The sequence below is a fragment of the Eutrema salsugineum genome, unplaced genomic scaffold (assembly GCF_000478725.1).
Source record: "Eutrema salsugineum unplaced genomic scaffold, Eutsalg1_0 scaffold_2, whole genome shotgun sequence".
In the NCBI taxonomy this organism is placed as follows: Eukaryota; Viridiplantae; Streptophyta; class Magnoliopsida; order Brassicales; family Brassicaceae; genus Eutrema; species Eutrema salsugineum.
Window position 1 is genome coordinate 17576129 of NW_006256829.1, and position 70533 is coordinate 17646661.

The 70533-nt window shown below is 37.9% G+C and overlaps 3 protein-coding genes, 2 non-coding genes and 1 pseudogene across 5 annotated transcripts; 3 read left to right on the forward strand and 3 right to left on the reverse strand.

Annotated features, from left to right (window-relative positions):
* Positions 1 to 16810: 16810 nt before the first annotated feature.
* LOC112086971 lies at positions 16811 to 16917 on the reverse strand. Its single transcript, XR_002899820.1, has one exon. It is a non-coding gene; the product is annotated as a small nucleolar RNA R71 (small nucleolar RNA).
* A 2305-nt stretch (positions 16918 to 19222) lies between these two features.
* On the forward strand, positions 19223 to 19330 carry LOC112086948. Its single transcript, XR_002899801.1, has one exon. It is a non-coding gene; the product is annotated as a small nucleolar RNA R71 (small nucleolar RNA).
* A 13988-nt stretch (positions 19331 to 33318) lies between these two features.
* LOC112086958 lies at positions 33319 to 33418 on the forward strand (annotated as a pseudogene).
* A 12392-nt stretch (positions 33419 to 45810) lies between these two features.
* Positions 45811 to 49762, forward strand: LOC112086619. Its single transcript, XM_024155592.1, has 5 exons — positions 45811 to 46302; positions 46404 to 46643; positions 46729 to 46963; positions 48712 to 49193; positions 49277 to 49762. Exons 1-5 carry the CDS (start codon positions 45811 to 45813, stop codon positions 49760 to 49762), a joined length of 1935 nt encoding a protein of 644 aa, XP_024011360.1.
* A 465-nt stretch (positions 49763 to 50227) lies between these two features.
* LOC112086620 (uncharacterized protein At4g04775-like) lies at positions 50228 to 50837 on the reverse strand. The gene is made up of 2 exons (XM_024155593.1): positions 50652 to 50837; positions 50228 to 50563 (listed from the first exon to the last, which is right to left on the reverse strand). Exons 1-2 carry the CDS (start codon positions 50835 to 50837, stop codon positions 50228 to 50230), a joined length of 522 nt encoding a protein of 173 aa, XP_024011361.1.
* A 567-nt stretch (positions 50838 to 51404) lies between these two features.
* On the reverse strand, positions 51405 to 54761 carry LOC112086621. Its single transcript, XM_024155594.1, has 10 exons — positions 54519 to 54761; positions 54311 to 54460; positions 53925 to 54215; positions 53785 to 53851; positions 53469 to 53701; positions 53383 to 53396; positions 53016 to 53037; positions 52572 to 52931; positions 51813 to 52114; positions 51405 to 51654 (listed from the first exon to the last, which is right to left on the reverse strand). Exons 1-10 carry the CDS (start codon positions 54759 to 54761, stop codon positions 51405 to 51407), a joined length of 1932 nt encoding a protein of 643 aa, XP_024011362.1.
* Between the last annotated feature and the right edge of the window lie 15772 nt (positions 54762 to 70533).

Consider the following 70533-nt stretch of genomic DNA (forward strand, 5'->3'; position numbering starts at 1 on the left):
ACTTTGAAAAACACTTTGAAAAACGTTTTTGAAAAATATTTTGAAAAACTTTTTGAAAAATTTTGTATCCAAAACAAACTCAAAACAATTCAAATTTCGTTAGTAAGGATGAACATCCTCCCCCAAAATTATTTCACACTGTCCTCAGTGTGATAAATCTTGGAAGGAGTGGTAAAGAAAATAGAAAAGTTAAAATGTTTAAGAGTACTTATCGTTACTTACCTAAAGTCAACTTCTCACTTTCCAAATCAGTTTACTCAGATCACCCTTGGCTGAGATACGCAACAGGCACACCCGATCGATGCATCCATCCAATCAAAACAAAGTTTTCCTTTTCTCTTTGATTTGTTGAGCCACCAGCACCCGACTTACCAGAATGTCCCAGAATCCGCGCAGGGCAAAATCTGGTGCTGGAGAGTACTGCTCGTCTTTTGTGTTTGTTCTTCCTTAGTAAAAACCTGAAATTAAATGAAACAAAAACAAAGCAATGGAAATAGAAAATAAAGGTCAAAGGGAAATATGTGAAATACCGAGTGGGTTGCCTCCCACTAAGCGTTTATTTTAAGTCATTAGCTTGACTTGGTCGACTTTTAGGCATTGGACATATCTGCTAAGGAGATCAGATCTTCATTTTCTTCTTGAATGTCTTCAAGATATGGCTTAAGACGTTGTCCATTGACAGTGAAATCACCTCACTGGTGGTTCCATAGAACCACAGCACCATAGCGTAAAACATCTTTGATTTTGAAAGGTCCAAGCCATCGTAATTTAAGCTTCCCAAGAAAAAATTTTAGACGTGAGTTATAAAGTAGAACCTGGTCATTAGGTGAGAACTTCTTAGGAACTATTTTCCTGTCATGAAACGCCTTAGTCTTCTCTTTGTAAATCTTAGAGTTCTCATAGGCGTTATTGTGAATCTCGTCTAACACATTTAACTGAATCAAACGTTTTGCACCTGCCATCTGGATGTCGTACACTACAAGAAGAGGGGCTTTTCCGTCGAATTATTTACGACGATTTGTAGTCGTCGTAAATTTACGAAAACATTACGTCGTATTTACGACGATCAAAAATTTCGTCGTAAATTCGACGTAAAAAATAACCCTCGTAAAATCGTCGTAATGTTACGACGATTTTACGACGAATAAAGAACGAATTTTATTTCGTCGTAATCTTGTCGTAATATTTACATCGATAATACGACGAATTGTCCTCTATCTTGTAATTGACGTAAAATCGATGTAAATGTGATGTAAATTTTATTTCGACGTAAATTTGATGTAAATATGCAATGGTAATATGTTGGTAACCAAACAAAAAATTCTATATATACCCTTTCTTCTCTCATTATTCCATCATCCCAAAAAAACATATAAAGACACAAATTTTTTGAGTCTTTGAATGTTTAAGTAAAATTTTTGGTAGTTGAAATTTCTATCAAATGCCAGAAACAAAAAGTCAAATATTTGTTTTTGAAATGTCTATATACGATCTACGAAAGTGGATGTATACGCCCAAAAATGGTGATGGGTCGTTGACTGAAGACTTCAAAAACGGATTGGAAATATTCATGTACCAAGCCGGCCTTCTGGAAACTGTAATTGAAAGCGGCAAAATGTATTGTCCTTGTGTAAAATGCAAAAATAGGAAACATATTCTTATTGACACTGTCTGGCAGCATTTATTGAATAGAGGGTTCATGCCCCAATACTTTATTTGGTATCAGCATGGAGAGGGATATGGTCAAAGTAGTGGTCAGATGGCTGCACGGAGTAGTAGTAATCATCAAGAACATGTGGATTTTGAAGCGTCCAATGATTATCAAAGTAGTCAAGTTCAGGGTGAAGATCATGATAGGATGCATGAAATGATTACTGATGCATTTCATGAAACACATGCTGATACTGTTGAGGAGCCCAATGCAGATGCGAAACGCTTTTATGATATGTTAAACGCAGCAAAACAGCCTCTGTACGAGGGATGTAGGGAAGATTTATCAAAATTATCATTGGCAGCTCGGATGATGACAATAAAAACAGATCACAATCTATCTGAAGTTTGCATGAACGATTGGGCAGATCTTATTAAAGAGTATTTGCCAGATGATAATTTGGCTGCTGAAACGTATTATGAAATTCAGAAGCTGGTTTTTAGTCTTGGATTGCCTTCTGAGATGATTGATGTTTGTGTTGATAATTGTATGCTTTTTTGGAGAGATGATGAGAAGCTTGAAGAATGTCGTTTCTGCCAAAAGCCAAGATATAGACCGCAAATTGCTGGGCGTAAGAAGATTCCTTACCAACCAATGTGGTATCTTCCTATCACTGATAGGTTAAAAAGACTATATCAATCCGAATGGACAGCTGCGTCGATGAGATGGCATGCGGAACATTCACAAACAGATGGCAAAATGACTCACCCGTCTGACGGGAAATCTTGGAAACATTTTAACACCCTACATCCAGACTTTGCTAGGTCTAAGCGAAATGTTTATCTTGGTCTTTGCACTGACGGGTTTAGTCCATTTGGTATGTCTGGTAGGCAATATTTATTATGGCCTGTGATTCTTACGCCATATAACCTTCCTCCAGATATGTGCATGGAAAGAGAGTTTTTGTTTCTAAGTATATTAGTCCCTGGTCCAAATCACCCGAAGCGGGCCCTTGATGTTTTTTTGCAACCACTCATACATGAGTTAAACCAGTTGTGGCATGTTGGAGTACGAACATATGACTGTTCGAGTGGTAAAAATTTTACGATGCAAGCGGTGCTTATGTGGACAATAAGCGATTTCCCGGCATACGGAATGCTATCAGGTTGGACAACGCATGGGAGGTTATCATGTCCTTATTGTCTTCATAGGACTGATGCATTTCAGCTTAAACATGGTAGGAAAACCTGTTGGTTTGATTGCCACCGTCGGTTTTTACCACCAAACCATCAATATAGAAGAAATAGGCGTTTGTTTATAAAGAACAAATTGGTTCGTCTCCCTCCATCAGTGTACCTAACTGGAGTAGAGCTTGAAGCGCAAATAGATCATTGGGGTGGACTTGAAACGGTCCCCCTTGGAGGAAATTGGCACACTCCTGCGAATATGCCTGACGGATATGGGGTTCATCATAATTGGCACAAGAAAAGTATATTTTGGGATCTGCCTTACTGGAAAGATCATTTGCTTAGACATAATCTTGATGTTATGCACATTGAGAAGAATTTTTTCGATGACATCATGCATACTGTTTTGAACGTCCAAGGAAGAACCAAAGACAGCGTTAAATCACGGATGGACTTACCCGATATATGTAACAGAATTGAGTTGCATATGGTGAGTAATGGGAAAGCACATGTTCCTGTATTTCGGTTGGGTGCCGAACAAGAAACAGCATTGTTTAATTGGGTATCATCAGCCGTGAAATTTCCTGATGGATATGTATCTAATCTGGCTAAATCTGTGGATAAAGGACAAAAGTTTTCAGGGATGAAAAGTCATGATTGTCATGTGTTTATGCAACGGTTACTTCCTTTTGCGTTTGCTGAACTCCTACCGGGACATGTCCATGAGGCACTAGGAGGCATTGGAGCTTTCTTCCGTGATCTAAGTACAAGGACATTATCAGAAGATGTAGTTGCACAACTGTCTACAAATATTCCAATATTGTTGTGCAATTTGGAGAAAATATTCCCACCTGCTTTCTTTGATGTTATGGAACATTTACCTATACACCTCCCTCATGAAGCAGAGTTGGGAGGACCTGTTCAGTTTAGGTGGATGTATCCGTTTGAACGATTTATGAAGCATTTGAAGGGTAAGGCCAAAAACTTAGCAAAAGTTGAAGGGTCTATCGTGGCGGGAAGTCTGACAGACTTCAAAAACTTAGCAAAAACTCATTTCACGTCTTATTACTTTGCTCCAAAGGTTCGTACACGCAAACGGGCTCCAAGACGTTACGACGATGGGGGTGTAGGACAAAGTTACGCAGTAGAAGGTGTGCCTGATATATTCTCACCAATTAGACGTCTAAGTGGGAAACTAAAAGAAACTTGTTGGTCAAACGAACAAGACTACCACAGCGCACATACATATATACTTCTGAATTGCGAGGAATTGGCACCTTACGAGAGGTACATAATTATAACCATGTATGATTAAAATTTGATTGAACATACGAAATGTCCTTAACAATGTTTTAAAATTTCAGCACTTTCGCCAGTCAAGTCCGAGAATGCATTGACGGTGTTTCAGAAGATGAAATTAACAAGCGAAAAGACCAACATTATGCATTGTGGTTAAAAGGTCAAGTCGAGCATGATGACATGACATATGCAGTATGGTTTCATGAGTTGCTCCTAGGTCCTATTTCGAAGATAGCTACTGCAGCTATGTATTTCACACGTGGCTATGTTTTTCATACTTATAGTCATGGCACTCAACGGGCAACTACAAACTATGGAGTTTGTGTACGAGGTGAAGTAGACTTTTATGGGATCATCAAAGAGATAATTGAAGTGGAATACCCCGGATTAGTCAGAATGAAAACTGTTCTATTCAAATGTGATTGGTTTGATCCTACGGTAGGTCGTGGAGTGCGAATTAACAAATTTGGAGTGGTAGATGTAAACGCATCTCGGCGATACAATAAGTTCGAGCCATTTATACTTGCATCTCAAGCAGAACAAGTCACTTTTGTTCCATATCCTCGAGTTCGGAATACGGTAATTTCATGGCTGGCGGTTGTCAAAGTTGCTCCAAGGGGTATAATTGATGGTGTAGATCTCCCGCCAATGCAACAAGATGATTGTGTCGACATTACAGAACCGGATGTTGAAGAAAATGTTCTTTTAATTGATCCACGTAATCGACAAGTTGAAGATCTACATGGGGACGAAACTGAAGAAGGTGCTGACGAATTTCAAACAAGCAGTGATGATGATGACAATGATGATGAGGACACCGAGGAAAATGTTGATGAAGACTAATTAAATATTTTGGCATTTAATTGCATGCTTTGAACGTTTCAATGTAACATTTGTCAAATTTAAATTTTTGAAAAATTAAAGCCAATTAATGAAGACTAATTAAATGTTGATGAAAATTTGTTTAAATGTTGACTTGGACATATGTTGACTATTACGACAAATTTACGACGATTATTTAGAAATCGTCGTAAATTCGTCGTAATATGCAAACCCTAAACCCTATAGGGTTTAGCTTTCCCAACTTACAGAATGGTTTTTGGGTTCATTTTCCTAAGTAAACTGATGTATTATATAAGAGTATGTAGTATAAGATTCAGGAACTTGTAGAAATGTGGTTTTTATTACGACGAATGGGAGTGATCGTCGTAAATTCGTCGTAATATACCATCGAAAATACAACGAAATGTAACCCCTAAATCTTATACTCAATCTTTTATGGGGTTCAGGGGGGATTTTGATGAGGAGAATGAAAGGGCTTACCATCTTATAAGGTAAAACAACTTTCTAAACAAAAAAAAAAAAAATTCAAAATTTGACATATATGTGTTTATCAAAAAATCTTAAGGTGTTATATACATTTACACAAGATGTATGGATTTATCTTACATCTTACTAAATTCTTCATTAAGTTATGTAAACATGCTAGAAAGTTATACAGACCACATTTATCTTGTATGTCCTTATGGATGTTTCAATTTTTGAATTTCATCAGTTTGGTATAATTCGTCGTAAATTCGTCGTAATGTTACAACGAATTTACGACGATTAGTGGATACACAGCCGTCTTAATTTTTTTGATTTATACGATTCGTCGTAAAATCGTCGTAACATTACGACGAATTTACGACGAATAGCACGGATCGTCGTAAACTCGTCGCAAAAGCCCAGATAAAGCCATGTGTGTTTGTCTTACTCGCTTTGTTGTACGGTGGGACCTTTGCGACGAATTTACGATGGATTCGTCGTAAATTCGTCGTAATATTTACGTCGAATTTACGACGAATATAAATTCTATATATAGGACCTCACCCTTCCTCATTTCGTTGCTTATCTCTCCTTCCTCTCTCTCTGCTTCCTCCTTCCCACCTCCTCCTTTTGACGCAAAAAAAAAGGTAAATAATTTTTTTTAATTACTTAAAATTATAATAATTTTAAATAGTTTAGAAATTCAAACGGTTTAGGTCGGGAATTAGTTTAGGCTCGGAATTTGTTAGATTTAGGATCGGAATTTGTTAGATTTAGGATCGTAATTAAAAATTAATTGTAACTAATTTGAAAAATAAATTTTTTTCGGTTTTGCAGACGATGACTCGACGGAGGACCCATTACATCAATTTCATGGCGGACGGACATTCTTCCCGGGCGTCTGCCTCGGGAAACACCGGGACCGATGTCCCTTCATCTTCCGGAGCCTCCCAGGTTCCGAATACCGCGGAGCCGTCTCCACCACCGCCTCCACCACTACCTCCACCGCCGGCTGTCGAACCAGTACCCGCCTCGGCTGCCGAACCGGTACCCGTCCCTCCTCATCCGTATGCCCAGTTTACGGTTGAGGATTTACTAGCCTTACCGGGACGGGGGGCTTTACGACGTCTGGTTCCCGGAAAAGCGGAACCAGGCTCTTATTGGTAAGTAAACTTTTTTGTTTTTTATAGTTTTTAAATTAACGCTTTAATTTACTTAAATATTAATGTAATAATTTTTTTTTTGGTTTCATAGGTTTACTTTGGATAATTGTGTCGGGCGGAGCGTTTCCGACACAATTAAAAGTCATTTCGTGGAGCCGCACGTAAATTGGAGCAAGGTGTCGCAAGAGACGTGCGACACCTGGTACAAGTGCTTCGCGGTAATATTTTTAAAATTTTATTTATATCATTTTAAATTGTTTTAAATTTAATTAATCTTACTTTTATATTGTTTATCTAATTTTTTGTTTTCTTTTGCAGCAACGGTGGAACTGGGACATCGGGATCAACGAGATGGTCCGCGAAGCTTTCGAGGAAAAGGCGAAGAAACGCCTAGTCAACACCGTTTCCGATTGGAAGCGGAAATGGGAGACCGACGGCGACGACGCAAAGCCGAGCTCCATGTCCACTTGGTGTTGGAACGGGTTGAAGGCGTATTGGGTGGACCCGCATGCCCAAACCACCGCTGCTAAGTGTTCGGCCGTCCGAAACCGGGTCGATCCGGTGACTGGTGAGAAGTTAGTGACCCCGCACACTTCTGGCCAAATATCTTTTGCGGGAAGACGTCTCATGATGGTAAGTAATTAAATATAAATTATTTCATTATTATTTTAATTTTATTTATTGCTAGAATTAATTAAATATTTTTGACTAATAATGTTTATTAATTGGTAGGCCGAGGAGAACGGAGGAGAACTACCTCCAATGACGAAGCTCTTCGAGACCACTCACCGGAAGAAGGACGGGAGCTTTGTCGACGCTCGGTCCGAGGAGATCTACAATGCCGCTATGCAGCGGCGCCGAGCGGGAGACCCAGGCCACATCTGACGGTACTATCCAAGTACCGTTGACCGTCGCTGAGCAAGACCAGATTTTCGAAGAGGTATGATATCTATTTTAATTTTTTAAAAATTTATTATATTTATAATTACTTAATAAATAATTAACGTTTTTATTTTCCATTTGTAGGTTGCTCCGAAGAAGAAGGGCCGAACCTTAGGGATGGGCTCTATTAGAGACTGTCCTGCCGCCACGGCTTCCGGATTCCGCACGCAGGATCCACAGCTTCGCCAGGAGCTTGCTACGGCCAATGCTGAGATCACCAGTCTCAGGCATGAGCAAGTAGCCCAGAAGCAGGAGCTCACCGAGATACATGATCTCTTCGACATCATTGCGGAAGCGGTTCCGCAGTTGACCACCGCAATCCGAGCGAGGCAACAGCGAGCACGGAGGGTTTTTGAGACCGGTGGTAGTTCCGGTACTAGACCATCGGACCACCAGACGCAGGGCGGTCAGTCTTCGGCTCCGGTCTCAGCAGCGACAGGCGGTCAAACTTCGGCTCCGGTAGTGCAGACGGGAAACGTCGGCCTAGCAGCGACGGGCGGCCAAGACGAAGAGCCTCCTCGTGACGTCGATCTCAACCTCGACGATTACGACATCATTGTATAGATTAGGTTTTTTTGTAAAAAACAATTTGTATTAATTTTTTTTTATTTATAAATTATTTTTGAATTTAAATTTCAATTTAAATTCAAATTTTTTCTATTTTTAATTTTTTGATTATTTTAAAAATTCATTAATTAAATTAAAATCGAATTAAATAATTAATTTATAAATCGACGTAAATTCGTCGTAAATTTACGTCGATTTAACGTCGAATATTTAACGACGAATTTATGACGAATAAGTTTACGTCGGCTTTACGTCGAATATTTAACGACGAATTTACGACGAATAAGTTTACGTCGGCTTTACGTCGAAACTTTACGACGATTTAACATCGACAATTAAAAATTTAGTTTCCCTTAATTGAAATTGTTCGTCTCCTAGTCGTTGTTAAATCGATGTAATTTTACATCGATTTTACGTCGTTTTTATGATGGAGTTCTTTCGTTGTACATCCGTTGGAAATTTTACGACGCATTTACGACGAATAGTTCCCGACGATTTTACGACGATTTTCCGGAGTTGGTAATTTTACGACGATTTTACGACGATTTCGGTTTTACGACGATCGTTTTACGACGATTTTTAATTCGTCGTTAATTCGACGTAAATGCTCTTTTACGTCGATTTTACGTCGATATCTGCCGACGTAAAAGCCGATCTTTCTTGTAGTGGTAATTCAGCTTTCTTTTGCCCATTCTGCCCTGAGCTCTTACTGCAATGGAAGATGACAAGCCTTATCATAAACAAGATGAAAAGGTGTAGTGCCCAATGGGGTTTTGAACGCAGTTCTATATTCCCATAGAGCATCATCAAGCTTTGCTAACCAATCTTTTTTTGTTGGTCATATTGTCTTTTCCAAAATTCTTTTGAATTCTCTGTTTGATACCTCCACTTGGCCACTCGTCTGTGGGTGATAAGGTGTACCTACCTTATGTTTCACTCCAAAACACTTTGTTGATGAAGTGAGAACCACCATCACTGATGATAATTCGCGAAACACCAAATCTTGGAAATTTGATCGACTTGAACATCTTCATTACTACTTTTGCGTCATTTGTGGGGCTGACTATGGCATCTACCCACTTAGACACATAGTCAACAGAAACAAGGATGTACTTGTTTCAAAAGACGAAGGAAAAGGACCCATAAAGTCGATTCCCCAAACATCAAAAACTTCGACTTCTTGAATGAAGTTTTGTGGCATCTCATGCCGTTTGCTGATTTTCCCTTGTCTTTGGCAAGCATCACACTTAGATATGAATTTATGGGCGTCTTTAAACATGGTAGGCTACCATTAACCAGCTTGTAAAACCTTCGCTACAGTTTTATCAGTAGTAAAGTGTCCAGCATAGTTAGATCCGTGACAATGAAAAATGATTTCTGGAACTTCTTCTTCGGAGGTGCACCTTCGAAACAAGTTATCTGAACACTGCTTATATAGATATGGTTCATCCCAAAAGTACCTTCTAACATCACGCAAGAACTTCTTTTTGTTGTAGCCGAAGAATCATGGCGATTCGACCTCTGCTGCTAGGTAATTCGCGATATGCATAAACCAAGGAAGCTCGGTGATAACACCGAATTTTGACCATTTTTATGGATCACTTTAATATCTTTTACAGGTGTTTTACTCTATTTTTAAAGGTTTTCAAAGGATTTCTATGTTTTCGGATTTTAAAAGACTTTTCAGGTAATTTGGGATAAAGAGAAACAAATTGGAACAAAAAGACTCTTTTGGATAAATGCAGACCGTCAGAACTCTCATGGAGAGACGAAGACCTTCTCACCGTCCGATCACCCTCAAAATTTGACAACTTATAGAAGAATCCAGCTTTCAAATGCACTTTGTTTAGAGACATTCCAACGGTTGGATCTCAAGATATTCCATTTGCCCCGGAGACACTCGAAGACGGCCAGCAAGTCACGCGACCGCGGCCACCAACCTATCCACCGTGGTCACAAGCTTCACGACCGCGGCCAAGCCTCTGTTTCCTGCGGTCACGTTACTTCCAACCGCGGACGGCCAACTCCGATTAAAAGCTCATATTTCTGAAGCCCAAAGTCATTTCTCTGCCTCAATTCTGGAACCCTAGAGACCATGGAGTATTGAAGACTATAAATACTTGTCATTTAGGTCGTTTTTAGTCAGGACCTTCATATTTTTACAGACACACTTTTTCCTTCAACCGTTTTATGCAATTTTTAGAGAAGATTGTTCAACTTTGAGTTATTCAATAGAGAAGCTTTCTTTCATCTCTTTTCTTTACTGTTCTTGATTGTTTTTATTAAAACCAATGATGATGTCGACCTTAGCCATGTCTGAGTAGATCCCGAGTTGGGCTTAGGGTTCCCGAAAGGGGCTCTCATAATCGACTAAGACATCTAGGTTTATAGATCTAAGATTTTAACTTTGTTCTCTGTTTATTCTCATTCTTATTGCATGTATGCTTGATTGATCACCTCGTATCTGATCTAGATAGTTAGTGTTGCGAAAGTTTCATTAAGTATCCGACCTAGAATGAAACAGGAGATTTTTCCATAGGAGTGGAAACCTACCTGCGGCGAAATCGTGAATACTGACGAGTCCTGTACAGCTCTTGCGTTCTCTCCCTTCCAGGGCCAGAGAGAAACAGTTGGTTATGATCCCTAAACAAAATCAGCATCCATATTCGACCTTAAGTATTTTTCAGGAATGTTTAACACAAAACTATGATGATTTAGACCTGCACGCTTCTACACTACGCATGATAGCTCATATGTGGTTAGCACTAGACTAGGCGGTAGCTAGAGTACTTGCACTACGAACTCCCACCAGAGGACTTCTATTCATGGAGATTCTTTCTGACAGGATATACTAGCTCATTTTACTTGACCTTAATATTGATATCTAATTTTCTCATCATTAACTTTAGGCAGGCATCGAGATATATATCTAGGACGTCTTTTACCCTCATTTTTTACCACTTTTTGTCGTCCTAGATGGCCAGTTCATCTTTATCTGGTACCATACCCTAAACCCAAAACCCTTGTTTTCAATCCTCATTCATTCTCTCTTTATTTTATATCAGCAGATATGTGCAAAAACGTCGGAGAGAAGAGGAGCGACGCAGTTTTCAGTCACTCACGAGGAAGACTGAATGGAATTGAGAAGGAAGAGTATCAGAAACCTTATTAAGCTTTACAAGACCGATTTTTATTGGTAATTTCGTGCTCTCTATGACTCTATATTTAAAGGTGTTCCCTCTTTCAAAAAAAAAAAAGAGAGAAGTGAATCAAAGAGAGGGAAACAAAAAAAACCTAATGAGTCTTAGATTGTCGAAATTTTTGGAGCAAAAAGCAACCACTATTCGTTTGAAGAGCTATGGTTTTGAAAGATTTACAAAAATCTAAGTCTAGAGAAGTTAGGAGAGAACCTGAGGAAGAAAACCAGAAATCTATGGCAAGAACAAAGCGACTGAAAACTGTGGATATCAACAGCTTCACTCTCTCTTCCGGTTTTGCATAATATCTTGCATCCTCTAGATCTTCAGATAACCCATAAACACTTTAAGCCTTACCCCTAGAATAACCCTTTTGACACCTAGCCTAGATTGCCTTGCTTATACTTTCTTTGATGAGAACCACCAAAAATTTTTAATGAATGTTAAGAGCCAGTTGACTGGAAGTTAGATCTTAGTGCAATATATTTCCGCATGACGGATTAACGGACTAGTTATGCCCGTACTTCTAGTGAGAATTTTCTAGGCTATTACCGATTGATGCATAATGACTGATAAATGTCTAGAAGCTTGGTCTCTGAGATTTTGTTTAGTTCCTGCGTTTTCAAAACCTCTCACCGAGATTTAGCCTTTGTTTTGTTTGAGGTCAAACAAAAGACTAAGTCTGTAGAAATTGATAACACCGCATTTTGACCATTTTTATGGATCACTTTAATGTCTTTTACAGGTTTTTTACTCCATTATCAAAGGTTTTCAAAGGATTTCTATGTTTTCGGATTTTAAAAGACTTTTCAGGTAATTTCGGATAAAGAGGCACAAATTGGAACAAAACGACTCTTTTGGATAAATGCAGACCGTCAGAACTCTCATAGAGAGACGAAGACCTTCTCACCGTCTGATCACCCTCAAAATTGGACAACTTACAGAAGAATCAACCAGCTTTCAAATGCACATGGTATGGAGACATTCCAACAGTTGGGTCTCAAGATATTCCATTTGCCCCAGAGACACTCGAAGACGGCCAGCAAGTCACGCGACCGCGGCCACCAACCTATCCACCGCAGTCACAAGCATCACGACCGTGGCCAAGCCTCTGTTTCCCGCGGTCACGTTACTCCCGATCGCGGCCGGTGAACTCTGATTAAAAGCCCATATTTCTGAAGCCCAAAGTCATTTCTCTGCCTCAATTCTGGAACCCTAGAGACCATGGAGTATTGAAGACTATAAATACTTGTCATTTAGGTCGTTTTTAGTCAGGACCTTCATATTTTTACAGACACACTTTTTCCTTCAACCGTTTTATGCAATTTTTAGAGAAGATTGTTCAACTTTGAGTTATTCAATAGAGAAGCTTTCTTTCATATCTTTTCTTTACTGTTCTTGATTATTTTTATTAAAACCAATGATGATGTCGACCTTAGCCATGTCTGAGTAGATCCCGAGTTGGGCTTAGGGTTCTCGAAAGGGGCTCTCATAATCGACTAAGACATCTAAGTTTATAGATCTAAGATTTTAACTTTGTTCTCTGTTTATTCTCATTCTTATTGCATGTATGCTTGATTGAGCACCTCGTATCTGATCTAGATAGTTAGTGTTGCGAAAGTTTCATTAAGTATCCGACCTAGAATGAAACAGGAGATTTTTCCATAGGAGTGGAAACCTACCTGCGGCGAAATCGTGAATACTGACGAGTCCTGTACAGCTCTTGCGTTCTCTCCCTTCCAGGGCCAGAGAGAAACAGTTGGTTATGATCCCTAAACAAAATCAGCATCCATATTCGACCTTAAGTATTTTTCAGGAATGTTTAACACAAAACTATGATGATTTAGACCTGCACGCTTCTACACTACGCATGATAGCTCATATGTGGTTAGCACTAGACTAGGCGGTAGCTAGAGTACTTGCACTACGAACTCCCACCAGAGGACTTCTATTCATGGAGATTCTTTCTGACAGGATATACTAGCTCATTTTACTTGACCTTAATATTGATATCTAATTTTCTCATCATTAACTTTAGGCAGGCATCGAGATATATATCTAGGACGTCTTTTACCCTCATTTTTTACCACTTTTTGTCGTCCTAGATGGCCAGTTCATCTTTATCTGGTACCATACCCTAAACCCAAAACCCTTGTTTTCAATCCTCATTCATTCTCTCTTTATTTTATATCAGCAGATATGTGCAAAAACGTCGGAGAGAAGAGGAGCGACGCAGTTTTCAGTCACTCACGAGGAAGACTGAATGGAATTGAGAAGGAAGAGTATCAGAAACCTTATTAAGCTTTACAAGACCGATTTTTATTGGTAATTTCGTGCTCTCTATGACTCTATATTTAAAGGTGTTCCCTCTTTCAAAAAAAAAAAAGAGAGAAGTGAATCAAAGAGAGGGAAACAAAAAAAACCTAATGAGTCTTAGATTGTCGAAATTTTTGGAGCAAAAAGCAACCACTATTCGTTTGAAGAGCTATGGTTTTGAAAGATTTACAAAAATCTAAGTCTAGAGAAGTTAGGAGAGAACCTGAGGAAGAAAACCAGAAATCTATGGCAAGAACAAAGCGACTGAAAACTGTGGATATCAACAGCTTCACTCTCTCTTCCGGTTTTGCATAATATCTTGCATCCTCTAGATCTTCAGATAACCCATAAACACTTTAAGCCTTACCCCTAGAATAACCCTTTTGACACCTAGCCTAGATTGCCTTGCTTATACTTTCTTTGATGAGAACCACCAAAAATTTTTAATGAATGTTAAGAGCCAGTTGACTGGAAGTTAGATCTTAGTGCAATATATTTCCGCATGACGGATTAACGGACTAGTTATGCCCGTACTTCTAGTGAGAATTTTCTAGGCTATTACCGATTGATGCATAATGACTGATAAATGTCTAGAAGCTTGGTCTCTGAGATTTTGTTTAGTTCCTGCGTTTTCAAAACCTCTCACCGAGATTTAGCCTTTGTTTTGTTTGAGGTCAAACAAAAGACTAAGTCTGTAGAAATTGATAACACCGCATTTTGACCATTTTTATGGATCACTTTAATGTCTTTTACAGGTTTTTTACTCCATTATCAAAGGTTTTCAAAGGATTTCTATGTTTTCGGATTTTAAAAGACTTTTCAGGTAATTTCGGATAAAGAGGCACAAATTGGAACAAAACGACTCTTTTGGATAAATGCAGACCGTCAGAACTCTCATAGAGAGACGAAGACCTTCTCACCGTCTGATCACCCTCAAAATTGGACAACTTACAGAAGAATCAACCAGCTTTCAAATGCACATGGTATGGAGACATTCCAACAGTTGGGTCTCAAGATATTCCATTTGCCCCAGAGACACTCGAAGACGGCCAGCAAGTCACGCGACCGCGGCCACCAACCTATCCACCGCAGTCACAAGCATCACGACCGTGGCCAAGCCTCTGTTTCCCGCGGTCACGTTACTCCCGATCGCGGCCGGTGAACTCTGATTAAAAGCCCATATTTCTGAAGCCCAAAGTCATTTCTCTGCCTCAATTCTGGAACCCTAGAGACCATGGAGTATTGAAGACTATAAATACTTGTCATTTAGGTCGTTTTTAGTCAGGACCTTCATATTTTTACAGACACACTTTTTCCTTCAACCGTTTTATGCAATTTTTAGAGAAGATTGTTCAACTTTGAGTTATTCAATAGAGAAGCTTTCTTTCATATCTTTTCTTTACTGTTCTTGATTATTTTTATTAAAACCAATGATGATGTCGACCTTAGCCATGTCTGAGTAGATCCCGAGTTGGGCTTAGGGTTCTCGAAAGGGGCTCTCATAATCGACTAAGACATCTAAGTTTATAGATCTAAGATTTTAACTTTGTTCTCTGTTTATTCTCATTCTTATTGCATGTATGCTTGATTGAGCACCTCGTATCTGATCTAGATAGTTAGTGTTGCGAAAGTTTCATTAAGTATCCGACCTAGAATGAAACAGGAGATTTTTCCATAGGAGTGGAAACCTACCTGCGGCGAAATCGTGAATACTGACGAGTCCTGTACAGCTCTTGCGTTCTCTCCCTTCCAGGGCCAGAGTGGAAACCTACTGGTCAGGGTTGCGAGAAACAGTTGGTTATGATCACGACAGTGACGTAGTCATACCGCCGTACTCTAGCTCTAGAACCCTATATTTTGATATCCGTCAATCCCAATCTATAAGTTCTAGTGTTAAAACCGATTATGATACCTATAGAGTTCCCAAAAGCTCAGCGTTTTTAGCCATAGTTTACAAACTAATTGTTTTTTACTTGCTCATTTAGATCTGCATTTTATTTACTTTAGTTCGATATTTTGCTTGTTTCATTCGATTTTCTATTTGTTCTTTAGGATAGATTTATTTGCTTTCTTTTGTTTTAGTTTAATCCGTGACAACAACCAACCTCTAAAACCAATCTAGTCTAGACATAAAGTTAGAAACCGTAGAAGAATACCAGGCACACAAACCTCTGTGGATTCGATCCCTAAATACTACAATTGATTAGCTGTGCACTTGCGGCTTTCATTTGTTTTTATTAAGGGTAAAACTTGTTCCCTCACGCAGTTGACACGCATCAAGTTTTTGGCGCCGTTGTCGGGGATTTGTTTCGCTGCCTTTGTTATTTTTCTTGTTCTAATTTCTGTTCTAGACACCTGATCTCTAGTTCTTTCTTAAAGTTTACTGAATTATCTTTTCCTTCTTTTGTTTTTCTCTGAATTGCATGAATACCAGGCGCAGACCTGTAGAAAACATTCCAATTCTAGACGAGATAGATAGACACGAAAGAGAACTTCGAAGACTTAGAAGAGTGCAAGGAATGGCCGACGACGACCAGCCTAGAGGTCCTGTTAACCGAGCTTTAAACATGGATCAAGATGCGTCCGAACATGGAGAAAACAAAGCAAACAATCACAGAGAAGGTGATCATGCTCGACAAGATGGAGAAGAGAATGAGGTTCCTCTAAGAAACCCTCAAAACCAAGAGAGAGAAGAACGTGAAGACCTTGATGCACCTATTAATGCAGCCGATGGTGATAACCAGGGAATGCAGGAGAACGGACGCGTTAACCGCCCTGTTCAGCAAGCAAATCAATACCGAAGACAAGCCAGGAACCATCGCATAGCTGATTTCGATGCCCCTACTCAGAAGTTTCAGAACCGATCCGCGATTCTTGTACCATTTCCGAATCGGAATGAGTTTGAAGTCAAGCCTCAAATCATCTCTTTGGTGAAACAAAACCAATTCCATGGAGTTCCTTCTGAACATCCAATGGACCATATCGAGCTCTTTGAAGAAATCTGTAGCATGATGAGGACAAACCAAGTTCCAGCAGACTATTAAAGTGTAGGTTGTTCCCTTTTTCATTAACAGATAAAGCTCCCCGTTGGTTGAAATCTTTGCCTGCAAGATCGATTTCTAATTGGGAAGAATGTAAACTGCTTTTCTGAACCACTTCTATACTAAGGCAAGGTCAAACTTGCTGAGAACCAAGATCCCAAGCTTTCAGAATTGACCTACTGAACCTTTCTATGAAGCCTGGGAACGTTTTACGGAGTATGAACGGGACTTCCCTCACCATGGATTTCCTGGATCAATCTTGCTGAGCACATTTTACCGAGGTTTGCAACCAAAATACAAACTTTCGGTAGATACAGCTAGCAATAGAGATTTTGGACAAAAGACGATAGCACAAGGAAGAGCCCTCATCAAAAATTTGGCTCAAGCCAATAGCAATGATTGTCCTGAATACGATCGCTCGATAAAAGCAAACCGGAACAGACAACAAGGAGATAACCGAATTGAAGAACATGATGAGTCAGCGTTTGAAAAGCAACAATCACCCAATCCATGCTTGTGAGACCAACAATGGCGTAGAAGACGAAGGACCTGGTGATATTGATCACATTAATCCTGCCTTTCAAGAAGAAGAAGTAAACAATGTAGGAGCACAAGCACCATATCCAAATCGTTTCAACAATGGCTTCAACAACAACTTCCGGAATGCAAATTACAACAATCTCTCTTACCGGAACCCAAATGTGGAGAATCCTCAAGATCAGCACTACCCACCGCAGCAAAGATCCTTCCAAAACAAGTTCCAATGTCAAAATTTCGGAGGAACATGAGCTTATCAGCCGAGACAGACATATACCTATCAAGGTACGGGTTTTAATAATCAATTTGTACAACAGCAAGGAGTCACAACGAACCAGCTAGCTTCGCAAATCGGAAGACTTTAACAGTCCATCCAACAACTTGTTATGACAAACGAGAAAGCATCTAAAGACATGAACGTAAAGGTTGACTGCATGTACAATGACCTGAACGGGAAGTTTGAAGCTTTGTCTTCACACGTCAAAAAGCTAGACATACAAGTTGCCCAAACAGCCGACTCTATGAAGAGACAAAGTGGAGCTCTTCCTGGAAGAGTTGAAGATAACCCCAAAAGATTTTGCAATGCCATAACCACGCTGCCCGAAGAAGAAGCCAGAACCGATGGAAAAGATGAAGAAACCCCAATCTTTGTACCACTTTACAAGGATGTTGATGCCAAGCAGCCACCATTCAAGGTACCTCAACGTTCACCGTTCCAAAGGCTTACAAAAACCGACGATCCAGGACGTTTTGTTTTCCAATTTTTCATTTCAGGAATCAAGTTCACAGACTGTCTATGCGAGTGTGGAGCCAATGTCAACATCATGTCAAAGACATTTGCCGAAAAATTGGGCATAAAAACCTTAGGGACATCGACGCTCAAGGTTATCTTTGGAGATTCATCTTAAAAAGATATTGAAGGGGCGATTCATGATCTACAAGTTCTAGTAGGGGACAAGATTGTTCCAGCAGATTTCCAAGTTCTGAAAATGGATCAAGACAAGGAGAGACCACTAATATTCGCGAGACCATTTCTTGCTACTGTAGGAGCAGTAATCGATTACGCAAACCGGCATGCTGTTTTCCTCAATGTAGATCGCAGGAAGTTTTATCCGAGTGTCCTAGATGATTTTCCAAGTAAAGGAAACTGGCCAAAAGAGAAAGAAAAGGAGAAGCCAAGAGCTTTTGCAAAGATCAAGATCATCATTCCACCAGATGCAACAGAGACTAGTGAGGACCAAATCCAGGAGTTGATTGAGAACACAAAAAGGATTTTAAACAACGTTAAAGTCCGAAACAAGAGTAAAGGAAAGAACATGGCGCCTCAAGGAGAAGAAGTTAAACCTCCAGCGACCGGAAATGATAAAGGCACATCAAGTGGAGTGCCATTTAAATCAGCCTGATCTTTCGAGCCTACGTCGAGCTAAACAACTTAAAACAAAAACGCTTAATGGGAGGCAACCCATTTAGGTACTCTTACATTAGCTTTCTTTTCCTTTTACAATTTATGTTTTCTTTTCCTTTTAAGTTTCAGGTATTTTTATAAAACAAAAACACAAAGATTGTCCACTCTGATATCTACATCGTCTGCTAATCTATGCAGCTTCATAAGAAGTGTTTGCACCATAAGTTCGGGCTTGTTGTCTTGAGAGGTTGTGGATGATTTTGGAGCAGATTGGAGATTCATATGGGCGTTATCTTGTGCTCCAAGTTGATGATTAATCTCAGCTGCATTAACTGCTTCGCAGACATTACAGAACGCTGATGATTTTTGAGAAAAAATTTCACCATGCCTTTAAGTTCTTCAATTTCCTTATTATCATGGGAAGTAGAACGTAATGTCCTTCCTTGATCTGGACAATTTTTTCTGCTGCTTGCAGCAAGATTATTAATCAAGATGTAAGCTTCTTCCACAGTCCTTGTCATGAAGTTTCCATCGCTTGCTACATTTAGGGGTGCCTTAGATGTCCATTCAAGACCTTCATAGAAAGTGTTCAAGATGCATGTCTCTGTAAAACCGTGGTGAGGACATTCCCTAATGTAGCCTTTATAATGATCCCAAGCTTCATGAAAAGGTTTGCCTCCTTTTTGTTGGAACCTATAAGTCTTGTCTCTAAAGAATTTTAATCTAGAGGTGGTGTAGAAATGGTTAAGAAAAGCAGCCTTGCATTTGTCCCATGATCTGAGTGAACCAGGAGACAAAGACTTAAACCATGCACGTGCCTTATCACAAAGAGAAATGGAAACAACTTGCACTTTATGTAATCTGCAGGAATTCTGATCGATTGCTTGGTGCTGCAGATTTCTTCAAAATCTTCGAGATGGTCCATAGGGTTCTCCGATGCATCGCCATGGAACTGGTTCTGCTTAACCAATTTTATGAGCTTCGGGCTAATATCACAGTCTACGTTGATGGATTGTAGACTAATGAGAGAACGGTTCTCATAGAAAGCATACGGAGTGTTATAATCTCTTAGAGTTAAGCAAGGAGCGTTGTGGAACCGAACGTGCTCATCAACGTTTTGCTGGACGTGGTGGTTATCTCTAAGCCTATCTAAACTTTGCAAGTGTCTATTGTTTTCGCCCATCTCAGTATTATTTATATGTATATATATAATTTTTCGGTTGGTTTGTTTTTTTTAGTTAATTAATTAATTTATATATATATATATTTTTCGTTTTTTTAGTTTATATATAATAATTGTTTTTAATGAAATAATAGAATAAGATTTAAAAGAAAATGAACTAGAGAACGTACCTTAGACTCGATCCAGACCTGAAACTCGTACGCAAGGTTAAAGGTCCCCGACAACGGCGCCAAAAACTTGATGTGCTCATGTTTTAACTCTAGTTTTCTGGAAGCGCACATATATACGTTAGTACTTAGGGGTCGATCCACTGAAGACCAAGTAACTGCAATACGAGTTTACTTAAGATGAGAACTGAGCTAAGATGAAAATATGGGTGTTTGTTTGGGGGTGGTGAATAGTGACAAAAATAGCAAATAATAAATTTAAAAACAAGTAAATAATAAGACTAAATCAATACGAGAAGGTGTTGGGCGTTAGGGAATTCACCGGGAATCATAGACTAGCTAACAAGAGAATTAAACATAGAGTTTTCTATAGATGTGTTCCTGAAATCAAACCCAGACTAACCTACTCACGTAGTATTAATCACAAATCAATTCATTCAGATTTACTAAACTCCCATTCAGTTCTCTAAGTGTCTAGACAAATTAGTTTGATAATTTCACAAAACGCTTTAGATCAACTCTTGCCGTCTAAGAGAAATTGTTCATCTATATAGGGTTAATCGATTTGACAACACTTTTGGTGAGTAAATCAACCTAATCGCAGTAGCTAGATGGTCAATCCAAGCCCCATAATGATAACACTGTATTTTGACCACTTTTATGGATCGTTTTGAAATATTTTTTTCTATGTTTTTAATTGCTTTTAAGTACTTTTATCATATTTTCTAGTATTTGTAGTTCCAAGACTCTTTTCAGGTAACTTAAGGAAAAGCTTAACAAAATGGATAGAAGAACAGATTTCAGGTCAGAGTCAAACCGTCAGAAGTTCACCCCCGATTGAAGGCCTTCTCACCGTCTGATCCAGCTCAAATTTCGAGATCTCAAAGATGGAAGTATCAGCTTTCCAGCACACTTTACAGCTTGGCAATCCAACGGTTCAATCAAAAGATACGCAAAGAGCAAGATGTCCTGTAAACCAGCCGGCAAGGGTTTCCACCCGCGACCAACAGGCCATTCCCCGTGGTCACAACCATCCCGACCGTGGCCAGCCACCCATTCCCCGCGGTCACGCACATCCCGACCGCGGCCAGCTAACTCCGAGTTCGAAGGCCCATTTCTGAAGCCTGTATCATTTTTCCAGCCTCAATTCCGGAACCCTAGACACCAGAGAGTATTGGAGACTATAAATACATATCATTTAGGTCATTTTTAAAGAGAGAAGAAGAGAGACGAAATACTTTACAGAAATTTTACTTTAAGCTTTGTTTTTAGGTTTTAGGGAGAGAGAGATCTATCTCTTGAAACCTTGTTCTTTCTTTTTTCAATTTCGGTTTCTGTACTACTTTTTGATACTATGTTTTTGATTTCTTCTATCATGTCTGAGTAGTTTTATTGTTGGGTCTAAGGGATTTTCGATGGGGATATATGGGTTCGATGAGGATTCCATGAGCTATTGAGCCGAATCTTAGAACTTTTTCTTCTAAATTCGTTTTTACTTTACTGCATGAGAGTAGCGTCATGAACTACAATCTGATCCAGATGCTTGGTGACACGAAAGTGTTCATCCGGTGTCAGATCTAGTTTGGGAGAGCAAAACAAACATAGGAGTGGAAACCTACCTATGGGCGATTTGTGAATGCTGACGAGTCTTAAACATAATGCACCTCTTCTTTTCCAAGGCCAGAATGGAAACCTACTGGTCAGGGTTGAGAGAGATAGTTGTCTATGATCACGACAGTGGCGTATTCATACGTCCATGACTCCAGTTCGAAAAGTTTAAGTTAATATCTTATCAAATTTACTCTCTAGCAATGTTTTGAATCGTTCATACCCCTGAGAAAACTTCTCTGAACCCCAGCGCCTTCTTTTTATATATTTACACCGATTTTTATTCAAGCTTTAGTCTAGTATCTTTACTCTTTCAATCGATTTTTACTTAGCAATTAGGTTTAGCCGTTTTCTCGTTTTTAGTCGTTTTCGTTAAGTTTAGTTATTAAGTCATTTTAATTCTCGTATTTTCTCTTTAAGATTAGTTTTTACGTTTTAAACACACCACCAAAACCGTCACAAAACTCGCATGGTTCTAGACTTCCTTACTTTATATTTCTTTCAAAGGCTTTTGCATGAAAGATCCTCCTTCCCAGTGGATTCGATCCCTAAGTACTACAATCGATCAACTGTGCGGCTATTGATTTCATTTAGGGTAAAACTTGACAACCCTCAACACACACAACATCACATAAACCAAACTCAAATTTAGACGAAGAACTCTAAAGATAAACCCTAATTTAAAAAACCAGAAATCAATCTATGAATCCCTTTGAAAAATCCCTTAAAACCCAACAGAGGAATTATTCAATCATAGTGTATAAGAACATCACAAAAGTATTGTAGTTTGCTGGAAATTAAATAAGAGAAAGGTAAAGAACGAAGAACGAGGATGAAGATGGAGATCGATAATGGCTCCTTTGGCGACTCCTTCTTCTCCCGAAGACGGCAACTCCGAAGTTATGCGGCTTTTCTCTGCTCTCTCTCCACGACTTAGTCATTAGAATGACCTAAAACGAGTATATATAGCCTTCTAATTCGTTGGAAACGTCTAGGGTTTGAAGAATAAGTAGTGGGCTGAACTTGGGGTTGAATTAGGTCACTTTTGGACGTCAACGATATCTGGCCGCGGTCGCGGTGGTCCTGACCGCGTGGAATCATGGTCTGGCCGCGGTCGCGGCCTATGCTCTCTTTCGAGACTGCATTTTCTGTCTTTAGTGAATCGGCATCTGAAGATGTTGGATTGTCTCCAAACCAATTGCATTAGAAAGCTGGTTATCTCCTCTCTGTTTTCACAAATTTTAGGGATGATCAGACGGTGAGAAGGTCTTCATCGAGTGCCATACTTTTGACGGTCTGCATTTATCCAAATTTGCTCATTTGTTCCAAATTGCACATCTTTAGTCCAAGTTTCCTGAAAAGTCTTTTAAACCTCTAAAACATAGAAATCACTTAAAAACCATTGAAAACAGAGTTAAAACACCTGCATAAGATATTAAAAAGATCCATAAAATGGTCAAAATCCGGTGTTATCACTCATGACCGAGGCTGGAGACTATGAGTCACACGATGAAGCTGATGTTCAAGAAAATCAAGACGATGAGTATGGTGACATAGCTTATCCAGACACAAGAGAGCTTCTTGTCACTAGACGTGTACTAAGTGTAATGGTGGAGCCAACCGAGACCATACAAAGAGAGAACATCTTTCACAGCCCTATAAAAGAGAAGGTATGTAACCTTATTATTGATGGTGGGTCTTGTACTAATGTTGCAAGTGCTCCCATGGTTAATAAGCTACGCCTTGAGAGAACTAAACATCTACAGATTTATAGGCTGAGATGGCTTGATGATAAGGTAGAGCTTAAGATTACCGATCAAGTCACCATTCCATTCAACATAGGAAAATATCAAGATCAAGTTATATGCAATGTAGTTCCTATGCAAGCTGGTTATTTATTGTTAGGTAGGTCATGGAAATTTGATAAAAAAACTAAGCATGATGGTAGGTCTAATATGTACACTCTTATGCATAATAAAAGAAAAGTTAGTCTAGCACCTCTTACACCATCACAAGTGCATGATCTTCAAATGCAAATGCTAAAAGAAAAAGAAAGTGTCTCTAAATCAAATTTTCTTGTTCAGCCTAGTTATGTAATAAAAGTTTTTGCTGCTAAACACACAATGCTACTAATGATCTTTAAAGAGCTTTTGAGCGCAGGTTTAGGCGAACTTGAACTACCACCGGAGATCACTTATTTACTTCACAGGTTTAAAGATGTGTTCCCTGAAGAAATGCCCGAAGGATTTTCACCAATTCAAGGCATAGAGCACCAAATAGACTTCATACCGGGAGCAGTTTTACCAAAAAAACCGGCTTATCGAATGAGCTCTGAGGAGTCTAAGGAGTTGGAGAGGCAAGTCAAGGAGCTGTTAGACAAAGGATATGTGAGGGAGAGCCTCAGCCCTTGTGCCGTTCCTGTCCTGTTGGTGCCAAAGAAATATGGCTCCTGGCGCATATGTGTAGATTGCCGAGCCATCAACAACATCACCATCAAGTATAGACACCCAATTCCAAGACTCAATGACATGCTTGATGAGCTTAGTGGAGCCACCTTGTTCTCAAAGATCGATCTCAAGAGTGGATACCATCAAGTAAGGATGAAAGAAAGTGACGAATGGAAGACTGCCTTCAAGACCAAACAAGGTCTCTATGAGTGGATGGTGATGCCCTTCGGCCTCACCAATGCACCAAGTACCTTTATGCGCATAATAAACCAAGTTCTTAGAGCATACATCACTAAGTTTGTTGTTGTTTATTTTGATGATATTTTAGTTTACAACTTAAAAAAGTGCGCATTCTGCACTGATAAGTTGGTTTTCCTAGGTTTTGTTGTGAGCTCGTAGGATTTACAGGTTGATGAGGAGAAGATTAAAGCCATCAAGGACTGGCCGGCCCCAAAAAACATCAGTCAAGTGAGGAGCTTCCACGGATTAGCAAGCTTCTATCGACACTTTGTCAAGGATTTCAGTAGTATAGCCGCACCTCTCACAGCTGTGGTGAAGAAAAGTATTGGTTTTACCGGGGGAGAAGCTCAACAAAAGGCGTTTGATACTCTCAAGGAGAAGCTTACCAATGCACCGGTTCTAGTGTCGCCAGACTTCAACAAAACGTTTGAAGTGGAGTGTGATGCATCAGGCATTGGCATATGAGTTGTATTGACACAAGGAGGGAAACCAGTGGCGTTTTTCAGTGAGAAGCTAGTAACAGCTACGGTTAACTATCCGACATATGACAAAGAGTTATATGCTCTAGTTACAGCTTTGGAGACTTGGCAGCATTATCTGATGTCAAGAGAGTTTGTGGTCCACACTGACCATGAAACACTTAAGCACCTTCGAGGACAAATCCACCTCAATATGAGGCATGCCAGATGGATGGAGTTTATCGAGGCTTTTCCCTATATTATCAAGTACAAGAAGGGCAAAGACAACATAGTGGCGGATTCTTTATCTCAAAGACATGCACTCATCGCAACTATGGAGGCCAAAGTTATGGGTTTTGAGTTCATCAAATACCTTTACAAAGAGGATCCAGAGCTAGGAGAGAGCTTTGAGGAGTGTAGCAAAGGATTTCATGGCAAATTCTACATCTATGAAGGTTTTATGTTTCGAGACAAGAGACTTTGCATACCACAATGTTCTCTTAGGGATCTTATTGTCCGAGAAGCTCATGGAAGAAGACTGATGGGTCACTTTGGAGTAGACAAGACGCTTGCAATGGTGAAAGAGCACTTCTATTGGCCTCACAGAAAAAGATTGTAGAAGCTCATTGTGTAAGATGCGTAATCTGCAAGAAAGCCAAGTCTAGATTGCACCCTCACGGCTTGTACTTGCCATTACCGATTCCTACAGCACCATGGGTTGATATATCGATGGATTTTGTGATCGGATTGCCAAAGATCAAGCACAAAGAATCCATATTTATGGTGGTGGACAGATTCTCCAAGATGGGACATTTTATACCTTGTGCAAAGGTTAATGATGCATCTCAAACGGCGGATCTCTTCTTCAAAGAGGTGGTGAGCTTACATGGAGTGCCAAAAACCATTGTATCTGACCAAGATAGCAAGTTCTTGAGCCACTTTTGGAGAACCTTGTGGAAGAAGCATGGAACTAAGCTTTTGTTCTCTACTACTTGTCACCCCCAAACAGATGGCCAAACTGAGGTGGTGAACAGAACCTTATCTACATTGTTAAGGACCACTCTTGAAAGAAACATGAAAAACTGGTTGGAGTGCATACCCTTCATCGATTGCCTACAACAGAGCTCAGCACAAAGATGTCTCCATTTGAGATAGTCTATGGATTCAATCCTAAGACCCCCAATGAAATTCACACCATTACCACCTGCTGAAGCCGTGAACCTAGATGGAGAAAGAAGAGCTGATTTCATAAAGAAACTACATCAAAAGGCAAATGAGAACTTGGAGAAGAGAACTGAACAATATCTGAAGCATGCCAATAAAGGACACAAAGAAGTGGTGTTTGAACCGGGAGATTGGGTGTGGCTGCACATTAGACATGAAAGATTTACAAACCAAAGGAGTTCAAGGCTAGCACCAAGAGGAGATGGACCTTTCAAGATACTAGAGAAGATCAACAACAATGCCTACAAGCTCGAGCTACCAGGTGAGTTTAACATATCTTTCACTTTCAATGTATCTGATCTAGCTCCATATCTTGCAGATGATCCAGTTTTGAGGTCAAAACTTCTTGCAGAGGGAGGGAATGATGAGGCCATTCAAGCTGAACCAGACTTAACCGAGCCACAACTACAAGATGTGGAAGTACCAATTGTTCATGAAGGCCCCATAACAGGACAAATAGCTAATATTCTCCAACACAAGTATAACCAGAGCATGATGCAAGCAATGTCTCAAGTGGATCAAGTGAAGCCGCAAGAAGACCAAGAAAAGGAGCCGCCTAAGGAAGCCCATCAGCAACAAGCTTGGTCCGGATTACTTGAAGAATTCCAAGAGCTAGCAAACGGCACAGCTTCAAAGATTCAAGATGTCTGGCCCCTTTTGCCAAATTAAGCCTAAGTCTTCATGCTGACCATCTCGACAATGCACCAAGACACTTAAGAGGGAAGATGCAAGCTCAGTCAAAGAAGCATTAGTCTTGGATACCACATAAGGTAAGTGATCAATCAGTTTAATTCTTTTGACTAACCGAGTTTCTTGTCCTTGTTTTGTGCAGAGAAATTATAGTTAGTAGTCTTTTATTTCCTTAAGTATTACATTTTCAAGTCTTGTTGTTTTGAGTCTTTACTTTTAAAAGTCATGTTGTTTTGAGTCTTTACTTTTAAAATTCATGTTTTTTTTAGTATCTTTATTTCATTGAGTCTAAGCTGCTAGGATCATTATATAAGGTCCTATTACAGCCTTGTAATTTTCCACCTTTTGAGATCAATAAAAATCGAACTTTCTTCAAACCAGTTTTCTTTGAGAGAAACTTGTTTAATCATTTTCTCTAGTTGATACCAGTACCTCCTAGATCAAAGTACTTGTGTTTTATCACAAGTCTTACACAACTTGTGTGGTACACATCAATCCCCCATCCATTCCTTTCACTTTCATCAACTGATTCATTGGTTAGAGTTGCTCATCCGCTGAATCAACCCCTTGGCTATCGACCAGGCTTTGCTTCTGAGATACTACAAGTCCTTGACAGCTTGGTGCTTGTATCATCCAATAACGACCTTGTCCTAAGACAAGTCTTTTTTAAAATGTCCTTTTTCTTCTTAGTAGGTTCTTCGTCACTCCAAAGTTGTGATTTAAACACCTCTGTTGCAAGACGTTGTCCTGATCTGCTGTTAAAGAAACTTTCCTTGTCAACATTAGCAAATTAAATCCTGCGGTTTGGCTAATCCATGATTGCACCGACAGTTGCTAGGAAGGACCATCCAAGAATGATCGGATGTTAATCATCTTTTTTCTTGACAATGTAAAAATCGACAGGTACAATGCCATCTCCAATCCTCAAGGGAATGTACAAGTTACTCCTTTAGGTGTGGCACTGGATTCATCAGCTAGGCTGCTTAATACCAAGCCTCAAAGCAGTCGCTTTAGACATCATGTTGAAACAAGCTCAAGAAACATAAAGAATATGGTTAAATCTTTCACCTCTGATAGAACAAGAGATGAGAAACTGACCTTTGTCTTCAATTTTGTGCAGTGTTCGAACAGGTATTCCTTGTTTGGCATGAATGAACAAGTCTTCTATCTCAGGAATAGATTCCTTGTTTTCACAGAAGTAGTAGCCGATCATGTAGTCTTTGCAAGCTCTGGCAAAGGTGATTCCTTCAGGTAAGCTTTGAACCACATTGTTGAACTCATCTAGCTTCTCTTCGCTGATATTGTTGGTATAGTAGCTGCATTCTTCAGGTCTTTGAAGATGGATTGAATAAACAGCAGCCTCAGGTGAAGTTCTAGGAAAATACAAACGTCTGGCTCTCCCAAAGTAGGTTCGTATTATCCTATTTGGTCTCTTTCCTATATCTAAAGAAGACTTGCAAACAGCCAAGCTTCCAAATATCAGCGAAACCTTCATAGATAGAGATTGTATTCACAAAGTTGTTGAACTCTATAAGTCTCTCCCTCGAGATTGGTGAGTCTTGTTCTAATGAGTTGTCTAGCTTGCCTCCTTCAATGAACAAACAATAATCTTTGCCTTCAAGGTACTGTTCTTCGTATTTATCTTCATAAGCTAAGGTCGTATGGTAGTAGCTCATCTTCATCTTGTATTGCTTCAAAGCTGATAGAGTAGACTGTTTGCTCAAAGAGAGGGGTTCTAGTCACTCCAGATCGGACATTAGATGAGCAGGGACCTGTATGAGTCGAAGGGGATGAATGAGAGACGGACTGATGGTTGGCCACAGTTAGAAGTAACACGGCTGTGGAGGGATTACTGTTGGCCATGGCTGGAGCTTGCAAGACCGCGAGTGTAGGGCTATTGGCCATGATCACAAGAGGTGCGACCGCGGGGAAGTGCCTTCGAGCCGAGTTGCTTGATTTGCTTGCTTCTTTGTCTTCTGAATGATCTCCTGAGTATTCAACTTAGTGTATTCCTTTCCCAGGTCAAGATTTTCATCGTGAAGTGCTGAATCTTGTACCTCACGTCCTTGCATAATTTTCTCAACCTTTTTCTCATTTTCATCAAGAGCATAGACAATTTTGTCTAGGATTGAATCAAGCTCTTCGGTTTTGTCCATGACCTTGTATACCTTCTCTGAAACTTCGACTATGAAGTCATAAGACTCGTTCTTGGCTTTATTCAGGGCATTGTCCACATCATCGAGCTTGAAATCAAGGTCTGTGATCTTGTCTTTAGCATTGCGAAGCTCACAAGTGTGCTTGGCTTGATCTTCCTCCATGGTGTCAAATCTCATAGAAATGATGGCTGCATCATTGTTTGCACGTTGATCTATTGATTTGACTTGAGCAGAGAGGTCTTCAAACTTCTTGCCTAAAAGAGTTGTTATACCATCAATTCTCTAATGAAAGGTGGCTTTAGAGACGGCTTCAACATCGATAAACTGCTTGATTGTGGCTTCAAGCTACTCCAAACGGTTACTGATATGTATGTTCTCATCTTGTTGAAGGATCTGATGAGGTGGGCGATGAGCATATAGTCTAGGGTTGACCATAGGAGATGAAAAACGATCATCTCGATACATAGGAGTCGCGCAACTTCCATATGGTGAATGATTCAGATCAGAATCTCGAACCATCAGGCAGTAGTCACGAACGTACTGCTCTTCTCTGCGTCTGGTGGCTTGAGGAGTGTTGTCGAAATCTTCTTCATGGTAGTGATTTCGGTCCATAAGGTTCATTGCTTCAAAACCTGAAACAAAGAGAACCAAAAACGAAACAAGGAGAACCAAAAACATAGAGTCGATTTACTAACCTTTCTAGGGTTTTGCAGAAGAGAAAATCCTTGCCTTTCCCGGCAACAGCACCAAAAACTTGATGTGGTGTGAGTGCAGGAACAAGTTTTACCCTAAAAGAATCAACTAAAGCCGCAAGTGCACAACTAATCGATTGTAGTACTCAGGGATCGAATTCACAGGGAAGGATGATGTTTTCTGCAAAAACCTTTGAAAGAGATTAAAGCAAGGAAGTCTAGAACTAATCGATATTCAAAGGGATTTTTGGGTGTCACTAAAAACGTAAATCATAAACTAAACGGGAAAAGGAAGAAACGATTAAAGACGAAAAATGACCTCTAAAGACTTAGGAAAATCATCTGGGAATAGAAAAATGACCTAGTATGAAAAGCTTGAAAAAAAAATCGATGTAAACTTATAAAAACGAGATGTTTGGTTTTCAGAGAAAATATCTTTAAGGTATGAACGATTCAAAACATTGCTATAAAGTAATTTAAAAGATCCTAGCTACTTTTAGAACTCGAGCTCGAAGGTATGACTACGTCATTGTCGTGATCATAACCAACTGTCACCAACGGCCATGACCAGTAGGTTTCCACTCTGGCCACAGAAGCGAGTGTACGCAATCTTGTACTATACTCATCTACATTCACAACTCACCCATGGGTAGGTTTCCACTTCTATGGCAGAATTTCTCTTCTCTAACAAGATCTGGCCCCTAATGAAAACATTCGCAACACTACGAACCTAAATCAGATTATAGTTCATGACGCTACTCCCATGCATTAAAACTAAGTTTAGAAGAAAAAGTTCTAGGATTCGCTTAGTAGCTCATGCAATCCTTATCGAACATATATGATCAAAAACATTGTACTGAAATACTGAATAGAAATCCATATTGAAAAGAAACAAAGAGGATTCAAGAGATAGAAATATAACAAGCGACTAACACAACTCTAAAGAATGAGTTGATATTGTTTAGGATTCCTAAAACATGTATTTATAGTCTTCAAGTCATTTTTGGACGTCACTAAGGGTTTCCTTGAAGAGAGAATTCAAACAGGCTTGAAAATGGGCTTCTTGGGTCTGAACGTTGATTCTCTGTGGTCAGGAAGTAGGCAACCGTGGGGAACCAAGGGTTGGCCGCGGTCCGAAAGGCTAGCCGGCTGATTGACTAGACATCTTGCTCTTCACGTAACTTTTGATTGAACCGTTGGATTGTCCTGATGTCAAGTGTGCTGGAAAGTTAACTGCTCCATCTTTTAAGATCCCAAATTTGAGCTAGATCAGACGGTGAGAAGATCTTCATTTGAGGGTGAACAGCTGACAGTTTGACTTTGAGCTAAAAAATCTAGTCTTCTATCCATTTTGCAAAGGTTTTTTCTAAGTTTCCTGAAAAGTATTGAAACTACACATACTAGAAAAGCATAATAAAAACACTTATAAGAAATAAAAAGCATAAGAAAAGCATTTAAAAACGATCCATAAAAGTGATCAAAATATGGTGTTATCATGTAACTACCTTATGTTTCACTCCATTTTTCTTCAAGAGATTCTCAAACACTTTTTTGATGGAGTGAGAACCACCATCACTGATGACGATTTGCGGAACACCAAATCTTAGAAATATGGTTGACTTGAACATCTTCATTACTACAATTGCGTCATTTGTGGGGCTAGCTATGGCTTCTGCCCACTTAGACACATAATCAACAGCAACAAGGATGTACTTGTTTCCAAAAGATGAAAGAAAAGGACCCATAAAGTCGATTCCCCAAACAACAAAAATTTCGACTTCTTAAATGAAAATTTGTGGTATCTTGTTTCCTTTGATGATGTTCCCTTGTCTTTGGCAAGCATCACATTTAGATATGAAATTATGGGCGTCCTTGAACATGGTAGGCCACCAAAAACCAGCTTGTAAGACATTAGCTACAGTCTTAGCAGTACCAAAGTGTCTGGGGTAGTTAGACCTGTGACAATGAAAGAGAATTCCTGGAACTTCTACTTCAGGGATGCATCTTCGGCACAAATTGTTTCAACATTTCTTATAAAGATATGGTTCATCCCAAAATTACCTTCTAACATCACGCAAGAACTTCTTTTTCTTGTAACCAAAGAATTGTGGCGGAAAGACATCTGCTGCTAGGTAGTTTGCAATATGCCTAAACCAATGAAGCTCGGAAGGTATTGGTTTTGGAGATGATATTGGACGTGTCTCTAGCGTGAGTACTTTAGCATTACCATATTTCACCACGTCTTCAATAAGGTTCTGAAAAGTCAATGTCGAGCTTGCATCATCTGAGATAGTTTTGCGCTTAGATTTCTTTGATTTGCGCTTAGATTTTCTTGCTTTGTGCTTAGATTTTCTCGATTCGACAACTTTGTTAGGCTCAACTAAAGGGGCTTCTATAGAAATGTGTTGGGATATTTCCTTGTTATCTCATGGGTCTAAAATCAACTTCTCTTCCTTGTAGATGGTTATACAGTAAAAGGTTCCACCACTACAGACTACGAGTTAGAAGATTCTCTTTTTGACTTTAGAAAAACAAACTCTTCGGTTGGGATAACCAACAACTGTCCCCATGGTTGCACGGAACGAACTTCCAAGTATTAATGTCTTTGGAGAAATTTTTATTTCATTTCAAGAACGTGAAAATCAACAGGAACAAGACGCCTTCCTACTTGCACCATCAGATCTTGTACGAAACCATATGGAATCGTGCTTGAATTGTCTCGAAAATTAACAGGAAGTTGAGGAGGTTTGGTATCACGAATCCCTAACTCATTTGCAATTGCTTTAGACACCACATTCACATTTGCTCATGTGTCACATAGAGAGTCAATAAATTCCAGACCTTCAATTACACAGGGGAAGACAAAATTCACCAAATCATTTATCTTATGAAGCTTCCTTAGGTGTGGAACTTTGCCTATTACATCATACTCTTCGGGATATGCTAGAGATTCAACTTTAGTGTCTTGATTGCTAGAAATAGGTGTGACCTCTCTCTCACCATCAGTGTCTATGACATTGCAACGTCCCATTGAATTGTCTATGGTTTTTCCCGGAAGAAGACCATCTTGTTTCTTCACACTTTCTCCAATTTTTCCGCGTTGTTTCTCGAGCATATTAACATGAGTTGAAAGGTTAGTGAACCTCTCAAGTAACTCCTCACTGTTCTTATTGAGGGGATCATACATGATGTCTAACTTGTACCCAAGATCATTTATGTTGTCTAACTTAAACTCAAGGTTGCAGTTGTCTTGTCATGCACCTCTGTGATTCGTCTCTCGATAACTTCGGCGGCTTGTGAACCATCTGTGGTTTTTGATAGCTGCACGTCCATGCCATCAACATGAATGGAAAGAGATTCAAATTTACCATTAAGATCATTGTATAGGCTGTCCACTTTCATATTCACGTCGTCTGCTAATTTTTGCAGCTTCTTAATAAGTGGTTGCATCAAAAGCTCGAGCTTGTTGTCTTGAGGGGTTGGGGATGATTTTGGGGCAGATTGGAGATATATATGGGTGTGCTTTTGTGCTGCAAGTTGATGATTAATCTTAGCTGCATTAACTGCTTCACAGACATTAACAGAACGCTGCTGATTTTTTAGAAACAATTTTACCATGGCTGTGAGTTATTCAATCTCCTTATGATCATGACAAGTGGAACATGATGGTCTTTCTTAATCAGGACAATTTTTATGCTCCTCGCAGCAAGATTATTAATCAAGACGTAAGATTCTTCCTTAGTCCTTGTCATGAAGTTCCTATCGCTTGCCACATTTAGAGGTGACTTGGATTTCCATTCAAGACCTTCGTAGAAGGTGTTCAAGATGCATGTCTCCGTAAAAACATGGTGAGAACATTCTCTTATATATCCTTTATAACGATCCCCAGCTTTATGAAAAAGTTCACCTTTTTTTGTTGGAACCTATAAATCTTGTCTTTAAAGAAGTTTAATCTAGAAGTGGTGTAGAAGTGATTAAGAAACGCACCCTTGCATTCATCCCATGATCCGAGTGAACCAGGGGACAAAGAATGGAACCATGCATGTGCCTTATCACAAAGAGAAAATGGAAACAACTTGCATTTTATGTAATCTGCAGGAACTTCGATTGATTGTTTGGTACTGCAGATTTCTTCAAAATCTTCGAGATGATCCATGGGACTCTCCGATGTATCGCCATGGAACAGGTTCTGCTAAACTAATTTTATGAGCTTCGGGCTAATCTTATAGTCTATATTGATGGGTTTTAGACTATTCAAAAAATGACTCTCATAGAAAGCATATGGAGTGTTATAGTCTCCTAGAGTTAAGCGAGGAGCGTCTTGGAACTGAACGTACTCATCAAATTTTCGTTGGGCGTTGTGGTTGTCTCTAAGCCTATCTAAACCTAGAAAGTGTTTATTGTTCTCGCCCATCTCAATATTATTTATATGTATATATATATATATATTATATTATATATATATATATATATATTCTTTTTTAATTTTATGAAGTAACAGAAATAAATGAACAAGGAAACGTACCTTAGACTCGACTCTGACCTGAAACTCGTAGGCAACGTTAAAAGTCTCCGGCAACGGCGCCAAAAACTTTATGTGCTCAGGTTTTAACCCTAGTTTTCTGCACCGCACAGATGTATATTGTAGTACTTAGGGATTGATCCACTGAAGACCAAGTAACTGCACTACGAATTTACTTGAGATGAGAATTTAGCTAAGGTAAAAAAAAATAGGTGTTTATCTAGGGTTTGTGACTAGTGATGAAAATAACAACTAATAAACTTAAAAACAAGTAAATAATAAGATCAAATCAATACGAGAAGGTGTTGGGCGTTAGGGAATTCGTTGGGATTCATAGACTAGCTAACAAGATAATTAAATATAGAGTTTTCTATAGGTACGTTTTTGAAATCGAACCAGGACTAACCTACTCATGTAGTATTAATCACAAAATCGAACCACTCAGATTACTAAACTCCCATTCATTCTCTAAATGTTTAAACAATTTAGTTCGATAACTTCACAAAATAGATCGACTCATGTCTTCTAAACGAATTTGTTTATCTAAATAAGGTTAATCGACTCGACAACATTTACGTTGAGTAAACCAACCTAATCACAGTAGCTAGGTTATCGACCAAGCCACAAATACGAAACACAAATTTAATTAGAAAAAAAAACTAAAGATAAATCTTAATTTAACAAACTAGTAAACAATCCATGAATTCCCTTTGAAAAATCCCTTAAACCCGACAAAGTGATTACTTGAACATAGCATAGTAGAACATCATAAAATTATTAAAGGTTGCTGGAAATTAGAAAGAAAGTAGAGAACAAAGAACCCTGATGAAGGCTGAGATCGATGACGGCTCCTTTCGGCAACTCCTTCTTATTTGAAAGAAGGAAACCTTTAAGGTGTGCGGCTCTCTACCCTGATCTATATCCACGGCTTGGTCATTAGAATGACCTATAATGAATATATATAGTCTTCTAGTTCGTCAGGAACGTCTAGGGTTTAAAGAATAAGTGACGGGATTAACTTGGGCTTGAAACAGGCTTCTCGGGATGAGAAAACTTGTCAGCCGCTGTTGCGGCTTCTCTGGCCGCAGTGAATGATGGTTTGGCCTCGATCGTGGCTTCTCTGGCCATTGCTCTGTTTCAAGACTGCATCATCGGTCTTTAGTCCATTCAGAATATCTGAAGTTCTAACCGTTGGATTGTCTCAAAACCAAATGCATTTGAAATCTGGTTCTCTCTCTATGTTGTCTTAAAATTTGGAGATGATTGGATGGTGAGAAGGTCTTCATCGAGTGCCATACTTCTGACGGTATGAATTTATCTAAAATCGTTCTTCTGCTGAAAAATGCACTATTTTGCTTCAAGTTTTCTAAAAAGTCTTTTAAAACTCTAAAACATAAAAATCACTTAAAAACCATTGAAAACAGAGTTAATACACCTGCATAAGATATTAAAATGATCCATAAAAGTAGTCAAAATCCAGCGTTAACAATGGGACATCTTGGTCTTCATGTATCTTTTGATGAACCGTTGGATTTTCCTCAAGTAAAGTGCAATGGAAAGACAGCTGGCTCCTCTTGAATATCTCCAAATTTGACTTGGATCAGACGGTGAGAAGGTCTTTATTTGAAACTGAAATTTTGACGATTTGACACTAAGCTAAAAAGATGGCTTTTCTCTATTTTGTAATGTTTTTCCCTAAGTAACCTGAAAAGAGTTTTGAAATTATGGATAGAAATGTCTTTGGACTCTTTAATGAATATTATTTTGGTATCCTTTCAAATGAAGGTTTTATACTTGTCAGCTTATAGTTTTTTAGTGTTATTTAGATCAGTTTCTCGAGCGAAATAACGTTTTGTGACAAAGAAAAGAAAAATATAAAGGAGAATGATTCAAAGTTAGTAACTCGTTTGAATGTGGCACGTGTTAAGTTAAATGATCTAATATTGACACATGTTTAATTGATTTTTAATTATACTTTTAATAAATGTAATTAAAAAGAAATTTAATAATTTGTTCATAATCCTAAAAAGTATATGAACAAGAATTATGTTTAGAATAAAAATATATAAGTGATAAAAAGAATAAAAACGACATCTTATTAAAAAAAAAGGAAAAAATGTACTCCATTTTTTATTTCTGTTTTTAGTTTAGGTGTTATAAAATATTAAATTTTAAATCTGCATATATACAGATATTTATTTAGTATATATATTAAAGATTTTCAGTTTTGGTCATTAACCTTAGATTTTTTCAGATTTTCCCAGCTACTTGATAAAATACATTTATATATTCCATTGAACAAAAAAAAAAGCAGAATTTATATTATATAAAAAGTAGATTGCAGAACAAGTAATATAATATTTATTCCATAGAGCCAGTAAAATACAGAACAAGTTGTAGAATATCGATTCTAAGTTTGGTAGATTATACAGAAAATAACAGAAAATAAATTCTACAAAATCATAGATTTGTAGAATACACATTCCGCATTTTGTAGAACATGTAAAGGAAATATTTTTTTTATATTATATTTTTTCCTAAAATGATTATTGAATATTTTTTTTTTTTAACATTCATCAAAATGTATTAGTCAAAAAGGTGGTAAAAGTCCAAAAAGTCCTAAGAAAACAATATTTAGCAAAATATGTCTTATATTTACAATTCTCTCAAAATAAAAATAAAAAAATAATATATATATATAACTAAGTTTTATTTCATAACTGTTTACCTAATTGGACTTTCCATCAATTGTTATTTACCAAATTTATTTCCCAGTTTTTTTATTTACTAAATTGACTCTATAAGTGGAAGCTTGATCGGTTTATTGGTTGACTAAAGGTTATTAATGCTTTTACACGAGGTTGTATGGATTTCAATTCCCGGATAATTGTTGAAGAAGGAAAAATTTAAAGAGATTTTCAGTTTCTAATCCTGAGTGTCATAAAATGTTCCATCATGAGCATTGTACAGGTAAATTGTTGATTGTGAATCTTTGTAGGGCGGTAGAATTGTCTGTTATAAAATTATTCATGTAACTATTTTATAATTTAATTAATAATTTTTCAAATTATTAAAAATAAAATGTTTATAAAATAGTGTTAATTTTATTGAAAAAAAACATCTAGCTGGCAGTCAATTTTTGTTATCACTTAAAATGAAAATTTAATCAGACTATATATATATATATATATTTGAAATCCAGGATTTGATTTGATCTGATTTCAAAAAATAATAGGGTATTTAAAACTGTCAGATCTAAATCCAGATAATTTTAAATTCAGATCAGCTCGTATATATGTAATTTTAAATATATATACTATTTGTATACGGTAGAATAATTAAGAGAGGAATACTTGAATACAATAAAAAGAACCTTTATTTTTAAATTTTTATAGTATCTTTTAGAATCTGTATAATAAATTTATTTTAAATATCTATAAAACTAATTTACAAAGTTCTATATTATATATATTCAATTAAAACACAAATACTTTTTGTGTCCAAACAAAATTCTCTTAATTTAAATTTATTCTGTTTGTGGATAGATAAAATTCATTTTACCAAAACAAGTTGATTTAGTCAAATATTAATAAAATATATTTTATTATTTATATAAATTTAATTTTGAAATTCAAATATTAATTGAGATTTTTTTAAACATTTTCTTAAATTTAGATTAGATTATCTACCAAAAATTAAAATTCAGTTATTATCTTTACAGAAATAATAAATCAGATATTGATTTAAATTTTATTTAAATAGTCTAATTTAAATTATATATTTAATATTAGAAAAATTATCAAAAAAACTAATACTTTTAAAAAAAAATAATTCACATATGAAAAGTAATAGTCATATTTGAAATATAAAATATTTATGAAGATGTAAACGATATGATATTTATGTTGATCTAATTTGCACGGAATAAAATTTAGTTTTATTTTTTACATAAAATTTTTAATTTTAACTTTGAAAATAAAATTATTTTTATTTTAAATTTTAAGATATTTAGGACAGATTTAAATCGGATTTTGATACCAGAAGATTTGAATCTTAGTAGTTATTTATTGATTCTACGGATCCAATTCCAAATATGAGTATCAGGAAATTATAAATGTCTCTGATTTTTGCCTACTTCTAAAAACAAAAAGAAGGACAAAAAAAAAGTAGAGATATGTTGTTTGACATAATAATTACATGGCGCCAAGAATGTCAAAAGTGAAGAAATGTTTTTGCGATTTGAGTGCTCTAACTACTTGATTATAGTTGAAGCAACATTTCTCCTATGACGAAATCGATAACCACAATTAAAAAAAAAAAAAAAAAAAAAAAAAAAAAAAAATCGATAACAACTTTCGAAACGATCGAAATCTCAAATTCTCTCGTTTGAAAATGTTGCTAATCAGAAATTTTGAGTTCTTCTTTTTTCAAAAGCGTAATAATTACCAAAAAAGTTATGTTTATAATTTCAACATAATTTAAACAAAAATTGGGCTGTATTGTAGACCCCGCCTTATTGGCTTATTGCTATATCAAACATCCGAAATGAAAAGAAAAAAAAAACACGATAAACATTATATGCATCATTTTTTGTACACATAAATTTAAGTAAGCAGTTTTTTTGAAACTTGTAGAAACAAGTTTAACTGGGGATGAACAAACTTTGTTCTCTTTTCAGACCATTGTAAAAGTAGATTTTATATGCTCAATTAAAGTAGTTGGTAAGCACGTGACAGTCAACAACCCAAATATATGTCACTTTTCATTTATAAAGTTTTATATTTCTGTTTTATTTTATTTTTATCACCATCGTCATTTTGTTTTTTTTTTTTTTTTTGTTGATACATCTATACTCTACATGTAGTCAATTTCGAGCTGCAATCGGCGCGTTTCGATCTCTCGCCTAAATTAGTAAACAAATATTGAACAAAGAACACCATAATTAATAGTTTGCTTTCATATTTTCTGAACTAAATTTTGTTATTTACATGCATATAAATTGTTTAATTCAATTAAAATCCAAATTCCAGATAACTATCCTAGGTTTGAACTAACCATATACCTCTCATAAACAAATACTTATACAGTTATACTGTAATCCTTTGGACTGAAGTTTTGGTCTATATATATATTTTCTTAAAATACTGGAATAATTGAAGAGAGAAAAAAAAAAAAAAACAAAGCACATGGTGTCCATGATAAAAGTTCAAAAAGGCAAAAGAAGAACCTAATGATCTTCAGCCATCTTGGTCGCCCCAAAGTTGGCACCAAATATGTTACAATGGACTATACATATAATGATTATGAGTGCTCCATTACAACCACTCTTGTGGTGTTCCAGCATAGGCAAAATATACGTCACCAATATGTATGAAAAAGATCCTCTTCATCTTTGTTTCTGTTAGCACATAAGTGGTGGTATTCTAGTCTTTGTTAAGGCATAAGCTCAATCATTGATTCAAAAATCAAGCTGTGATATGTTTCTATTCTACATTTCTAGTATATATCCCAAAGTAGAATAACACTAAATAAGGACAAGCTGTGTAGCTTGGTCGTGTGTGCGACCTGCATTTTGTAATCAGTTAATCATTATCACATTATGGCATGTTATTATCGATTGTTTCTCTTCCGTAATATACTTCCGGAAAGACACAAAGGTCTCGAACACCGACATGCAGTGCCGTGCGAAGAGTTTTAGGGGCTTAAGATAAAATTATAAAGTGGAGTTTTTTTTCATGTAGTTACAAAATATTGAAAAAAATTAACATATAAAAATCTAAGATTTAGTATATATTTTCTGGATAAAAGAGTCTTAAATGTCAAAATATTGGAAAGAAACATGAATATAGTTGCTTTTTTAAGTTATTAAATTCATGTTAAACGCAGTAGTTTGTTTAGACAACAAAAAATCAAAATAAAAACAAATTTAGATAGAAAGAAAGATGAAGAAAATAGCGCAAGGTGTAAGAAAATTGAAGAAGTGTTGACTAAAAATATTTAGATTTATATATTTTTAGATGACAAAAAAAAAGATTTATATATTTTTGAAGGGAGTTTGAGGCAAATGCCTTTTTTAAAACACTATAAGCACGGCTGTGGTTACATGAAAAATTAGTGTGAGGAACTATATCTGTTTTGAACTACAATGAGAATCAAAATCTCTCGAAGAAAATGCGAGGAAAGTAGTTGAAATGCAATTCAATTAAAATCACATCAGAAGCCCGACAAAAGCTTGTATTTCAACTATAAAGAGCAGTGAAAGATTGTGTTTCCAATTTAAGAGTGCAAAGGGAACTTGCGTTTCTGTATAGACAACTAGTATCTTAAAACTATGAATATCGTTCACCTAATGACCTCATCTATATAAGTGAAATATATTTTCCAATACTTTATTAAAAAAATATTAATTTTATTTTAGTGTTCCCTTTGTTTCATAATAAGTTATTTTAGCTAAAAAGGTGAAGATTATATAAAATTATTTTTCGTTAAAAGTATTATCTGAAATATAAATATAAATAATTCAGCTAATTATAAAAAAGACTATATAGCTAATTGGTCACATAGTATTCAATAAATATAACGCTTGTATAGAAATATGTTATATTTAGTTTTTTAAAAAAATCTTTAAAATATTTATAATATTTATGTAACAGAAGGAATATCTTATTTAAGAATTGTTTAAATTAATTTCTATAGTAAAAAGATTGATTTTAAATAAAAAAATTTTACATGTTCGATAAGATTATTAATATGTACAAGTTCATGTTTTTTATGTTTCTAACATTTATCTGCTTTCTGAATTTTTTTTTTGAATGGACCGTTACTATGCTTTGAAACTATTTACTTTCCGCATACACACTTTTGATCCCATATAATCAGACTAAAAAAAAATATGTTATTTGTTTATATTATAATTTTTTCTTTTTTCAAAATATTTTAGATATCATCTCTTTAAATATAGGGGATGGGTTAAGGATATTACAACATTAATTGGAGCCACAATACCAGAAATGATCAAAAGTCAAACCAATCTAAGAGATTTGTTGCAAAAGATCTGTATTAGTGATGCGATTGTAAACGGGTTTGGTCGGTTTTCGTTTTACTAAGCTTCAGGTTTTAAATTTATAACCCCTAAATGTGTGCAAGTGCACAGATGTGCGCTGTAGTACTTAGGGTATCGATCCACAGAGACTTTGTTGTTTCAGTACGAATTCACTGCAACGCTTAAATCAGATTAGAACTAAAAAGGTTTTGGTTTTGGTTTTGGGTTTTTGATTGTCACTAAATCTAAACTAGAAAGCTAAACAAGTAAAAGCAATTGAAAACGAAAGCAAAAAAAGTAAGTAAAAGCGATTAACAAAGGAGAATGGAAACAAGGAAATAAGCGAATGAAAAGCAGAGGAATACAAAGGTTGTAAGCAATTAAAGACAAACGTTCAGCATCAATGGGTTTTGCAGGGATTCATGGACTAGGCTATGTCGATTTTAAACAAGTGATAAAGGTAATCAACTACGTATGTTCTAGAACTCGAGGCACAGAAGTATGAATAGCCTACTTTCGCAGCACTAAACAACTATCTCTCGCAAACCTGATCAGTAGGTTTCCACTCTGATCCTGGAAGGGAGAAGATGCAATAGCAGAACAAGACTCATCAACATTCAAAACTCAACTATAGGTAGGTTTCCACTCCTAAAGAATCATTGCTCGTTTCACCCTAGTTCAGAAAATCAATGAAAGCTTTCGCAACATATCATGTCAGATCGGCTTCTAAGTGGCCAGCAAAGAATCACGCAGTAAGATTAAAGGCAAACGAAGAACATCTAGAAGATTAATAATCCTAAATCTAGCAATTCATAAGCAAAGACACATGAAATTCCCTTTGAACAATCCCTTGAAACCCAACTGGGTAACTACTCAAACATATTGTAACAAACCATCATAGAGTATTGAAAGTGCAGGAAATTAAAGAAAAGAAGGAAGAAAAACGAAGAACGGAGAAGCAGATGGAGGCGCGATGTCTTCCTCAAGCGGCGGCTCCTTCTTCTGATGCGGCGGCCTCCTCTCAAGGGTTCCACACGAAATCCCTCTCTCTCTCTCTCTCTCTCTCTCTAAGTTATCTCAGTTTCGGTCCTCCCCTTTACAATGACCTAAAAGGGGTATTTATAGCTTCTGAAGTGGTCTTGAACACTTAGGGCTTCAAAAATAACGAAAGGAATTGATCTGGGCATTAATTAAGTCGTCTGGAAAGTGAACGACCAAGTTTCACGGTCGCGGTGGCTCTACCCACGGGAAAACAGGTGTTGGCCGCGGTCTCGACACATGGCTCTTTTCCGGAACTGCATTTTCTGTCATTCTTGCATCGGAAGTACCTGAAGATCTAACTGTTGGATTGTCTTCAAACCAAGTGCATTAGAAAGCTGGTTGGATCCTCTATGTTGTCTCAAATTGTGGGGGTGATCAGACGGTGAGAAGGTTTTCATCGCTTGTCATACTTCTGATGGTCTGCATTTATCAAAAATTGCTCATTTGTTCCAAATTGCATATCTTTTGCCCAAATTTCCTGTACAGTCTTTTGAAACTCTAAAACATTGAAAACACTTTAAAAACCATTGAAAACAGAGTTAAAACACCTGCATAAGATACATTTATGATCCATAAAAATGTTCAAAATACGGTGTTATCAATTAGTAATGGGCCTAACTCACACCCAAAAGCTAGCTCATAAGTGGAAGATTGTCACACACTTATATATTGTCCACAAATCTCAAATATCATCAATGTGGGAGAAATCATCTAACACACCCCCCTCCCTCACGCTCAGTATTGGACATCTGAAGCGTGAAGTTTGTGGGACTGAACATCCACGAGTGTGGCCTATAATCAAAAAATTTGAACCTTAGGCTTTGATACCATATTAGTAATGAACCTAACTCACACCTGAAAGCTAGCTCGTGAGTGGCTAATTGCCACATACTTATATATTGTCCACAAATCTCCTATATCATCGATGTGGGACAAATCATCTGATACACCCCTCTCACGCTCAGGACTGGACATCTGAAACGTGAAGTTTGTGGGACTGGACATCTACGGATGTGGCCCACAATCGAGAAATTAATATTGTAAGTTAGGCCCATTACTATTTTTTTATTTTCAAATATTAGAATGATTATTTATCATGTTTTTTTACTAGTTTATGGTTTATTTCAATATATCAGCGAGAATTTACAAGATTGGAGGTATTGTATCTATTAGAAATGAATTTATATATAAAATAAAAATTCAGAAACCACACAAATATAGACGCATTATGTTTTGGCCAAATAAGAAAAAATTATAAAGGATAATTTGAGGATAAGAGTACTTTGACCAAGTAAGTTGATTATTCAAAACCTTTTTTAACAAATTTAAATTAATTATTCTTTTTGAAGAATTTTCAAAACAAATGTACAATTGGATTAAAAATAACCAGAATTTTCTTTTACAATGTACACTCGGTGATATATAAAATATAATATTTTTAAAAAATTCTTAACCAACACTTTTAAACATCTCTTCTAAAAACTCTAACTAAGTTGCATTCTATAAAAACATGTTTTTGGTTAAATTGATTTTACATTCTTTAATAAAATTATAATAGGAATTCAAACACATAAATACTTAAACACATTGTCATAAATTAATTACCCAAAAAGATGATACTAGCCAAAACGAAACAACGCTAAACCCTTGTATAAGATTTAGTGAACAAACTAATTAATATACATTAGGTCGTCCATAAGAGATTTATAGCAGGAAAAATCTAAATCATAATTGTGATTGTGAGAGCCCAAACAGAATTTTTAACTATCTTACGAAATAATAATATCCTTAAATGTGAGAACGCTAAACCCTAGTGAAGATTGGTGAATCCTAACATATTAATTAATGTACTGTAGACCATCCATTAAAAAAAAAAAAGCAAATACTATGGGAAAACTATACTCTAAATTGTAACGGACAAGTCATACATATTTTAACTAGTTAAATCCTAGCTAGTTTATATGGACACTGTGTCATCGATAAGAGACATATATTGAGGAGAAATTCGATACCTTAAATTGTGAGAATATACTACTTGATTATATGATAATATTTTATAGAAGATAACGTTAAATCCTAGTCAATGATTGGTGAACCCAAGCCAATTAATGTATATTAGTTCATCGATAAAAAAACATATAATAGCCTAAATCAGGTACCATTTTCTGCAAAATTTATTGTGGCCTCTGACATTCATTATTTCTTTATTTCTATATAAGCGGCGTGTTTTTTTTTTTTTGGTTAAATCCACAAATTATGAAAACTATAAGAGAATATAGTGGTATGGTTATTTTATTTTATTTTGGTAATTAAAAAGTTATTATATTCTATATGTTTCATTATAAATAGGGAGAATGACTAAAAAATACCAAAATCATCATTTTATTACTAGAATATATCAAAAGTTTGAAAAATGACAAAAATGTTTTTGAGGGTCATAAATATCCATAAGACCCTTATAAATGCATGCTAGCAAAAAACGAATAACGACAGTGCCATTAATTTTTTATTAGATCGAGGTACTTATTTACGTTACTGCTACCGCTAAAGTATTGATCGTGGACTTTTAATTCAGTCGACATGCTAACTTCAAGGTAGACTTGTTATGTAGACTTATGCGTTCGATGGTGCAGATTTATCGAACAAGTTCATTAGCGTTTTGTGGACTTGTTAAGGTTGTAGACTTGTTTTAGGGTTTCCCTTCGAGGTAGACTTGTTATGTAGACTTATATATGCGTTCGATGGTGCAGATTTACCGAACAAGTTCATTAGCGTTTTGTGGAATTGTTCAGGTTGTAGACTTGTTTCAGGGTTTCCCTTCGAGGTAGACTTGTAATGTAGACTTATGCGTTCGATGTTGCAGATTTTTCAAAGAAGTCCATTCCCGTTTTGTGGACTTGTTCAGGTTGTAGACTTGTTTCAGGGTTTCCCTTCGAGGTAGACTAGTTATGTAAACTTATGCGTTCGATGGTGCAGATTTATCGAACAAGTTTATTAGCGTTTAGTGGACTTGTTCAGGTTGTAGACTTGTTTCACAAAATGCCTTTTTAGGTAGACTTTTTTTGTAGATTTGTTTGTTGATGGTGCAGACTTACCTGTGTTCACCGACCACTGTTTTGGTGGATTTGTTAAGCTAGTAGACTTGTTACTCTGATTTACTTGAACGTAGACTTTCAAAGTAGACTTATGAGCTCGATGGTGCAGATTTATCGAACAAGTCCATTCGCGTTTTGTGGACTTGTTCAGGTTGTAGACTTGTTTCAGGGTTTCCCTTCGAGGTAGACTTGTTATGTAGACTTATGCGTTCGATGGTGCAGATTTATCGAACAAGTTCATTCGCATTTTGTGGACTTGTTCAGGTTGTAGACTTGTTTCACGAAATGCCTTCGAGGTAGACTTATGCGTTCGATGGTGCAGACTTATGCGTTCATATAGACATAATGATAAAGTGGTTGCTCGTTGAGCTTGGTAGTTGCCACGTAATTAATGAGTCTGCATTTATGACGATGAACTAAAACAGAGTACGATTTCATCAGAGTATGAATCCACTTGTTCTAAATTTTTTCCTTCTTGTTCTTTGAATCTTAGTCTTCATACAATGCAGATAATCATTGTATGTGGTGAATGGAGATACCAAAACAACCGGTGGTTATTTTTTGTTGACAATACAAGGGGTAGTCGAGTTGTTGTTGTAGATCATGGAACAAGTTTTAAGGAGTTCGTTTCGATGGTGTATGAAGAATTTTATTTCGACAAAAGATTGCAACAGATCGAGCTGACTTACATGCTTCCAAAGAAAGTTTTGGCACACTTACCTCAAGATACTCCGTCTGTCGTAGTTGGAAACAGTCGCCAATTTCATTGGTATTTAGATCAGTGTTTGGAAGCATCTATTCGGTTATGTGTGACCATAAAAGACAGAAAGAAGGCCGACGAGAAAGAAAGAAAAATAAGGGCCAAAATTGAGGAAGATGCAGGAAGTCACGATGAAGAAGACTTGGATGAAGAAGGAGATATATTTGATTGCTGCGATGACTCCGATGGGGCATCAGAGGGTGATGATGATTATTCAGCATATGGAAAGTCCAAAACCGTTGTAGAAGACGATAACCAGAGTCAAGCGACCACTATTAAAGGAGCACCGAGTAAGACAAATAAACCGGATGAGTATCAGGTACTTGAAATGTCTGCCTTGAATGTTGCTGTTGGTCAACGATATGTAAACAAGGAGGCATTGGAGACAAGGCTGAAGATTCTTTCAGTTATCAATCGTTTTGATTATGATGTGGACAAATCAACCCGACTTTGTATGTGGTGAAGTGTTGGGTTAAGCATTGTTCGTGGAAGCTTAGAGCTTCACCAGTTGGAAACAGCTTACAATTTAACGTTCGGATATATGATGGAAATCACACTTGTTCTGTGACAGAGCGTTCTGGCCGTACTCGGCAAGCGACCCATCAGATTCTAGGTGTACTTTACAAAGATTTTGTTGGCGGTGTTGGTCCAAGCGTATTACCTAATCATGTTGCCGATGCATTTCAGAAACGATTTCGCATTAAGGTAACTCGGTTTGTGCACTTATCTTATACTGACACTGCTATTTTTTGGTAACCGTGGACTTATATGAAACATGGTTAAAATGTAGGTTGAATATTGGAAGGCTCATCGTGCTTTGAGACATGCACGAGATTTACTAAGGGGAACACCAGAAAGTGGTTACAAAGAGCTCCCCACATATCTCTATCAAATACGTCGAGCTAATCCTGGTAGTTATACACGCCTCCATGTTGACGAGAGCAACAGGTTTAAGTACATGTTTATAGCTTTTGGTGCAAGTATTACTGGGTTTCAGTACATGAGGAAAGTCATAGTAGTTGATGGTATACACTTACAAAGGCAAATACAAAGGTACATTTTTGCTTGCAACTGGACAAGATGGGAACTTTGGTATATTTCTATTGCATTTGGCGTGGTGGACTCTGAAAATGATGAATCATGGGAGTGGTTTTTTAAACAATTAAGTGATAACACCGTATTTTGACCACTTTTATGGATCGTTTTGAAATACTTTTTCTATGTTTTTAATTGCTTTCAAGTACTTTTATTACGTTTTTCTAGTATTTGTAGTTCCAAGACTCTTTTCAGGTAACTTAGGGAAAAGCTTAACAAAATGGATAGAAAACCAGATTTCAGCTCAGAGTCAAACCGTCAGAAGTTCACCCCCGATTGAAGGCCTTCTCACCGTCTGATCCAGCTCAAATTTGGAGATCTTAAAGATGGAAGTATCAGCTTTCCAGCACATTTTACAGCTTGGCAATCCAACGGTTCAATCAATAGATACGCGAAGAGCAAGATGTCCCGTAAACCAGCCGGCAAGCGTTTCCACCCGCGGCCAACAGAGTATTTCCCGCGGTCAGAAGCACCGCGACCGCGGCCAGACACCCATTCCCCGCGGTCACACTCATCCCGACCGCGGCCAGCCAAGTCCGAGCCCGAAGGCCCATTTCTGAAGCCCAAAATGATTCCTTCATTTGGAGAATCCTAAGTGACGCCCAAAGATGTCTTGAGCACTATAAATACATGTTTTACGAACCCTAAGGAGGAGGACCTCATATGCTCTTATTGTTTTAGAATACTTTTTAAGTTTTAGGTTTTAGGGAGAGTGAGATTTGTCTCTTGAACCCTTGTTCTTTCTTTTTCAATTTCGGTTTCTATTCTACTTTTTAATACTATGTTTTTGATTTCGTTCATCATGTCTGAGTAGTTTTATTGTTGGGATTAAGGGATTTTCGATGGGGATATATATGTTCGGTGAGGATTCCATTGGCTATTTAGCCGAATCTTAGAACTTTTTCTTCTAAATTCGTTTTTACTGCATGAGAGTAGCGTCATGAACTACAATCTGATCCAGATGCTTGGTGACACGAAAGTGTTCATCTGGTGTCAGATCTAGTTTGGGAGAGCAAACAAACATAGGAGTGGAAACCTACCTATGGGCGATTTGTGAATGCTGACGAGTCTTAAACATAATGCATCTCTTCTTTTCCAGGGCCAGAGTGGAAACCTACTGGTCAGGGTTGAGAGAGATAGTTGTCTATGATCACGACAGTGGCGTATTCATACGTCCGTGACTCCAGTTCGAAAAGTTTAAGCTAAGATTTTACTCTCTAGCAATGTTTTGAATCGTTCGTACCCCTGAGAAAACTTCCCTGAAGCCCAACACTTTCTTTCTTATAGATTTACACCGTTTTATTTCAAGCTTTAGTTCAATATTTTCATTCCTTTTCAATCGATTTTCATTTAAGCAATTAGGTTAGCCGTTTTTCCCGTTTTTACCTGTTTTCGTTAAGTTTAGTTATTAGGTCATTTTAATTCCCGTATTGTCTCTTTAGGATTCGTTTTTGCATTTAAACACCCCACCAAAACCCCCACAAAACCGTTTGGTTCTAGACTTCCTTACTTTATATTTATTTCGAAGGTTTTTGCAGGAAAGATCCTCCTTCCCTGTGGATTCGATCCCTAAGTACTATAATCGATCAGCTGTGCACTTGCGGCTATTGATTTCATTTAGGGTAAAACTTGACAACCCTCAACACCACACGGACATCATTAAGCAATGTCATACCAGATGATAGGGGACTCGCCATCATCTCAGATAGACACAGAGCCATTGGAAACGCCATTGGGAAGATTTATCCTCAACCAACTCGGGGAATTTGCACTTACGATTTGTATAAGAATATATTACAACGGTTTAGAGGTGGTGAATCATTCAAGCTTGTTAAAAAAGCTGCAAATGCTTATCGAATACACGAATTTAATGGTATTTTCGAAGAAATTCGACAGGTGAATCCAGCTTTTCACGCTTACTTGCAAAAGGCTGATGTGCGGTTGTGGACGCGTGTTCATTTTCATGGGGATAGGTACAATTTCACCACGACAAATATAGCAGATTCAATCAACAAAGTCCTTTCAGAGGCTAGAACCTTGCCAATTATGCAACTTATAGACGCTATAAGGTCAATGTTGACAAGATGGTTTGCTAAGCGGCGTGAAGATGCAAGACTAATGAAAACCGTCTTAACATGCGGCATTGAGAAGTTGCTCGAGGTAAAATTCGTTTTCCAAGGAATTGTAGAATACTTCCCTATTATTGGTGATACACTGATTTTTTATATTCACTACATGGTCAGGGTCGCATGGAAAGGTGTAAAGATCTACCAGTCCAGCAGATTGATGCACATCAATTTGAAATCGGTGTTGGAGCATATGTCAATGTTGTCAATTTAACAATGAAGAAATGTACATGTCGCATGTTTGACTTGGACAAGATACCTTGTGTACATGCTCTTGCGGCTGCGGATGCAAAAAAGGTTTCACCAATAAGGCTATGTCATCAATACTATCACACAACCTATCTTGGTAACGCTTATGCTGCATCCATTGCCCCAAGGGATAGACAATCACCAATTCCCGCAGAGGTAGAAGCAAAGATATGCGTTCCTCCGTTGGTACGCCAACCTCCAGGAAGGCCAAAGAAGTGTAGGTATAAATCAGCCATTGAAGTTGCGTGTGCGAAGAAAGTTCCAAGAAAACTTCCAACTTGCTCCAAATGTGGTCAAACAGGTCATAATGTTAGGACTTGCTCTTTCTTGTTTGTCTCTTGGTTAACTTGGTAGCGTAAATATGTAAAATCTTCCCTGTATGGGGATCTGAATGTTGTCCCTTGTTTTCCCTTGATTTAGTCAATATACTATGCGCTATACCACTCAGGTTTTACAAAACGACTATTATAAGTCTACACATTTATTTACAAGTCTACATAGACTTCGTGGACTATCAAAATAAGTCCACTGTAAGCAAGACCATTTAAAAGTCTGCACAGACAATGTGGACTAACATAAAAAGTCGACAAAACAGTTTTAATTTGTCCACGAACTGGAAACAAAGTTGAACCAAAACACAAAGCATTGTTTTACATAAACACGAAGCAAAGTAGAGAAATACCTGGGTCTTATTACAGATCCTTCTACAGTTGTTAATACCTACAAGATCATTACATAAATAATGAGAAAGATACTTATGCACTACAGCTATCCGAAGACTAATTAATCCTGTTGCATAAAACATTGCCTTCGAGCAGATTACTTAAACAGAAGAGTCATCGCAGCAAACACCAAGAATAACGCAAGGAGCACAATATCTGAGCATCGGTTTGTAATTATCTGCTTCAACCAATCTGTTTCTCGTTGCATGTCGAGTATGAGTAGCTTGATCTCGGAAATGTCATCCCCATTGCCCTCCATTATCATTCGCATATGAGCCATACGACTCTCCATTTCTGTTTGTGAAACAGTAGGAATATCAACTCTGAACAACCTCTGCATCATCTCGCGTTGCTCTTCTATTCTGGATTTTACAATCGACAGTTGCTCTGACACTGCTTCGTCCCACCATTTCCAAATGTGTTCATCATTCTCCTAGTTAAAAAATGTAATTGTTGTTATGTATTTATGTTAGGAGATATCTATATCTTCGAAAGAAATCATTATTAAGAAGCATACAAACCTCTCCCAAAATCTCCGGGCATGTGTAAAATCTTCTGCCGAACGTCGCCGTAACCGTGGACTCTTCAATGATGAGACGACGACCACAAAAACATTTTTCCAGTATCCCATAATTTGCATCCGCTCGAGCATAACGACAGGCCCAAGGGTCTTCATATTCGGAAGAACCGCTACTGTAACTGGGCATCGTCTTCGTTTTTGGGGGAAATGTATTCTTTCGTTATGCAACGGCGGCATTGAAACCCTAAAAAGACAATTATTCCCAACTTATATATCACGGGTGAAAATGAAAACTGTTCCGCACATGTGGTGTAGACTAACTAAGTCTACCTCATGAGCGTCACATAATAAATCTACATCGTCAACAAATAATAAGTCTACGTATTCAGTATGTCCACGTATTCAGTAAGTCTACGTATTCAGTAAGTCTACGTATTCAGTAAGTCTTCGTATTCAGATTTTAGTCTACGTATTCAGTAAGTCTCCGTATTCAGTAAGTCTACATAATAATAAGTCTACAGAATACGAAGTTAGGAGCCTTCAACATAATAATAAGTCTACATATACCATATTCAGTCTACAACTCGTAAAAAGTCTACAAACATCCGAAATGTTTATGGCATTTACGCCGCCAAAAAATAGGCCTGTTAGTGCATACATTATGCCAATTACGCCGTTACAAAACATTAGGGGTGCAAGTACATACAATCAGTCAACCATAACTCTAAAATTAGCCCTGGTACTTGGAAAGAACCTATGGCTGTGAGTCATTGTGAAGCAGCAAACGTTCACTCTGGTTACCTCGATGAAGTGGATTAAACATTTGGTTATATGTGTCAGGGACCTCATCGAAAAGCTCTACTTCAATCTTCATCCTCAAGAAAGGCATGCTTTTATCGCTGATCCCATCGAAGGAGTACCCAAGAGCATGGCACTCGATGAACTTACAGGTATACACACCGCAATCCCCAGTCTGTATGTTCTGCGGCACATTCGACTTCCTCCTGTATGGTGTATTGCTTCAGAATGATGTCTTTTTTTGATGCAGGAGGAGCAACAGATCTGAGCATATAGGGAATCATTCTTGCATATCCTGACCTCGTCAATTATCTGCTTGTCGGTATACGCGGATATGATGCAATCGTAAACATCGATATGTTGCCTGAGGAGGTTCACTTGAAGAGCAATCCAATGACGATCGTTAATGTTGTGCGCAAAATAGAGATGATCAACATCAACCACCCATTTTTTGTTCGTCACAGCATAGTAAGGGTATGCACCGTTGAGGACCTCAACATATGATTCTCGGAACATGAAGTTTTTTGGATTGATGGCAAACTGCTTGTAGTCGTGGTACCAAGAATTAACCCAGCATTGGTCGAGAAAAGCAATCCGTGGGCTGTATAAAGGAGTTGGGTCTCTGAGAGATCTCTTCCTAAGCAAATGTGCGAAAGATGTCATGTGCTGCAAAATACATTGTAGAATAAGTCAATAACAGAAATTATGCCTTCCATATACCCTATATAAATTCTATCTTATATGAAAGTCATCCCCAAAAACATCAGAATATCTACACTGAAAATGAGAGTTTAAGTAGAGTAGAGTTTGAGGGTCCAAGTTTATGGCTTACGCATTCACCCAGCCATCCATATTTGTAATCATTTTTTGGCCACTTCTCCTTTGGGGTCATCAATATTTTGTAGAAATTGGTTGCTCCTACGAAAGATCATATAGGATTCTCCCTGAAATTTTTTTCACATTAAGGAAAGGTGTTAGTTATAAGACTTGAAGTGTATATTTACGGGTATGTTAAAGGAATCAGCAGTACTTACTCTTCTTCTGCAATCCGATCTATCAATTGCCTCATTTTAAAAGGTTCTATTTCGTAAAAGGGATCATATGCTCTAAGAGATCGAGTTACACCATCCTTGAGGCGATTAACTGCTGACTTCCCAAGAAAGGGAAATAACTGGGAAGCGGCCTTCTGCTTTTTTTGCTTTATCAGGGGTGTGTCGACACCAAGGGCACCTGCGATTGCATCCAAAGCTATGTCGACGTTATTGCATTTTTTCCGTTCAAATGAGTTCGAGAACATAGAACCTGAATGAGAAGGTCTTCTCATCGTTGCATCAGCTTTGGCAACTTCCTCGGTAATGTCAATCAACTCATCTGTTGGTTGATAAGGCGGAAACACGTTCTCCTTAACAAAGGGTTTTGCAGTTCTTACAACACACTGCGTTGTCACTCCATCAGATGTCTGCTTCTGCAGAACCATCCATGACTGCGAAATAGACAAAGAACTCAGATTCTAAACCCATGTATCGAAATATGTCTACCTATACCAACAACAATCAAGCAACTCTACCCCCATGCTACTAATGGTTAATCTGCAATAATAGAGAATAAAATCTACACTGATATACAGGATCTGACACATAAGTATGTATACTGTATTAAAACCAATTTTACCGTAAATATGTCTGCGTCAATGCTATTATTTTGAAATATTTAACCCCGATAGTGAAACCTTTTGTTATTGAACAAAGGGAAAATTGACAACAAAGATTCGATTAACGCATGGACATAAAAAAATTCACACAACTAAACAAAAGATTCAAAATAAGTAAATACAATCCCAAAACCGGTTTTGTACAGAATATAAAGGTCCCAACAGAAAATGAAACTTTCAAAATTGCTGATGTCAAGCATAAGCCTGGAGTCACTGGTATTACTCTCCAGTTTTTGCCTGCAACAATAACACATTTCAAGCCATATCCAACAAGTCGAAACAAAAAAACAAATCTACTCAAAAGCTTACCGGATTCTTGCTATTTACGTTATCATTCAAACTGCCACTAAAGTGAACTTCTTCTGCTTTTGACGCCTTTTTATCCAACTCTTTCACCTCGTTCATTTCATTCTCCAGTTGAAAAATTTTCCCTTCAACCTTCCCCACCATAGATTCCATTGTCCCAGCAACATCTTTCTCTATCAAAGCCATTTTCCCGGTAACTTTTTCTTCTATCAAAGCCATTTTTTGTCCACTTTTCCCTTCAAATCATCCATTGAAGTGGTCATACTGCTGCCCAAAGTTTCCACCTTCGTCGTTAGTGCTTGCAAAAGAGTTATTATACCTTCCGCCATAGCATCAGGTTGAGAAGTAGACCATGTCGCTGTGTCTGCCGAACTCACTCTTGGAACCTAAAAAGACACCAAACTCAACTGATCAGTATATCAAAATACAGAAACTAAACTATCACTCAAGAAGACTCACCTTTCTAGCTTTCTCTGATTCCTTAACACTCATTTCGTCTTTGTGTTTGGTGTTTTTGACAACCTTTTTTGAAGATCGATTTACCCTTTCTTCAACAAAGTCATCATCACTTTCACCGACCAGTTCTTTCCCACTAGTCTTCGTTTTTGGATAAATTATCCAGGCATTTCGGTCCAGACGATCGTGTAGGATATCATCCAGCAGTTTGTCCACTTTTGAATCGACATTATCATTACTCCACTTTGGTTTCAGGTCCTCACCGTCATTGACAATAATATGTCTAACTCGAACCTACATAACATAAACAATACAATGCTTACTAAGTCTATTTTGATTTAAAAATATTATTAAAGAGTTTCAAAATTTTAGAAAAATTGAATTCATACCCTCTCATGCGTCGTCTTATCCTCTTCCATTAGTAAGTCGAAGTCATAACGCTTACGGGAACCAAGCCACGAGAGCAGAGGAACTTCTATCCCATCAACCTTATTCCCAAACCTCTCACCAATAATGGTAATCGTCTCGTAAACCCATATCTGGAGGATGGGGACAAAACCACCAATGGTATAGGATCTGCTGTTATAATCCGCTAACAAACTCCAGTAGACTCTCATGTGCCACTCTGCCCCACGGAAACTGCTCAAATGCTTCAACATCAAGTACTCTCTTCGCAAACTTGAGTGGAATTTTTGAAGCAGGATGAAGCCCAAGCACTCCAGCAGAAAGCACGCATAAACAGCCAACCATTCTGCGCTTTTCAAACGTCCAGGTCCTACATCCCCGTAAAACCTCTTGCAGCTCATCCCAACTAGGTCCATCATTGAGGGAAACCTTCATATCCCCCATCGTTCCGTATGATCAGCATCCCACTTCCCTGCTACGTCATATGGCTCTGCATTCATCCCCGAATTCGCAGCAAACTCACACAAAGAAAAACGAATTGGTTGATCATCAACCAAACACCAGATTTCATGAGGTTTTCCTGTACCCAACTGACGTGTGAGCACATTATGCACCGTTTTCGCTGACCAGGTGAAGTCACTTTCAGCAAGCTTACAAATAGCACCCACAAGCGAATTTAACAGATAGCTCCACACTTCATCGCCCAAATCATCCTTGATGCTACTAATGTTCCCCAAAATACAGTAATGGTGCATGTTCTTCTTCTGCGGTGGTATCTTTCCATCACCATAATATCTACTGGGGTAAGACGCCATTCTGCACAACAGGTAAAAGAAGACGTTATCAACCAACAATGTAATGCAAAAGTCTACCATCGATAATTACAAATGTCCACTATACAAATATAAGTCTACGACAATTTAAACAAGTCTTCTACATTACAACTAACAAATCCAGCTAAACAAGTCTACGTTGATAACTAATATATCTGTCGATTTAAGAAAGGGGCAAAACATATCTTTTACATCAATAAAGAAAGTCTACAAAATCAAGTCTACAGATAAACGATTTCAACAAATCTTCTACAGAAAACAAATGGGATATACCCAACAAAACATTCAACAGATCTACATCTATAACCTACACAATAACATTAAAAGTCTACACAATAGTTCGTAAATCCACGGAAAGAACGCGGGAATTTTCAATAACTTTGTCAACAAAATAGAATACATTCAACATACTTCAAACCATTCATAGATTTTAGTTTTATAACGCAACATCATCAGTACATTCGAGAAAGAAAACAAAAAATTTTCGCGAAAAAAAAAATTAGGGTTTTACACGGTGGTCTCCTCTTCAGAAAAAAACACCCACCACTATAAGAAAAGACCGGAACACGACAGAAAACCAGAGAAGATGACAACGGAAAGTAATAAAAGAACAAAAAATCGGCGAATATGAAGAGTCACCTTAACTTCGACAATGAAAACAGTAATGAAAGCCAGGAAAAGAGGAGAATTTCAGACTAGAAGACTGTACCGAGATTTCGTCGGTATTTATCCACAAATTTTCGTCGGATTTCGTCGCCTGAGAATACGTACGGTTTTGTCGTCAGAGAGAACGAAGATACAGGAAAGAGCGGCGAAAGAGAAAGAAACTGAAAAGTTTCTGTAAAATGTAAAAATATGAATAGTTATCTGGGAAAGTAAATGTATTTTAATCCATGTGTCAACGTAGATAAAACCAAAAGTAAAAGGGTTCAATTTTTATTTTTTAACCAAAAACAAAATTTTCTCGAATGGCAATCTCGTAATAAAGTGATACAATCATGGAGTACACGTAATATCCAATATCTTCTACTATTCCATACTTAAAACGAGTCATTATAGTAATAAAAAGATAGTTTCGGTACATTATAAGTAATTTTCCTTATAAATATTATTTAAGATTTTTCACACATACTTAAAAATTAATTTTATTTTCTATTTTATTTCTTCTAATATACTATGATCTCACTTGTTAATGAGCAAAAACAGTAGAGATAAAAGTAAAACAATTACTCAAAAATCTGCATTCAAAATATAAAATAAAACAAAATTTAATTTTATAAACGATATTTAATACAAAACTGAAGGAGTTGTTAGATGAAAAAAAAAATTGTTACGACAATTTCTCAAAATTTAATTGATAATTAGAAAAAATCTATAAAGATATTCCAACTAAATAACGCTAAGCTTTCTAGTGCCCCAATTATTATTTTTTTTATCTACAAAAATACCTCAACTATTTTATTTGCCTATTTGAAATATTGACTGTGTACTAATTCTACAATATACCATTAAAAGATGTATATGGAACTGCCAATTTTTAAATAAAAATGACATTAAATAATTAAGAATTTCAAAAAATAGAAAATAACTTCTGAAACATATAAATTTAAGAGATGATAAATTTACATTTTGATTATTAAATCTTTTAACCAAAAGTTTCTAAAAACTCAAAAATTCAAACAAATTCTGAAACATTTAAGATTAAATTATGTAGTCAAATAGTATTTTTTACCCAAAAACAATTTACAATAATACTCAAATATAACTATATTGATAAAAGAATGAAGAATACAACCATCAGAATAAAGTACCGATTAGTGTCTATACAATATTTTCCTTAGATCAAGTCGTCATGTTGGCTCCATAGATGAGTAAGTAACCCGCCAACAGCGTCTCTAAGTCTTTTTGTCTTGGATCAGGTCATAGGAGCAGTCGGCGCAAGCAATGGTTCTTCAGCTACAAGCTCTTCTTCTTGCTTCATGTCCATGATCACATCATCCCTCTCTTGAAAAGGATTTGTCCTCAAATCTGGATCATCTGCAACAAATGGAACCAAGTCAGATACATTAAAACTTGAGCTTACATTATACTTACCTTGAAGATCAAATTGGTAAGCATTGTCGCCAATCTTCTTGATGATTTTGAATTGTCCATCAATCCTTGGCATAAGTTTTGATTTTCTCTCAGTAGGAAATCTCTCTTTCCCCAAATGAATGCAAACAAGATACCCTTCTTCAAAAACCACCTTGCATCTACCTTTGTTGGCTTGCTTCTCATATAGCTTAGTCTTGACCTCAATGTTTTCTAAATTTCTTATGGATCTGCTTCACAAGGTCAGCTTTCTTATTCCTATCCATGCTAACTCTTTCACTCATGGGCAAATGAATTAGATCCAAAGGAGATGTGGGTTAAAACCATAAACAATCTCAAAAGGTGAATACTTTGAAGCGGTATGCATTGAATGATTATATGCATATTCGACATGCGGTAAAGTTTCTTCCCAAGATTTCAATTTTTTCTTAGTCAATGCACGCAAGATAGTAGATGATTGCGAGCAAAAGCGGGGTTGTTGTTTTCGTTTTGCTAAGCTTCAGGTTTTAAATTTATAACCCCTAAATGTCTACAAGTGCACAGATGTGCGCTGTAGTACTTAGGGTATCGATCCACAGAGACTTAGTTGTTTCAGTACGAATTCACGGCAATGCTTAAATCAGACTAGAACTAAACATGTTTTGGTTTTGGTTTTGGTTTTGGGTTTTGGTTGTTACTAAATCTAAACTAGAAAGTAAAGCAAGTAAAAGCAATTGAAAAACAAAAGAAAATAAAAGCAAGTAATAAGCGATTAAACAAGTGCGAATATAAGCTAGTATTAAGCGAATGAAAAGCAAATAGAATTGAAGGTTGTAAGCGATTAAAGACAAACGTTGGGGCTCAAGGGTTTTCGCAGGGATTCATGGACTAAGCTATGTCGATTTTAAACAAGTGATAAAGGTAATCAACTACGTATGTTCTAGACCTCGAGGCACAGAAGTATGAATAGCCTACTTTCGCAGCACTAAACAACTATCTCTCGCAAACCTGATCAGTAGGTTTCCACTCTGATCCTGGAAGGGAGAAGATGCAATAGCAGAACAAGACTCATCAACATTCACAACTCAACTATAGGTAGGTTTCCACTCCTAAAGAATCATTGCTCGTTTCACCCTAGTTCAGACAATCAATGAAAGCTTTCGCAACATATCATGTCAGATCGGCTTCTAAGTGGCCAGCAAAGAATCACGCAGTAAGATTAAAGGCAAACGAAGAACATCTAGAAGATTAATAATCCTAAATCTAGCAATTCATAAGCAAAGACACATGAAATTCCCTTTGAACAATCCCTTTAAACCCAACTGGGTAACTACTCAAACATATTGTAACAAAGCATCATAAATGAAATTGAAAGTGCAGGAAATTAAAGAAAAGAAGGAAGAAAAACGAAGAACAGAGAAGCAGATAGGCGCGATGTCTTCCTCCAGCGGCGGCTCCTCCTTCAAGGGCGGCAGCCTCCTAGGGTTTGTGAAGCACACCCACGAACTCTCTCTCTATCTATCTAAATTTTCGGTCTCTATTGGTCTCCTCTCTTTAGAATGACCTAAAAAGGGTATTTATAGCTTCTAGGGTGGTTCTGGACACATAGGGCTTCAAAAATAACGAAATAAATTGATCTGGGCTTTAATTAAGTCGTCTGGAAAGTGAACGACCAAGTTCCGCGGTCGCGGTGGCTCTACCCGTGGGAAAACAGGTGTTGGCCGCGGTCCCGTCACATGGCTCTCTTCCGGAACTTTATTCTCTGTCATTCTTGCATCGGGAGTATCTGAAGATCTAACCGTTGGATTGTCTCCAAACCAAGTGCATTAGAAAGCTGGTTGGATCCTCTATGTTGTCTCAAATTTTGGGGGTGATCAGACGGTTAGAAGGACTTCATCGCTTGTCATACTTCTGACGGTCTGCATTTATCCAAAATTGCTCATTTGTTCCAAATTGCATATCTTTTGCCCAAGTTTCCTGAAAAGTCTTTTGAAACTCTAAAACATTGAAAAAACTTTAAAAACATTGAAAACAGAGTTAAAACACCTGCATAAGACATTATTATGATCCATAAAAGTGGTCAAAATACGGTGTTATCAACTCTCCCAGACTTACCTCTTTGTTTGTCCTCAAACAAACTTAAGTGAGGAAAGAATTTTAAAAATCGCAGGAACTAAACAATATCTCAGTGACCGTCCTTCTAAACCATAAATTATCATGAAACATCTATTTGGATCTAGTCTAGAAAATTCTCACAAGATACAAGCAAATTAGTCCGTTAATCCGTCATGCGAAAATCTACACACTTAGATCTAACTTCCAGTCAACTAGCTCTTTACATTCATTGAGTATATTGTGAGTTCTCATTAAATTCATTATTCAGGGTAGACGGCGTTTGGCATTAATTGCATAACCTTCCTCCTTTGTTGTAAACAGCTGTTCCCTCAGACTTAGATCTTTTCCGGGAATCATAAAGATAATCTCCAAAACTCCATAAAATCAGATCAAGCTTGCCTCAAGTATAAAATTCGATCCTCCTAGACTCTCTTAAGGTTTTAAATTTCCTCTCCCTTCATATTTTTCTTTTCTTTTTCAAAATATATACATATATATATATATATGTATATATTTTTTTTTTTTGAGGAAACAACCTTTTATAGAGATAGGGTCTAAGGGACGAAATTGTACCAAAATTTTGAAGTTTTTCCAAGACAAACTGAGTTTTTTCCTTTTGTTGAATCATTCTAATGAAATCGCTGGTCTTCGTCTTCAGTGACTGAAAACCGCGTTGATCCTCTTTCTCTCCGACATTTTTGCAAATATCTGCCTATAGGACAATGAAAAACAAGAGTGCATGCGGTTTGAAAGAGGTTAGGCTCGGTGGGGAACTAGCTAAAGATGAACTAGCCATTCAGGACTAACAAAGAGTGGTAAAAGGATAAAGGATTCCTGAATGTATGATTCGTTTCCCTGATCTAACGCTTTAATGAGAAAAATGAGTCAAAATTAAGTCCAAATAAAATGAGCTAGTATATCCTGTCAGAAAGAATCTCCATGAATAGAAGTTCTCTCGTGGGATTTCGTAATGCAAGTATTCTAGCTACCGCCTAGTCTAGGCCTAAATCACAAAAAGAGCAAAAAACGAGGAAATAGCGTAGAAGCACATTGGTCTAATTCATCATAGTAATGTTTATTGTGTTCCTGGTTTGAAAACTTTTTGAAAAACATTTTGAAAACAATTTTTGAAAAACATTTTAAAAAACATTTTGAAAAATTTTATGTGTCCAAAACAAACTCGAAACAGATCAAATTTCATTAGTAACGGATGAACATCCTCCCCCAGATTTATTTCACACTATCCTATGTGTGTTAAATCTTGGAAAGAATGGTAAAAAAAAATAGAAAAGTTGAGATGTTTAAGAGTACTTATCGTGCTGGAGAGTGCTGCTCGTCTTTTTTATTTGTTCTTCCTTATTGAAAACCTGAATTTAAATGAAACAGAAGCAAAGCAATGGAAATACAAAATAAAGTTCAAAGGGAAATAGATAAAATACCAAGTGGGTTGCCTCCCACTAAACGCTTGTTTCAAGTTATTAGCTTGACATTCTTGCTCGATTAGACTTAATCGGGGTCGTGACACTCCTTTGTCCCATCATTGGACGATGATGGATCAATCAAAAACATCACTTCTCTTTCTTCTTCTCTTTCTTCAGCCAGATATGGCTTGACACGTTGTCCATTCACTGTAAATGAGTTTCCGGTTCTGTCCCACAGGACAATGGCTCTGTATGGCTTGACTTTATCGTGAAGGGTCCTGACCATCTTGATCGTAATTTTCCTGGAAAAAGCTTAAGACGAGTGAAAAGAAGAACTTTATCGTTAGGAGCAAAAGTTCTATGAATAATCTTCTTATCATGATATGCTTTAGTCTTCTCCTTGATGATCTTCGAGTTTCGTAAGCATTGTGTCGGATTTCTTCTAACTCATGAAGTTGAAGTAGTCTTCTTTCTCCAGCTGTTTTCAGATTCATGTTCATCTCCTTGATAGCCCATTGCGCTTTATACTCAAGTTCTACTGGAAGGTGACATGCTTTTCCATAAACTAGGTTAAATGGTGTTGTTCCTAATGGCGTCTTGAATGCTGTTCGATATGCCCATAATGCATCGTCAAGCTTGGTAGACCAATCCTTGCGATGAACTGCAATTGTTTTCTGCAAAATCCACTTGATTTCTCTGTTTGAGATTTCTACTTGACCGCTGGTTTGGGGATGGTATGGAGAAGCAACTTTATGTGTAACTCCATTCTTTCTAAGAAGGTTTTCGAAGACTCTGTTGATGAAATGCGATCCTCCGTCGCTTATCACAATTCTAGGAACTCCAAAACGCGGGAATATAACAGATTTAAACAGCTTCATGACGACTTTCGCATCATTGGTTGGGCTAGCAACTGCTTCTACCCACTTAGAGACGTAGTCTACTGCTACTAAGATGTATTGGTTGCCAAAACAAGTCGGAAATGGTCCCATAAAATCTATTCCCCAGACATCAAAAATTTCGACTTCGAGAATAAAATTTTGAGGCATCTCATTCCTTTTGCTTATGTTGCCCATCCTTTGGCATTTATCGCATCGCAATATATAAGCTTGAGTATCTTTGAACAAAGTAGGCCACCAGAAACCTGTTTGTAAGATCTTTGAAGCGGTTTTGAAGGTTGCGAAATGTCCTGCGTAAGACAAGCTATGGCATCCGAATAAAATTCCTTCCATCTCTTCTTCAGCCACGCATCTTCGGAATAACCCATCAGCACATCTCTTGTAGAGATAGGGTTCATCCCAAAAATAATGTCTTACGTCTTTCAGAAACTTTTTCTTCCTATAACCAAAGAATTGTGGTGGTTCTACATCAGCTGCTAGGTAATTCGCTATGTGCCTAAACCATGGGGTGTAGAAAGCATCTGCTTGTCGCATGAGTTGATTTGGTGGTGTGGTATTGGCATTGGTGGGGGTAGTATCTATTGCATAGATGTTTTCTTCAGGCAAACTGTCATTTAAAGGCAATCTTTCTTCAACTCGAATTCGTGAAAGATGGTCTGCAACTCCATTATCTGCGCCTTTCCGATCTCGAATCTCAATATCGAATTCTTGGAGTAAGAGGATCCATCTTATCAATCTCGGTTTAGCGTCTTTCTTAGACATTAAATACTTGATTGCAGCATGATCAGTATTAACTATGACCTTAGATCCTACGAGATAAGAACGGAATTTCTCAAATGCAAATACGACAGCTAGAAGTTCTTTCTCTGTTGTTGCATAATTGCATTGAGCTTCGTCTATAGTTCTGCTTGCGTAATAGATTACGTGCAGTTTCTTATCTTTTCATTGGCCAAGCACTGCTCCGACTGCATAGTCACTTGCATCGCACATGATTTCGAATGAAAGTTCCCAATCGGGTGCTTGCACGACTGGAGCGGAGACAAGGGCTTCTTTGATCTTATGAAACGCGGCTAAGCACTCATCATCGAACTCGAAGTTCGTTTCCTTGCAAAGCAAACGCGTAAGAGGTCTAGCTATTTGAGAAAAATCTTTTATGAAGTGCCTATAGAATCCTGCGTGTCCTAAGAAACTACGGATGCCTTTTACGTTTGTGGGAGGTTGTAGGCTGGTCATGACTTCGATTTTAGCTTTGTCAACGTCAATTCCTTTTCTCGAAATTCTGTGCCCAAGCACGATTCCGTCTCGTACCATGAAGTGACATTTTTCCCAATTTAATACTAAGTGCTTATCTTCACATCTTTGCAGAACTTTACCAAGGTTGGCTAGGTATTTTTTCAAAAGAAGATCCATAGACGGAGAAATCATCCATGAATACTTCCATGAAATCTTCAATAAAGTCTGTGAAGATCGACATCATGCACCGCTGGAAGGTAGCAGGTGCATTACACAATCCAAAAGGCATATGTCAGTAAGCTAACGTGCCATATGGACAAGTGAATGTCGTTTTTTCTTGATCCTCCGGGGGAATAGGAATTTGGAAAAATCTGGAGTATCCATCAAGGAAGCAATAGTAGGGGTGATTAGCTAAACTTTCTAGCATTTTATCTATGAAGGGAAGTGGAAAATGATCTTTCCTAGTTGCTGCGTTCAGTTTCCGGTAATCGATGCACATACGATGTCTAGTTACTGTTCTTGTAGCGATCATTTCATCTTTATCGTTTTTAATGATAGTGACTCCTCCTTTCTTAGGGACAACATGAACTGGGCTAACCCAAGTGCTATCTGAGATAGAAAAGATTATTCTAGCTTCTAAAAGCTTCATAATCTTCTTCTTGACAACATCCATGAGATTAGGGTTCAGTCTCATTTGACTTTCGATTGAGTTTTTAGCATTATCCTCTAGTTTAATCTTGTGCATACAAAGATCTGGAGAGATTCCAGGTATGTCATCAAGTGAATATCCTAAGGCTTTTCTATGCTTTCTCAGCTCAGTCAACAGCATTGTGGTTTCTTCTTCCGTCAAACCAGAGTTTATTTTGACAGGATAAGTAGAATTTGGTCCAAGGAAAGCGTACTAAAGTCCGACCGGAAGAGGTTTAAGCTCGACTTTAGGGGCTTTAAGCTCGCTCCAAGGATCATTAATTGCTGCATCATTGTCTTTAGGAGGTGTAGGAATGTTTGTTTGGTCCTTAAGATCTAGATAGTGTAGAGGTTTCCTATAAGTTTCGGATTTATCAAGCATACGTGCGCACTCACTCGAAATTTCTTCAAGGAAATTGCATTCATCTTTTGCGGGTGAAAGCATGACACTTAAAGGGTCGTCTAGAAGCAGATCTTCATAGACTTCCTCAATAATTCCGTCTAACTCATCAACCCAACAAATTTTGCCATCCAGAGTCGGTTTATCGAAACTTTTGTTCATGTCAAACTGCATAACTAGACCAGCTAGATGAAGGTCAATTTTTCCTTCAGGAACATTGATTATGGCTCCGGCTCTAGATAAGAATGGTCATCCAAGAATAAGTGGATCCTTAGGTTCTCGTTCGAGTTCTAGAACTATGAAATCAGTTGGTATGGAACATTTTTTTATTTCTACGAGAACATCAATTAAGATACCTACGGGTTGTCTAACAGAACGATCAGCTAATACTAAAGAAATTTTAGTGGGCTGGAAAGTGTGGTGTCCTAAATGTTTTGCTACTGAAAGAGGCATCATGTTTATGCTAGATCCTAAATCACAGAAAGCACGCTCAAAAGCTACATCATTGATGGTGCAGGAAAGTACGAAGTTTCCAGGATCGTTTTTCTTTTCAGGGATTCGGCTTTGCAGGATAGAACTACATTCATGGGTTATCATCATAACGCCTTCTTCAAGAGTTAAAGAATTTGTTAGAATACTCTTCATGTATTTTCTTAAAACGGGAATCATAGCACAAGCTTCTACGAAAGGTAATCTCACATTTAATTGATCGATCAACTCTTTCAGCTTAGCTTTTTTTTATCTCTTTCTTAGGGGCTCTTAAGACTCTAGGATATGGAGGTTTAGGTTTATAGACACGAGTTGGTGGAGGTGGGATTGGGTCTTCTCCGAGAATTTCCCGGGACGTATCTTCTCTTACTTCTTCTCCATCCTTATCTCCTACCACTTCTTTTTCAACATCTTCAATCGTGATTCTTTCTCTTTCTTTCTCATTTTCCTTACCCTTTTCCTCAACTTCGGGATCTTTAGGAAGTTCAGGATCTTTGTAAGCTAATCCACTCCTAAGTGTGATAGCTTTCACATGATCGGAGGGATCCGCCTCACTTGAGCTTTCGAAAGATTTTTCACTTGGCTCCTCCTCAGAATTTTCTAAGTTTTTAGAATTAGTTTTGATCATCAGGCTAAGGAGGGTGGAAAATTTTTCATTGAAATCCTCTTGCATCGTTTTTAGCTCAGATCTAAGATCACTAATCTCTTGAGACCTAGATTTTTCAAGCTCTAGAATTCTTTTGTTTAGGTTTTCAGGTTCAGAAGAGGGAAAACTAGGATATGAACCAGGATTAGATTGAATAGCCAAGATTGGTTCGGAAGGTGATTTCCAGGCAAATTCGGAAGACAGTTTCCCGCGGTCAGAAGGCTCGCGACCGCGGTGAACCAGGTCTTGGCTGCGGTCAGCATCATCATGACCGCGGTGAAAGCTTGGTTTGCCGCAGTCCGGATGAATGGACCCGCGGTGATCAGAAACGAATGGAAAATCTTGGATTTGATAAACTCCTGCAGTGTTCATCATCTCTTGATCATAAGAATCCATTGGGTTGTCCCAACTGTCAAAGTTACACGTATTGTGTACCTTTTTTGGTTGTTGTAATCCAAGATGACTCATTATGTGATGGAGACACTTTATAACTTCCGAGATCTCTTTTTTCTTCTCAGGAAGTGCAGAATTACCAAAGGTTGCTTGATTACGGATGCTGTTTGCAAAATTTTTGATGAAAACGTGAGCATCTTCTACAGATCTAGTTGAGAAGTCTCCATTATTTGCTGTATCGAAAGAGTTTCGTAACTGATATGATCGTGACAAGCTCAGAGGAGGAGGAACCAGAGATAGTTGGAAGGATCACTCGTTCCAGAGCTAGGGAGATGGCTAAGGAGGCTCACGCTCTCATTGCCGCAGAGGACAGCGATCAACTGGAGGCTGAAGCTCACATCTTCAACATCTCTATCTTGAAGAACGAAGAACCCGGTAACAATGACTAGGTAACTTAGGTGATGATTCTGTACTCTTTTCCTTGGTGAGGATTTTGGAAGGAAGGAGGTTCTTCTCCAAGGTTTTTAACGAGGCAGAAATCATTGCTACGTCGAGTTACTTAGAAGTTGTTGCTAATGGGTAATAATGTGCCAAGTCACAATGACTTTTGCAGTAGTAGTTTTAGGCGCACCACTTAGGTTCCTTTGGGAAGGGACGCCTCACTGTTTTATTTTTAAATCAAACTTCCTGTTTTTATTTCAAACTCCATGTAGTTTTGTTTCTTTAGGGCTGCGATTTCTCTCAGTCTATATAACTTGAGAATCGCCTAAGTCATAAGGCAGTGAAGAATTTTTAGCAAAAACTTATTGTGTTCTTCGCTCTTTGATTTCTGAGACAAGAAAACTCTGAAATTCGAATCTCTTAAAACTAATCTGTTTACAAGAGATTCCTCTATCTCCCAAACTCGATACCCTCTCCTTGTTTGAGAATCGATCATCACACTAATCTCGTGACCCCATCGACTCGATCATTGAACCTCAATCCACCATCTCCCTTCATCGATCCGATCATCATATCACCAACACGACACCATCGAAACCTCGTCACGCCACCATCGCTGCTCCCCTCGAATCATTATCATCGCATCTGTTCCTCCAAATCATGATCTCGCTTCGCCTATTGCCTTTCCTTCGGAGATGATCACCTAGGATCATATCACGTGGTATCAGAGCCAACTCTGAACCAAAGGCTGAGCGAAAATCCTAACCCTAATCTCTGTGTTTCTAAATTTCGCTCCTAACCCTAGTTTATTGGTGTCGATCGCTACTCTGTTTCGGTTTCTTTGCTTGTGAGTTCTTTTTTTTTATGTGGTCGAGTTCTCTCATTTATTTCGAGTCTGATAATCGTGTCTAGGATCGTTGTTTAGGTGTCTGATTTCGTTAGGTTTGATAAATCGTTGTTCATTGATCTCGAGTCTGAATTCGAGTCTTTCTCAATCGTTGTTTAACGAGTTCGTTAGGTTTGTTAGGAGTTTCGCGATTTCGTGTAGCTAGTTTGTTAGGGTTTCATCGAGTTTCGTTAATACACGTTCTAGTTTCTGTAATTTTCGTTATTACTTAGTATTTGATCGTGCTATTTCTGTGTTAACTTGTTGTAGATTTCGTGAACTTCGTCTCTTTTTTTTATGTTGAGTTTTAGTTCGATTATGCTGTTGTCCTTGTGATTCCGTCTAGAACAAGTTACTGCGAGTTCTTTTAAATTTTTTTAGGTACTATGGAGCTTTCAGCTGAGGCGATGGAAGCTTTGAACCGAGCAATGTCTCAACAGATTAAAGAAGCGAATCAAGCCATAGCAACTCTGCTCACACAACAAATCGAACAACTCAATGACAAGTTTGAGACAAAGATGAGTGATTTGCTCAAAGATCTTAGTGCAAGTGGAGAAGAGTCGTCACAAACCCCAACTCCGTCTGAAGCGATGTGCTTAGCTAAGGGTAAAGGGCACATAGGATCTTCCCGAAAACTCTCACACCACCCAACACCTTCCGAAACCAGGACTAAAGCTAAGTCCAGCCGAAGCCAAATCGGGGGCAGAGAGACTACGTTTAATCCGAGAAGGAACCCTACTGGTGCAGATCGAGATGGCCCAAGGGTAGATCGTCAACACCGCAGAGAGGAATATATTGCTGGGCATCGAGTTACCCTGGAATCAGAACCAGAGTACAATGAGGAGGACGAAGCTTCTGATCATAGCAGAGAAACTGTGAGAAGAGGTCGAAGTCGAGGACATGGGCGAGATTATGATCCTCTACGCCAGCAGCTGCGTCATATCAAAATCCAGTATCCTCCTTTCCATGGAACTAATGATCCCGAAGCTTATCTAGATTGGGAAAGGAAGATGGAGTCTAATTTTCTGGTCCAAGGAACTTCCGAGCTCAACAAGGTGAAGATTGCAGTTTCAGAATTTCATGGGTATGCGCTGCTATGGTGGGAGCAGTTGGGAGTCACCAGAAATCGCCTTGGAGAACTTCCGATTACTACTTGGGATCAGCTTGTTATACAGATGAGAAAGAGGTTCATTCCAGCCCATCATCAGCGCGAGATACTCAACAAGCTCAGGCGCCTCGTCCAAGGTTCAAAGTCTGTTCGAGATTAGAATCAGAAATTGGAAACTTTGCTCATTCGTGCAGATTTAAGAGAAGGAGAAGAGATGGTAATGTCGAGATTTCTGGGAGGGCTTAACCGAGAAATTCAAGACAAGGTAGAACTTCAGGATTTCGCAGATATACAAGAGATGGTGCATAAGGCTAAATTGGTTGAATCTCAAGTCAAGAGGCGAATCATCAAGTCTACATTCACGCCTAGTGTGCCTAAGCCTAAGGAGAACAGCAAACCAGCTTACTCCAGAGACATCAAACCGGCCTCTACTGGAGTTAAAGAAGAAGCTAAAACCGAGTTCAAACCTAGAAGTGGTAATTCTATCAGCAACGTGAGGTGTTTCAAATGTCAAGGAATGGGACATTACTCTCGAGATTGTCCAAACAAGAAGGTATTCTTGTTACAAGAGGGAGGAGAGATAGTTCCTCAAGAGGAATCAGAGGCCGAATCTGAGTTAGAGGAAGAAGAAGAAGCTGCTGCTGTGGGTGAGATGCTGGTTGCAAGAAGGACTTTGAGTGTTCAGAACCAACCTGAAGAGACGTGTCAGCGAGAGAACCTGTTTCATACAAGATGCTTCATTAAAGAGAAAGTTTGTAGTCTGATCATAGATGGAGGAAGCTGTACTAATGCTGCAAGCGAAGAGATGGTTAAGAAGCTCCAGCTCAAGACTATCCCTCATCCACGACCATATAAGCTTCAATGGTTGAATGACAGTGGAGCCTTGACTGTATCTCAGCAAGTTATGGTTTCTTTATCTATTGGAAAGTATGAAGATGAGGTTCTATGTGATGTTATTCCCATGGGTTCGAGTCATGTGTTGCTAGGCAGGCCGTGGCAATCAGATCGTAGGGTTATACACGACGGTTATACCAACAAGCACTCATTTGAGTTCAAAGGTCGCAAGATTACTCTCCTACCTCTCACGCCTACTGAGATTTACCAAGATCAGATTCAGATGAAGCTCAAGGAGAAGGAGAAAATCGCCAACAGCCTCTACATAAAGCACAGTTAATTTTCTAAACTCTTTGATCCTGAAATGACTACTTTTATGTTTGTATACAAGGAATCTCTTGTTAGTACTAACCCTTCACGGGAACTTCCTAGTGCTATGATTGAGATTTTTCAGGAATATAAGGACGTTTTTCGGGAAGAAATTCCACCAGGGCTTCCTCCAATTCGCGGGATAGAGCATCAGATTGACTTGGTACCAGGATCAGCATTACCAAATAGGCCAGCCTACCGAACCAATCCTGTAGAGACTAAGGAGCTGCAGAAGCAAGTGGAAGAGCTGATGAGCAAAGGACATATTCGAGAAAGCTTGAGTCCATGTGCGGTTCCAGTTCTGTTAGTGCCAAAGAAAGATGGGTCCTGGAGGATGTGTGTAGACTGTCGAGCTATCAACAACATCACTGTGAAGTATCGGCATCCGATTCCAAGGCTAGATGATATGCTGGATGAGCTTTGTGGATCGACAATTCTCTAAAATAGACTTGAAGAGTGGGTATCATCAGATCAGAATGAAAGAAGGGGATGAGTGGAAGACGGCATTCAAGACAAAGCAAGGACTCTACGAGTGGCTAGTTATGCCGTTTAGCCTCACCAATGCTCCCAGCACCTTCATGAGATTAATGAACCATGTCCTGAGACCATTCATTGGCGTGTTTGTAGTGGTTTATTTTGACGATATCCTCATCTACAGTAAAGGTTTGGAAGAACATCTAGATCACATCAGATCAGTTCTTGATGTTCTTCGCTCTCAATCTCTCTTTGCCAATTTATCTAAATGTTCATTCTGCACTAACGAAATTGTTTTCTTAGGCTTTGTAGTAAGTGCAGGAGGAGTTAAAGTAGATGAAGAGAAGATAAAGGCTATCAAGGAGTGGCCAACCCCTAAGAATATTGGAGAAGTCCGAAGTTTCCATGGTTTAGCAGGATTCTACAGGCGTTTTGTTCGTGATTTCAGCTCCATAGCCGCGCCCTTAACAGAAGTAATCAAGAAAGACGTGGGGTTCAAGTGGGGAGAGGCACAAGAACAGGCTTTTACAGCCCTTAAAGAGAAGCTTATCAATTCGGCCTTACTAGTACTTCCTGATTTTACTAAGACTTTTGAGATTGAATGCGATGCGTCTGGTGTAGGTATTGGAGCAGTTCTTATGCAGGATAAGAAGCCCGTCGCTTACTTCAGCGAAAAGTTAGGAGGATCAACGCTGAATTATCCCACGTATGATAAGGAGTTATACGCATTGGTTCGAGCTCTCCAGACGTGGCAGCATTACTTATGGCCTAAGGAATTCGTCATTCATACCGATCACGAGTCTTTGAAGCACCTCAAGGGTCAGCAGAAGCTTAACAAAAGACATGGGCGATGGATGGAGTTCATCGAGACATTCCCTTACATCGTTAAGTACAAAAAAGATAAAGATAATG

What these genes read in the sequence shown, in the direction of transcription:
- LOC112086620 (XM_024155593.1), bottom strand. Translation starts at nt 50,837, where the DNA reads ATGCCCAGTTACAGTAGCGGTTCTTCCGAATATGAAGACCCTTGGGCC. An exon ending in GCCCGGAGATTTTGGGAGAG is followed by an intron (nt 50,564 to 50,651) that starts GTTTGTATGCTT and finishes TTTTTTAACTAG; the next exon opens with GAGAATGATGAACACATTTG.
- LOC112086619 (XM_024155592.1), top strand. Translation starts at nt 45,811, where the DNA reads ATGGTGTATGAAGAATTTTATTTCGACAAAAGATTGCAACAGATCGAG. An exon ending in TTGCTGTTGGTCAACGATAT is followed by an intron (nt 46,303 to 46,403) that starts GTAAACAAGGAG and finishes TATGTGGTGAAG; the next exon opens with TGTTGGGTTAAGCATTGTTC. An exon ending in GCATTGAGAAGTTGCTCGAG is followed by an intron (nt 49,194 to 49,276) that starts GTAAAATTCGTT and finishes CTACATGGTCAG; the next exon opens with GGTCGCATGGAAAGGTGTAA.
- LOC112086621 (XM_024155594.1), bottom strand. Translation starts at nt 54,761, where the DNA reads ATGAAGGTTTCCCTCAATGATGGACCTAGTTGGGATGAGCTGCAAGAG. An exon ending in ATGAGAGTCTACTGGAGTTT is followed by an intron (nt 54,461 to 54,518) that starts GTTAGCGGATTA and finishes CCCATCCTCCAG; the next exon opens with ATATGGGTTTACGAGACGAT. An exon ending in ATAAGACGACGCATGAGAGG is followed by an intron (nt 54,216 to 54,310) that starts GTATGAATTCAA and finishes TATGTTATGTAG; the next exon opens with GTTCGAGTTAGACATATTAT.